This window comes from Lontra canadensis, unplaced genomic scaffold (assembly GCF_010015895.1).
Source record: "Lontra canadensis isolate GAN:19392208 unplaced genomic scaffold, GSC_riverotter_1.0 scaffold56, whole genome shotgun sequence".
NCBI classification, from domain to species: Eukaryota; Metazoa; Chordata; class Mammalia; order Carnivora; family Mustelidae; genus Lontra; species Lontra canadensis.
The window spans coordinates 11352691-11424779 of record NW_022631050.1 but is presented as its reverse complement, the minus strand read 5'-3'; the positions used below and the strand labels follow the sequence as shown (position 1 = coordinate 11424779).

At 38.4% G+C, this 72089-nt stretch overlaps 1 protein-coding gene across 1 annotated transcript; it reads left to right on the top strand.

Moving 5' to 3' along the window:
• The first annotated feature begins 28986 nt into the window (after positions 1 to 28986).
• CLDN1 (claudin 1) lies at positions 28987 to 43175 on the top strand. Its single transcript, XM_032875642.1, has 4 exons — positions 28987 to 29444; positions 38311 to 38475; positions 40673 to 40757; positions 42879 to 43175. The coding sequence occupies exons 1-4, from the start codon at positions 29222 to 29224 to the stop codon at positions 43039 to 43041; spliced, it is 636 nt and encodes a 211-aa protein (XP_032731533.1). The 5' UTR covers positions 28987 to 29221; the 3' UTR covers positions 43042 to 43175.
• The last annotated feature ends 28914 nt before the right edge of the window (positions 43176 to 72089 follow it).

The window sequence follows — 72089 nt, the reverse complement described above, 5'->3', positions numbered from 1 at the left end:
CCACCCAGGCACCCCTTGTTGTTTAACTAACAATGTACCACCAAGCAGGTGGCTCAGAACAACACCAGTTTATTGGTTATTATCTCATAGTTTTCATGGGTCAGGAGTCTGTGCATGGTTTAGATGGATTTTTTGCTTGGGTCTCAGATGGCTGTAAAGTGGTGGCTGGGACATTCATCCCATGGGAGCCTTGCTGTCCTCTTCTAAACTCATTCAAGTTGTTGGCAGAGTTCTGTTCCTTTAGTTATAGAACCCATGGCAGCTTCCGTCTTCTTCGGGACCAGCAAGAGAAAAATCTCAAGCTTCAGAGCAACTTACTGTAAGGGCCGCTGCCTGATTAAGCCAGAGCTATCCAGATAGTCTTCCTTTTGATTAATTTAAAATGATCAGACTGGGGACCTGAATGGCAACTTCAAAATCCATTTGCTGTGTGGGGCACCTGGGTGGCTCAGTCAGTTAAGCATCTTCCTTTGGCTCAGATCATGATCTCAGGGTCCTGGGTTCTAGCCCTCTTTTGGGCTCCCTGGTCAGTGGGGAGTCTTCTTACCCCTCTCCCTCCTGCTTTTGCCCTTCACTTCCACTCATATTTTCTCTCTCTTTCTCTCCCTCTCTCTAGCAAATAAATAAAATCTTTTTAAAAAAATCCATTTGCCATGTGACATAATATAAATACAGGAATGAAATCTATCATATCATAGTTCCACCCACACTGAAGAGAAGGGATTTATACAAGGCATGTGCACCAGTGAGTGGGAATTTTGGGAGCCATTTCATAATTCTTGCCTACCCGGTCTTGGTAAACATTCCTGCAAAGAAACTGTGGTAGGCCAAATAAGGTGCTCCCTCCCCACTCCCAAGATACCTCTGTCTCTATCTCTGAAACCTGTGACTGTTCCCTTATATGGCAAAAAATGGGGACTTTATAGCTGTAGTTAAATTAAGGATTCTGATATAAGTAAATTAGCTGTGATTAGCAGGGTAGGCCCTAAATGCAGCTGCATGTGTCCTAATAGAAGGTAGTTAGAGAAAAATTTGATACAGACAGAAGAGAAGGCCATGTTATCATGAAGTCAGAGAGTTTGTGATTTCAAGCCAAGTATTGCCAGCAGCCAGCAGAAGCTAGAAGAGGCAGGGAAAGGACTTGTCCTCCAGAGCATGCCTCCAGAGGGAGTGCAGACCTTACCAACACCTCAATTTCAGCCCAGTGAAAATATTTTCAGATATCTGGCTTCCAGAATTGTGAGAAAATAAAGTCATGTTCTTTTAAGCCACCACATTCCTGGTAGTTTGTTGCACCAACCGTAGGAGTCCAAAACAGTAGGGCTGTCACATTCAATACCAGACCCAGCTCTTTGTCAGCAACTTTGTAAATTAAAATGATGGTTGCATGCAAGTGTGATAGAGTCAGACCAAAAAAGAGGGAAAAAAGACGTATCAAGAGGACTGTTTGATACCTCAATTATTAAAATGGACTTTACCCTAGGTGTATATTGTGGCCTGAATATCAAAACAGATCCACTCTGATCAGCAAAACCTTTTATTTATTTCATCTTGATCATAAATTCTTCTTAAGTTTATTTTTAGATGTTTATGATGTAAGTAGTATATGACAACTTAGTGGTCCATGGATATTACACATAATAATTAAATATACATATTTCTGTGATGCATACTTAATTTTTAAATTTTTATTTTTAATTTTTTACTGTTAGGAGTTTGAAGGCCATATCCATAAAAAATGAGAAGCTCTTGGAGGTCATGGGCTTGTCATGATAATGTTTAGATTTTAGAAAAAAAAATGGGATAGTAGTGTGGAAAGTAGGGGTTGAAGATTGAAAGCAGGGAGAATTCCATGACGTCACTCAGACTGTTATGGAAAAAGATAGCACATCTTATGTTTAATATTGTTAATAAAATAATAAGCAACATAGAGGATAACCAAGTGTGTGGCAATCTCTGTGGCTTTGTGTGAATCCTTATAGTAATTCTCTAGGGTAGATACTGTGTTGATCTCATTTTATAAAGTCATATACTCAACAAATATTACTGAGCATTTACTATGATCTTAGTACTTTATTAAGGATTGAGGAGGAAATCTAGCTGAAGTTGGGGTCAAGGACCCTTCCTAGGCCACGTAACTTCTAGAGGCTGAGCTGGGACCACACTCACATCTGTCTGACACCTAATTTTGAAGAGCAGAGAGAAGAGCAGAAGAAAAGGGAAAGCAAATCATGAAATAACAGCATTATCATAACTGCTTTAAATCAATGATCTACCTATTGCCTGCAGGCAGTTGATATGAGAAAAGCAACAAAGCCATGATAAACTCTAAAAGATGTTCATTGGGTGCCCTAAACTATTCTGAAAGCAATAGCAGCATTTCAAGGTCCTTTGGATATCCTGGAATTATAGCTTTGACTTATACTAATGGGCCAGAAAGAAAGAAAGAAAGAAAGAGAGAAAAGGGAGGGAGGGAGGGAGAGGGAGGGAAGGAGAGGGAGTAAGGAAGGAAGGAAGGGAAGGAAGGAAGGAAGGAAGAAAGGAAGGAAGGAAAGGAAAGGAATAAAGAAAAGGCCATCACATTCAAATATAGCAGTTTTTTGTACAACTTTTCTCAACCACAGTAATTTGATTTCTAATTATATGATTAGAAGTTAACCTGATTAGCTCTTTCTGGGATAAGTAATTTAAACATCACTTTGCTACATAAAATGGAATTCACTGTCGGATTAAACATTCCAAAATTGTGTCATAAATATTCCTAAAGCTGGAAATGACCTTGAATGTTCATCTTGTTCATCATTCTACTTTCATCCTTTTACCTAGATCTGTAGGGCAGATCTGAATAAAGAGTATCCTAATCTTGTACCCTATGTATGAAATATTCCAACATAATTAACTACAACATATTTATTGAGAACTAATGTGCTGGGCACGATGTCTTAAAAAAAAAAAAACCTCCCTTGGTAATTCTTTCTTATTCTTTAAACATATTTAATTATGTTTGACATTAGAAAGAAGTGATCCTGAACTCTTTTATTAAGTTTTATTAATTTCCTTAAAAAAAATTTCACTCCTTCAGCTGCCCTCCATCTTCAGTTTCAGACAAATAACATTAAGTAAATCATGATCCCACATTGTAATCACTATCAAATGAAGATCATTAATTACCTGTGTGCTCTCAACCGAAGCAGAATACAGAATTTATATCATTACCAGGATAATTCAAGCTAAGAAAAATATTTTGCTGCATTGTGAGACCTCTCCCTAACATGCTGATTTATATTTGGGAGAAGATGGCTCAGTTTAACCCGAATGCTCTTGAATATTTCCCTAATCAAAGAGAACTGAGTCCCCAGTGGCTCTGTAACACCAAGGCCAGGTTACTTCACCCTTGGATCAAATACCATCTTTCACTTCAGATGACTACTAGGTAAAATAATCTGAGGTCTTGATGATTTTTTTTAAGATCTTATATTTGTATAAATTGTGTATATAGTTCATTTCTTGGTTATTATTTCATTTTTCACTTATTTGACATCTATTTCTCCATAACAGACAATCCTTAGTCCAGGATCTGCTAACGCATTGCATGTTTGTGACCCGAGCAGCAACAACAGCATCCCCTTAGCAGTAACAATTATACCATCAATAATGAAAGTTTCCATTAACTAATTCATCACTGCACAATTTTGCTTTAAATTCACTTAAACATTATAATCCTATGGAATAGGTTTTCTTTTACACATGAAGAGACTGAGACTCAGGGAAGTCTAGGATATTATTCTGGGTTCTAAAGAAGCAGCTTCCAAGATGGTATTAAATGTGCAAAAAATTTACTAGAGAAAACATTTGTGTGGAAGGAAAGATGAAAGGAGGTGAAGGAGGAAGACCGCAATACAAGTTAGACCCAGAATGAAGGAAGGGCGGGTGGGAGTGGGGCATGGATGAAAGCATCGTAGACTCCCGAAGTCTAAGAAGTTTGGCAAAATTTTTGGGAGCCCTTGAGCCAAAGTCCTTAACAAAGAGAATGGGTCATTCAAATATGTCTGCCACTTTCAGTCATTGGCCTGAGCTGCTGTGGAAGGCATGGCCTCAACCATGGAAGGGATTTCAAATCCAGTAGCCAGGGCCGGAGTAGTCAGTTATGTTCTCTGTAGTTCTGGAAGGTGCAATTCCTATGGCAGCCACCGCTACGTCAGCAGAGAAGCTGAAATTCAACCTGGCATATCCCTGACTCCAGATACCATTCCCTTTACTGTTAGGCTTATTATATTTTCCATGACCTTTGCATGTTCTCTCAATTTTAGTACTACTCTTTTCAACATTTAAAATTGGAATTAGCAGTTTTTGCTTGCTTTTAAAAATATGCTTTGCAGGGGTGCCTGGGTGGCTCTGTGGGTTAAGTCTCTGCCTTCTGTTCAGGTCATGATCTCAGAGTCCTGGGATCAAGCCCAGCATCAAGCTTTCTGCTCAGCAGGGAGGCTGCTTCTCGCTCTCTCTCTCTGCCTGCCTCTCTGTGTACTTATGATCTCTCTCTCTCTCTCTCTCATTCTCTCTCTCTCTATCAAATAAATAAATAAAATCTTTAAAAAATATATGCTTTGCCATTTTTCTTTTTTACAGTGAGTAAATCATTTTCAGTATCTTGAGAATGATAAGTAATTTAATAATATAGTTCAACCTCTACAATGTAGTTTATTTGTCATCATAAATGATGATTTATGACCCAAGCACCGCTCTCACATAGAAAAGCTTTATTATTTTACCCTGGACTTTGGGTCAATTTAGCAGATTTTATACAGGGAATAAAATGAATCATAGCACAAAGATATGCTCCTTTCTAAACGAAATCTTCAGCTATTTCTACTGGGCTCTTAGAATCTTTCTGAAATATTTCGATGTGGGTATGGGAGATGACTGGCTGCTTTTTCCTTGCCCTTCCCTGACTCACCCATCAGTATCTCATTATCCTACAGCTTGTTTAACAAGGTCACCCCCTTCAAAGACTGGTGAATCAGTAACTATTGCAGTGCATCAGAATCACCCCCAAATTCAACAGTTTTAACCCCAAACCTTCATTTTCTAATTTCTATGGTTGTGAGTTGACTGTAGTGATCTAGGCTAATCTGGGCTGTACTCATTTATAGACCTGCCACTTAGACAAGGGCCTTTGCTATAGGGCTGGCCCAATGGGGCAGCATAGCAGGGAAGCTGCACTTTATGTCTCTCTTTTCCTTCTTCCTGGGTCTAGCTGGGGCATGTCTTTCTCAGGTGATGGCAGATGTGAAAGAGTCTAAGAAGAGACATGCAAAGCCCCTTAACAACCACACTCAGAACAGACTCATGCCACTGGTCAAAACTAGTCACACAGTCAAACAACCCTTGTGAAAGTCAAGGTTTGGGAAATTCTACTATATTACTTTCATGGAAAAAAAAAAACAGTTAAGTCACATAGCCAAAGATGTGCTCAAGGAAAAAAAAAAAAAAGAACTAGGTGCCATTGATGAAAAATACTACAAATGGGGGTCCTATCTTATCTTTGCTTTATTATTATGTTGAGTAATTATTGATATAATTTTGTGCAAGACACTTTTTTGGCATTTGGTTGGTGGCTTTTAATTTAATAGGGGAAGTAGAAAAGAAAGTATATTATTTTCTACTTTATGGTCTGACCATCTCTTCTTCATGAAACTTATGTTTCATGTAGTGTAATGTAATGGTAGGTCTTTCTTTTGCCTCAATCTTCTCTCTCTCCCTTCTCTCTGTGGGTGGTATCTTCCATTCTCATAGCTTTTGAAAAACAAAAATCTGATCATGTTGTTTCCAAAGATACACACAGGTACACACACACACACACACACACACACACACACACACACAGAATTTTAAGGCTTCCTACCGACCTTGACATGCTGGCCTCATTCTCCACTATCCCCTTTCCCCCACTCCCTAGGTTCTCCGTGCTCTACCTATGCTGGCCTTCTTTCTTTTTTGTGTTCCTTGCAAACTGTGAAGAATTTCCTGCCTCGGGGCTCTTGTACACTTAGACATGAAGTCAGCTTTTATACATCTCCTCTTCAGAGAAACCTACTCTTAACACCTAAACTGAAAGAAGTACTCTCTGCCAATCATTCATTTTGATATTACCTGTTTTTATTGTCTCCACATCACTTATCTCTATTTAAAATTGTCTTATTTATTTTTCTTGTTTATTGTCTGTCTCCCCATTAAGAATAGCATTTTCATGAGAGTAGAAACTTTGCCTGTTGTCCTGTGTCCTCGCAGTCTTAATGGTGACTACACATGGTAGGCACTCATAAGTATTTGATAAATGATGAATGAATGACTCAATTTTTTGATGATTTAGCCCAAAACTTTCTCTGAGGCTCTAGGCTATTATATCCATCTATGATCACATGTCCTATGGGTATCATACTCAACACTGACAACCCTGAACCGATCCCTTTTCTCTCCAAACCCGCTCTTTGACTGGTGCTCTCTCTGGTTGTCAATGGTAGAAACTCCAGTCAGTTGCTCATGTCAGAAATTTGTAGTTTTTCTTGATTCCTTCCGTTCATTTATCCTTCACATCAAACTTTTAACAAGTGTTACTTGTTTTAATTTTAAAAATTTATTATGAGGTGCCTGGTGGCTCAGTCAGTTAAGTGCTAACTCTTGATTTCGGCTCAGGTCATGATGTCAGGGTTGTGGGATTTAACCCTGAGTTGGGCTCTCCTCTCTGCTCCCACACATTCATGCTCTCTCTCTCTCTCAAACAAGTAAATAAATCTTAAAAATATTTACCAGAATGATTCACATTTCCTGTCTCACTGCCACCACCATCATCACTCTGCAATGGTTTCCTTACTGATCTCCCTGGTCCCTACCTTGGTCCCATATTAAATTTGTGACCTTATACATACTTCTTAACTTCACAGTGCTTCAGTTTCCTCATCTCTCAAATTGGGTTAACCTCTTAGAGTCATTGTGGTAGCTTAAATAGAATCAATTCAAACTGATTTAGAATCTCAGAATGGGATCATTTAGAAATGAAGTCTTTCCTGATGTAATCAAGTTAAGATCACATCACAGTGGATTAGTGTGATGAGTATTTATTCATTTGTTTGTTTATTTACTTATTTTTAAAATATTTATTTTTTATTTTGGGGGGGGAGCAGAGGAGGAGAGAAAGAGAGAGAGAAAGAAGGAGACTCCCCACTGAGTGTGGAACCCAGCCTGAGGCTTGATTCCACGACCTTGAGATCATGACCTGAACAAAAACCGAGAGTCAGGGCCTCAACAGACTGAGCCACCCAGGTCCCCCAAAAAGAGAGAAATTTAGACACACAGATAGACAGAGAAAAGAAAATGTGAGATACATGAGGGAAGGCCATGTGAAGAGGAAGGCAGATATCAGACTGGCGGATCTACAAGTGAGGGAACACCAAGGATTGTCAGCAACCAACAAAAGCTAGGAAGAGGCAAGGAAGTATTCTCCCCTAGAGCCTGCAAAGACAGCGAGCATGACCTTGTCGACATCTTGATTTCAGACTTCTAGCTCAGAACTGTGAAAGAATAGATGTCTGTTATTCTAAACCATCCATTTTGTGACGATTTGTTGCAGCAGACCTAGGAAGCTAATATGGTTGTTTGGAGGATTAAGCAGGATAATTTATAGCTGTGCCTGCAGTAAGCATGCAGTAAAAATTATTTTGTTTGCATCATCACTATGAATCTAGATTGAAACTCTTAAAATGTAGACATAAACAGGGAACCTCCCTACTTAAAACTTTGTAGAGGTTCTTCATTCCTCACAGGATAGAGTCCAAAACCTTAAGATCATTCAAAACGCCCTGAACAAAATCTAACCACGTACCCACCTCAGTTTGCTTCTTGCTCCTATATTCTTTCTTCTCCAGCTATCCAGACATCCTTTCAAATCCTTGTTCTCTCTTGTCTCCAGGCATTCTAAGATGCTATTCTTCTGTCTAGAGTATTCTTCCTTTCCCTTTTCAGAATACTCTCCTTTAGGTCTCTGTCTGAAGTCCTTTCAGGGAGGCTTTCCTGATTAGGAGACAATCCTCTGTCTTGCATCCCCGAGTACCTCCACTTGTATCATCTGCTACTTTCATCACACTTGTGAATGTTCATTTGTATTCCTGGTTACACAGTAAGCTCTGAGGGGACTGGCCACAATTGTCCTTCTCTTTGTGCTTAGCCAGGACCTGGCATAGGGTCAGCCCTAGCTTAAGAAATATATATTATCTAAAGAAGTGAATGAGGTTATTTAAATACAAAGTTACAAATATAGTAATAAACATACAACCATGACCCATAAAGTGTCAATAGACAGATCCACTATCAGATCACCTGGACAAACTAACTTTATGGATAAGAAAGTTGTTAATATGCATTTATTTTGGCCTCTTCCTATATTTCATAAATGAGTAACCAGAAGCCCAGAGAGGTAAAACATTTGCCCAAAGCTGAACAGCCACCAATGGTAAAACCAGAACCAGAATGCTTTTTCCTTTCCAAAAAGTTCTTCCAGAGCATTTTGCTGTTTTTACTAAAGAAAGACAGGGCCAGGGCATTTAAAAAATAAGTGAATTAGAGAGAGCAAAACTGAAGGGATGAACCTGGGGAAAACACTACACTCATTTATAGAGGACAGGAATAGGGATGAGATGAGAGTATGTTCAAAAGCCTCCAGGATTGCCAAATAGGGTGATTAAAAAATGATAGGAAGTAGCTCAAATTCCTTAAGTGCAGTGAGAGAATGTGTAACTAAAGGAGGAAAAATTGCATTCCTGCAGTGCAGCAAGTATGTAATCTGTGGAGGAGGAGAAGAGAAATTCCCTAAATTGAGATCCACCACAGAAGTAGCAGAAAATTCATGAAAGACCTATTATCTAGTAGTATCTACTCTGGGAGCCCACAGAGTTAGTAGGAGAACAAGAGCCAGGAACTGACAGTGCAGTTTCACACAGATAACAGCAGCCCTGAGTGTACCCAGGTAAAGCAGGGATGCCAGTAGTCAGATCTCTTTATCCACCAAATCCACCAATTCCAGGGTCAACACTAGTGTTAGGTTACCTTTTCCTCTGTCCCAGAATTTTGCCCATTTTTCCTATATTCTTTTCTGAGAGAAAGCCAGTCTTCCTATTCCCTGTACTTATAATTCTGGGTAAATAGAATTATATCCAGTCAACCAAACTGGAAAAGTCACAGGTACCTGGATTCTCTGCTAGATTCAATCAGTCCCTAAATCCCAACTAAATTTCTAGCATGGACAAGAAGACCTTTCATGACTTGGTTAGCTAACTTCCAACCCTCTCTCCAGAACTTTATCCTCATACACACTATACCCTAGAGCCAAACTGTTTTCTGAAATCTTCAGGTTTTTTACATTTTCATATTTTTGCTTATTACTTATTTCTAGAAGAGCAAGGGATAACCTACTTACTCAATTCTGAATTTTGCTAAAATAAATATTTGGGCTAAAATGAAATGTTCATATGAAATTTCTTTTTTTTTTTAAAGATTATTTATTTATTTATTTGACAGACAGATCACAAGTAGGCAGAGAGGCAGGCAGAGAAAGAGGGGGAAGCAGTCTCCCTGCTGAGCAGAAAGCCCGATGCGGGGCTCGATCCCAGGACCCTGGGATCATGACCTGAGCTGAAGGCAGAGGCTTTAACACACTGAGCCACCCAGGCGCCCCTGCAATTTCTTTTTTAAAAGATTTTATTTATTCATGTGAGACAGAGAGAGACATAGAAAGAGAAAGAGCATGAGCAGGGGGTGAGAGGCAGAGGGAGAGGAGAAACAGATTCCCCACTGAGCCGGGAGCCCAACATGGGGCTCCATCCCAGGACCCAGAGATCATGACCTGAGCTAACCACCTGGGCCACCCTGGTGCCCCTGTAATTTCAATATATTATGTAATTTTAACATATGTTCACATATAGAGAATATATAATATGTAATAAAGTATATGGCTTGTGTAATTATGAAGTCTATATACATAACTTATATTCATTACCTCACTATACTTATGTGAAATTTTAGAGTTAGCAATTATATGCACATAAAACTCATCAAATGCCAATGACTGTTTAAATAATATTTAAAAGCAACTTCTTTGTAATCCTTTTGACAGCAGTAGTGATGATGATTAAGATAATTAAATATAGCCTCTGGGAGATGAATGCCTAAAAATCCATGTATGGCTTTTGGGGTAATTTTAAGAACTATTCAGATCTGTTTAGATAATGTAACAATTTCTTTTAAGACATGTGTTTAGTTATAGAAATTAGGCAATTCTGTACGTTATAACCTTAGAGTGATGGCTATTCCTTTTCATGTGCTTTCACAAGCTCTTGCTTATAACTCTAGTATAATATTCACTTTGTTTTGTCTTTTTTAAGATTTTATTTATTTATTTGAGAAAGAGACAGAGAGAGAGCAGGCATGTACATGAATGGTGGGAGGGGAAGAGAGAGAGAGAGAGAAGCAAACTCCTTGCTGAGGAAGAAGCCAGATGTAGGGCTTGATCCGAGGACTCTGGGATCATAACCTGAGCCTAAGGCAGGAGCTTAACCAATTGAGCCACCTAGGCACCCTGTTTTGCCTTTTATAATAACTATCAAGATAGACAAGATCCTAGAGGGTAAGAAAAAATTTATCTGTAAGAACACAATTATTGTTTAACGAATTCACAAGATAACATATGAGGTTTTGGTTCTTTCAGTTAAGTTAGGACATTTTTATCCTTAAACCAGTTTTACTGTCTACCTATCTCTCAAATTTATCCCCAAAATGCTATCTCCATGAATATTGAAGGTTAAACTGCTTCAATTACTTTCTAAATTATTACAATAACCTATAACTTGCCTTTCTTACAATCTCTCCTCCATACTGCTGCCAGATTGATCTTTCCTACATAAATCTAATCATATCCCTCCCTGCTTGTCCTCACCTTATTAGTCAGGATTGTGACAGGAAATCGATGTCACAAAAATGGGAGAATTGAGAGGAATTAGATGAAGGGACTGTCTTCAAAGAGGTGAACAAGATTAAAGTAATAGTAAAGACCCCAGGACTATCAAAAGGAAAATGTCACTATCCTGAGGCATCCTAAAGAAAAATGGGGGAAAGAGCCTTTACTAAACCCTAGCAAGAGGCTGCAGCTACAGGAAATGACAGCCAGAGGAAACTGTGGTCCTCAGCAGAGGGACGAAGCCATCAGTACCCCCAGTTGATTTAGATCTGGTAGCCTAGAAGCAGAAGTAAGACAAGTAGTCTTGTGCAAGTGATTTATGAGGGAGTTCTCAAGGGAAAGGGAGTAAGGAGAGCTAAAGAGAGCTAAGGGCAGAGTTTGTTAAAAAAAAAAAAGTGATTTCAGAACAGGGTTAGATTCAATCTAATCCCATAGGAAACCATAGAATATAGATTGTAACCAGAGGTTTTCTTCCCTAGAGAAAGGAGGGCTACATTGTCAGAGGTGTGCATTTGTCAATCATTAACTGTTTGTCGACCCAAGGAGGAAGAGATTATTTAACTTCTCAGAAATCTCTGGGTGTTAGAGCTTTAATCATCCTTGGGCAATCCCTCAGATTAATATGCCAGTTTGAGCAATTCAGCTAATACCGGCAGCCACTGGGATGTGGGTGCACCAAGTCAGCAAAGGGCATCAGGAGAAGTCCGGTACTTTCTGCCACAGTCCATCATTTGTATCCTCAGATCCATTTGCTTCTCACAAAAGCACTTCCCATCCCTTCTCAGCCTCTTCAGAGTTTGGGTTGGTTTCCATTTCCAGGAAAACTTTTAAGAGGAGCATTAGCAGGATGAACTACTGTTTTCTTTGCTGGTATTAGTTCCAAGTTTGTAAGTGATAGTCATCATTTCCTTCTCCTACCCTTCTAAGTCCCCCTTATGCTCACCTAGAATTTCAGATGGCTTAAGGTGCCTTGTTTGGTGAGATGACTCAGACTCTCATCCCTGAGAGTTGATGCCCAGGTTACCATTCTTCTACCACAATTGCTGTACTTTCTTTACAATTAAAGTTTGTCAAGGAAGTACCAAGTGATATCCAGTAGTCCACCTAAACATGAATGTATTCCTCTTGTTAAGCAGCATCCACCCTATCTCCTTAGGATAATCAGGTTAAAATATCCCAGTGTGTATTAAAATACCCCAATATATACATGTCCCAGTAGAGTAACTCCTTTCTTTGCTTTGTCGGTCTATTTGAAGAACACGAAGGGATCAGGTATCAACCATGGCTTAAACTTAGTGGCATTTCTTCCATGTCTCTGAGTGGAAGCATTCCTCCTCTTAGAAAAAGGATCTCTAGATCTGTAGAGTCTAAGGTAGATGAGACAGGAAATACAAATTCTTCCAGGTAGGCTCTGGAGTGATGGTGAAATAGGGTCATGCCTTCCTCCATCTCTTTGTTTCTGGATCATGTATTCTACCTGTTTGGGACACAGCACCATGTAATGGCCATTGGTTTGGGGAAAATGTGGTGTTCTCTAAAGACTAGTGTCCCTATTTCAGGGCATCATCTCCAAGCTAGTAGTGAAAGCTGTGCCTTAAAATGAGCATTTCTATGCTCTATCAAGTCATCAGCCTCCAAATGATTAAATATATGGTGCTACCAGAGGATTCTTTTGCCATATTCCCACTACCATGCCTCTTTTGCAGTAAAGGTCTTGGTCTGAGGTGATATTATCTGGAATCTCATCCAATAGATCACTCTGTGAACTCTTGTATATGTACCTGACTGAGATATTGCTGATAGGTAAGGTAAATACATACTTGGAATATGTGTCACTCTATTCATGACAAGCTATTGCCCTTGTCAGGGTGAGAGGGGTCCAGTGTTATGAACTTGCCATCAAGTATCTGCTTGATTCTCTCAAAGAATGGCATCATATCAAGGGCTAAAAATCAGAATTTGTTTCTGGATAGGTTCAACATTTAGCTGTGGCACTAGCTGGATCTGCTTTAGGGAGAAAATGGAGTCCATGTTATTAGGTCCATGATAGTTTCAATCTCTGTCACCATGACTACTCCATTCATGAGTCCCTTGAGCAAGCACAGAGGTTGATTTATAATCTGTCAGGAGGACCTGAAATCCTCAATATCTGGTGGTTTTATGTCTCTTCCACAGTGGATGTTCTCTGAACTGTGTTAACATATAGTGGTAAATTCCTCCTACTTTGTGCCTATTCCCATATATCTATCTGCATTCTTCTTCCCTGGACTTCCATGTCCTGAATATGCCAGTTTTGCTCCTTACATCCCTCCAATCAATGAACCAAGCCATTTACCAATGGTCATGAATCTGTGTATATGTTTATTTTAAGACATGTGTTGCTCAGTAAAATTGGATGATGAGTAATACTGAACCAAACTCCGTCTACTTTTTTCTCATCACTACTATCTTTCAAGGCTGCCCCTGAGTAGGGTTGTATTGTAACCGTAGCTTCTTTAGGCCCCACACTAAAATACAAAGTAGAACCATCTAGGTTTGCATTCTTCTTCTACTAAGAATTCATCCAAGAGGTCACAATTGGGAGCTACATGATTGGCATCTGTTGAGACTGTGTTGGGGACATGAAAGTGTGGGACACTTGTTTGTCCAGCTTACTTATGCCCTTTGGATCTACTTGAGTCTCATACAAGATGTAATCCTTCCATTTTAAGAATAATTTCGCTGGAGCTGCTAAAATGTATATTTTGGTGAGCCTGACAGTTACAAGTCATAATGAATAGCTCTGGTGTTATGGTTACTTGAGGTCCTTTGGTCAGATATTTAATCCTCTGTGATCTCTACTCCCAAGGGGAAATTGGACCACTACTCCACAATAGAGGTAAGGAAGAGTATGCCTAAAATACAGGAGATTCTTTAGGGCATCTCTTAGTATTATCATGCCTGTGATTAAGGTCAATGGAAAATTACAAGCTATTCCAGGTAGGATTATTAATAGCTCAGATCCTTCAGGAATGAAGGTTTGGGTCACCCTGCCAGTAAAGAACCATGACCACCATGCCTTCACTGAAGGCAAAGGGAATGCAGAATGGGTAGTAGAAAAAAGTAGTTATAAATACCAATTATGACCAAATAACCAGCATCCGAAACAAGGAGTATACAGTCATGAGAATTTCTTTGTAATGTTGTCATAGATAAGTTTCTGTGTATATAACCATATATTAAGCAAAAACCTTGTTTTCTTTCCTCTCATATTTCTTTGTCATGTAACATAGAATTTCTTGGTTTTATATCAGTATTTAAGTGTTGTTAATTTTATTTCACAGTATTTAAGTTATGGTTTTGAGGAGAAGAGTATATATCACTCAAGGACTTTACTCCCTCTTCTGGAGAAGAGATTCAGCATTTTCAGTTACATACAGAATTGTTATATCACATAAAGTAGAATTATGACCTTGTTAATGTCTTTTTTGGAGATTAAGTATCATTTAAGAAGATGCATACAAATGCCAAGTTGACAAGGGGTAGACTTGTGATGGTTAATTTTATGTGTCACTTTGATTGAGCTAAGGGATACCCAGGTAGCTGATAAAACATTATTTATGGGTATGTCTGTGAGGGTGTCTCTGGAAGAAGTTAGCATTTTGATCAGTAAACTGAGCAAAGGCAAAGAAGTTCCCCCTCATCAATGCAGGAAGGCATCATTCAATACACTGAGGTCCTACATAGAATAAAAAAGCAAAGGAAGGGTAAATTTGCTCTATGTACCTGGTTCTGACCACTGAACTTGGATTGAATTATACCACAAGATTTACTGGGTCTCCACCTTATTGTTGGAAGATCCTAGGACTTCTCTCCATATATAATTGTGTGAACCAATTCATATTATAAATATAAATAAAATTCATGTATTTTACTCATAAATATGTTCTATGTATTACTGGTTCTGTTTCTCTGAAAAACACTGACTGATATACCATGTCAAGAAACATGCCAGCAGCTGGATTTTGAATGGTTCTCTCTACTGCAGATGGTATAACCTTGCTCCAGAATCTCAGTTGCTTGTTTTGAAACTCTTCTTTTTGGTCTTGCCAGAGACTCCACATATATCTTTATCTCCTACAGACAACTCTTACACCACTGTAGGATCTTCTGGGTCATATGACCCAAGTGGCACAACTGGATGTGCCCTTTCTTGCCCAGGGCTTCCACTGAAAATTGGCAGCTTTCCACATCACTTACTACTTCATTCAGTGATATATTCCCAAGTGCAGTATATGTTGCACTTTGCTTCTTTTTAAGTGGTAGGATGGGTAAGATGCAATAATTTCCTTTTTACTTTGGAAGGGGTTATCCCACTCTGTCCTACACCACTGGTCCCTAAAAGTGTCACAGATATCACAAGTCACTCAATTTTTGTATGACTTATCTCTCCCATTCTCTGAAGCACACTCATCTTATCATGGCACCAACAGTCTTAGCTAGGCTATGAATTCATTCTCCCATTCTCACAATTAAGTTCTGTGTCTGTTCACCAGCTCAGTAAGGCCTCCAGCTGCAGATAAGAATCTGACAAAGAGGACTTCCGACCTTCACAGTTAGTTTTAAATTGATGATTAGGTGTTTTCCCTTCTGAATGTGCCAGTGGGCACTGACCAATAGCCACTCAATTCCACATTCCTTAATTTTATTATTTTCCTGTATCTCAAATGCCAGAGACATTATACAAGCTAATGTATCTCCAACATCTTAGTAATTGTACTGCTACAAAATCCAAGAAACTATCAACACTTCACTTATCACTAGGGACAGGGTCTTCATTGCCATACAGCTAGTGTATGATCCACATCCAAAATTAAAATTCTGTAGTTTGCTTTACAAGACATTTTCTGGTACCAATTATCTTAATTTATGTTCCCAGGAAGTAGAGTCTGAGGCTGAGAATCTTAGGCAAATGATTTATTTAGGAATATTCTTAGGATAAACTTTTAAAGGGGCAAGGGAAACGGGTTAGGGGAAGGGCAAAAACTAGACAAAGATGTAGCTTAAAGAGAAATTCATCTTCAGCCTGAACCCATGAAGAGTTCTGCAGGCTCAGTTATTTACAGAGGACATATTGCCCAGATCCAAGGGTGCTGGACTGTCAATATCCTTGCATTAGCCAACCACAGGTTACCAGCCACTGCTAAATGTGAGAGTTGCATAAATTCCTAGGCATATCTTGGCAAAATAGCCCTCACTATCCAAGAGCTCCTCTCATTGCTGCTAAAATATGTTGTTGGCAGCCAATACCTGCAGCATCTGGGAAATGAGTGTGCCATCCTGACAAAAAAGATGGGGAGGGACCTCAATAGGATCTGCCACACCAGTGCCACCCTTCTCCAGCTCTCTGATTCCCAAAATCTGTTTCTCATTGGTCAAAGCTCGAGGGCAAGAGAGTCCACTGAGGCAACTATAAAGATTCATCTCCTGGGTCACAGAGCTGGGTGGAGACGATTGCAGAATGGACATACAGGAGTACACAGAAAAGGTGCTTATATAGAAAATCATTCAGGATTTCCACATAACCTAACAAATAAAGCCCAAAGTCCTCAGCATGGCAAGATCTTCACAGTGTCTCTTCTCATCAGCCCTAAGGCTTTCTATTTTCTGCCTCCCAATCTAATATAACATATACTCTGGCCAAAATTTCCCTGACTTCTATTTCTGACATAGTTTGATTCTTGCCTGATGGTCCCCTTCCGAATCTCAGTATACCCTTCTGCTACCCTACCACTACTGTGCCACATACACATAACTTTATCCTAACAGCAATCTTTATTTTGTACTGTGGTTCTTTATAAATCTATTTCTTAGATAGATTTTTAATTACTTGAGGAAAGGGATGTCTTTATTTTTTCATTGTTCTGGAACAGAGCAGCAAAGAGTGAATGAATGGAAGACATAATGAATGATTTATTCATATCCATCAATTTTCAGTTTTAAGTACCATCTTTTTATTGCCAACTCTTGTCTCCTATTCCATCAAGTTTTAGAGCCCCTTCCACTCTGTTTCCATAAGCCTTTACCTACATATTCCATAGAATTTTCAATATAATATTATAATGGTTTGGTCAGGTGTCTGTCACCAATACTGGAATATGACACTTTCATCATTATACTTCTAGTGCCTGGAAAATAACAGGTCCTTGAAAAATATGAAAGATGAATAAATGGTTGAATGAATATAATAGACAGTGAGAAACCATTCCAGGTCCAGGGGAGGAAGCTTGTTTTTTTTTTTTTAGAATCAGAGGAAGAGGGGCACCTGAGTGGCTCAGTGGGTTAAAGCCTCTGCTTTCGGCTCAGGTCATGATCCCAGGGTTCTGGGATGGAGCCCCGCGGGCTCTCTTCTCAGCAGGGAGCCTGCTTCCTCCTCTCTCTCTGCCTGCCTCTCTGCCTACTTGTGATCTCTTTCTGTCAAATAAAAATAAATAAAATCTTAAAAAAAAAAGAATCAGAGGAAGAATTGCAAATTATAATGGGATTTTAATAAGTGTGGCATGTTCAATGGCTGCACGATATGTCACAGAATATCATAGACAGATGATAGATTATACAGAAAGAGAAATGCAGAAATAGGTGATAAGGATATAGTGGTTTTATCTAATTAGTTTTCAATCCTTGTAAGTGAAATTTTCCACTTGATAGTATATGTAATTTTATCCGTAGTCTTTGAGTAAGGATAGACTTCAGTTAGAGTGTTTTAAGGTACTCAACACTATTAATTTAATACATTTAAAGAGTCACTGGCTCAAAGATTTCTAAGAATCTGATTGATTTCTAGAACTAACACCCTTTAGACAAAATGGTTTTAAAATAACTTGATCGGAAAGTTGTGGTTCTTCAGGGTTCTCAAACCCAAAATGTATTTAATTCAAAAGCACCTCCTTGCAGAATTATAGGAAAAATGTCTTTGTCTCATTCGTTGGGATGATATTTCAGTGAGCACTTGAATTACACACAGTTTTTTTTTTAATTACATACATGTTAATGCCTCTAGCACAGAGAGTCTCAGTTATTTATGAACTTTGACCAGTGCCAAAGTTTATCTGTGTAAAATCTGATACCGTTTTAAGAATTGTCACTCTTAAAAACAATATCCATCTTCTTTCCAAGACACCTGATTAAAATAAAGAAAATGAAAAGATGTTTATACATCTTTCAGGCTAATAATTGTCAGTCTAACCCAACTGGAAATACAGCTGTTTGTTCCTTCGGCGTTCCTCCTTCTAATCTTGGTTCCTAATAAAGATGAGTGTATGCAATCACAGTTCCCAGGCTCAGGTTGACTATTTTTACCCAATTTCCTTGCCTCCTGTGTCCTAATGTATCTCATCAGTAACAAAAATAAAACCATGCTCTGCTATCTCTGATTAAATCAACTCTGCTTAATTTGTACCCACTGTTTTTTTTTTTATTATTTTGAAGTCATATGAAGCAATTCTGCATTGCTCAATGTTGTGCTTTCTTACAGTCTTATCTTCGTTTCTACCTGAATTCATAAGGGAAATTTTTAAGAGCTGGAAGGGACCTTGCAGAGAGTTTTATCTGATCTTCTTCTTTTATCTACATGAAAAACCTAAATCCAGAGAAATCACACAGGTAATTAAGGTGGCTATCCTAAGTAGAGAACCCCAGTTTCCTGATTAATATTCCCAAGTCTCCTTCATTTATCCCACACTACTTCTTAGACTGCTATCAATCCCTTGACTCACTCATTCTTCCATGCGTTCATACACGTAAGCTCTTAGAATCTTGGACTTAGTGTCTGGTGCCCATAGCATCTTTTAAAGCTTCTTTTCCTTGTAACTAACTATCATTTCATTAAATTATTTCATTATATGTAATCATAATTTTTGTTAAATCAGTAACCATATAAATAATAACCTGTAATATATTTACATAATTCTCTCTTTTAAGAAAATCACTGTACTTTTCAAAACATTTACTCATCAAGGCAGGTATAATAATAGCCTCTTCCAAAGATGTCTGTGCCTTAATTCCCCAGACTTGGGAGTAGGTCACACTACCTGGCCAAAGGAAAATTAAGGTTGAAGATGGAATTAAGCTTGTTAATCATCTGAGTTAGAGATGTGGAGACTAACTTGCATTATCCCAGTGGGACCATGTTATCACTAGAATGCTTGTAAGTGGCAGAGGGTGGCAAAAGAGAGGGAAGTTGAGAGTTGGCAGTGAGAAAAGTACTTAGTCTAAAGTTGTTGATTCTGAAGATGGAGGAAGAGAGTCAAGAGCTAAGGGATGCAGGTAGCCTCCAGCATCGGCAAAGGAAAGGAACAAAACCTTCAGAAACGTACAAAGCCCTGCTGACAACCTTATTTTAGTCCATCGAGACCCAGTTCAGTCTTCCAAGTTATAGAACTGTAAGATAATAAATTCGTTCATTTAATTCATTAATGAAGCCACTAACTTAGTGGTAATTTGTTATAGTATCCACAGAAAAATAATTCATTTTTAAAGGGATATAAACACATTTTTAAAAGTGCAGAACCTGTATTTTTTGCCAAATGTATTGCAGAACTGTGACCAGAACACTCTAGTACAGTGTTAAATGATAGAAAACTTAAAATGGTGAAATGTTCTACACCTGCAATTGTCCGGTGTATGGCTCTTCAGTAGGTGGCAAGTACAACAGAGAAAATTAATTTTTAATTTTAATTTTAATTAAACTTTAAATAGACACGTGACTAGTGGATATCAAACTGGACAGCCCAGTTATTTTATCTGAGCTATAATTAAATGTTTCTCTCTTATCTCCTGCCAACGGATCGAAAGACAATTCTCACAGAATAATAATGGAGCAAATCGGAAATAAGTCTTTGCCAGTTCTAAGTACTGGATGGAGTCCTGTTTAGTAAATAATGTGCTCAGTAAATATTTAACAGAACTTGTGGGAAGGTGGTGGCCATCACCCTCAATGTGAAGGACGTAGAGAAGACAGTTATTCAGGGAAAGACACCAATTTTTTGCAGACAAATTCTAGCAGGCTACACCTCTCCAACAGTAAGACCAGGGGTATCCAACCAGCAAACTGCTCACATCTTGTGGCCCTGACCCCACAAATGGGTGTTACTGCAGGTCAGAGTTATAGGAAATCAGTTTCAAATTCAATCCTAACTGGAGGACTTTTGCAATGCCACATTCTTTGTCCTTTTCCATTTTCTCATGCTTACTCGCTGATTCTGCTTCCACCCGATTTAACCTCTACCTTGTGCAACTTTCATAAAATAAGCAATCTTTTCAAAGGCTTTCTCAGCTGGGGGAAAATGGGGTGGAAGAGAGGGTTGAAACAATGGAAGACTTTATTTTGATAGTTTAGTTTCTAATTTGAAGGTAAAAGGACATACATACACACATGCCTTTGGAAATTAATTTCAGTTAGCTTTGATTTTTTTATGTGGGTTATGGGGTCCTACTTATTTACTTATACCTCATTTTATGACACAATAAGACAGCTTCTCCCATTGCAAAATCTCTCACCTCCACCCCATTCTCCATCGTCTCTGTTAGGTACTGGTTCAGATCCTGATCATCTTCTTCCCACACCACTATTTTTAGAGATAAGACTTATTGAACAGTTAATACGCACCAGACCATTTTCTACATGTGTTTCATGTAGCATTGCTCTCCTTACCATGTCCCAATAATGACAATAATACTAGTATCCTTACTTTTCAGATGAAGAAGGGATCCAAAAGATAGTAAGCAATTTGCTTAATGTTACATAGCCAGCAACTAGCAAAGCCAGAATTGGAATGTAGGAAATCTGGAGATACAATCCCTGCTCTTTATCATTTTGGCCACATTGACATCAACAACTTGATTATGACACACAGCCATTGGGCATCAGTTAGAAGATGAATGATAATTCAGTTGTTAATATTATCAAATATGTAGTTAATTTAATAAATGAATAGATAGTTTGTTTATTCCTTAGAGCTAATACTTGTCAATGAAAAAACAGATTTTCAAAAAATAGAGGGACATTAAGTTTATGTTTCTAAAAGTCTCAGGAAGAGGACTTAGAAGAGTGAGCATACAGTCAGGACTTAATAAATGTTAGGTATTATATTCTTGAATTGAGAAACATGTATAGCCCCAGGATCTGAAATTACATATAATCTAGCATTCCACCATATAGAGATGATTGAGAGGAAAAAGTTTAAGATCCTTGTCCTACAATATTTTAAGAGTCCCTTACTTAGGCATTTAACTAGTCTCCAGCATACCAATGATCTAATCCCATCATAGTTTTTCAACTGCTTATTCCCATTTTTCTCTCCATTTGGACCCCTGATCCTAGCTTCCAGCTCCCCACTCCCCTCTCCCCGTGCCGAGTTTTAGTCACATTTTTCTAGCTGGAGTGCACTATTGTACCAATCTACAATCCCTTTCCACAATCCATTCTTCCCTCTTGAGAACAGTATTATTAAAAACATTATCAAGTAAACCTTATTAGATCTTGTCCCTACCTAAAAATTTTTCATGCCTCCCTAATGCCCTCAAGAAAAAAATCCAAATTTCCCTAGGTGGAATTCATCCTTTGCAGCTACATATTAGAGATTAGAAATAATCTCTAATAGCCATTCTTCCTCATCAGTCCTCCTTGTCCTATTTTATTACTCCTCCATACAATAGAGCAGTGTTGCATTTTACAGACCACAATCATGTCTAGTATAATTGACTTTGACTATTTCATAGTAAGGAGCTACATTAAAGACTGATTGTCCTGTGTAAATCCAAAAAGTCCAGCTTCTCCTCCATCTTTGAAATGGTCAAAACTGAGAGAGAGAGAGAGAGAGTCCTGTTTCCCATCCAATGTTCTCCTTCAAGGACATACATGTCTGCCCTGTGCTGGTGGAGAAAGCCATCCAGCATTTTCAAAAATTACTATCACTCTTAGCTCAGCATAAATATGTAGAGTCACCTAAAGGCGTACAAGCTTCCTCTCCACCCATCTCTGGCAGGTCCTGTCCTTCTCTGCCTCCAATGCTGCTGGCTTTGACATTGTTCGAACTCTCTCACCAACCTGTTCTTACACTATTAAGACAGCCTTTGCATAACTGATTTCTCTCCTTGTCTCCTACAGCCCAGAAAAATCTAAAACACAAATCTACTCAAGCCCTTGCTTAAAAGTCTGTGATCGCTTCTTATTGCCTAGTTCATGATAAAATCCATACTCTATAACATGGCAGGCAAGACCTGTCAGTTCGACTACTTACTCCATGAGCTTCCTATGTGTATATTGGCCCCAAAGACTACAAGATCCAGAGAAGTAACATAAAGGAATAGGAAGAGCATACACTGTGGAGAAATGGGAAACCAGAGAGCACATTTAGAGCTGCATGACATTTCCATCTGTTTTTGGCCAGAGTATCTAGATAGTTTTAGGAGAAATCTTCCAATTTTTTCAAAGTTAAAGCTAATTTAGTGTTTGAAAAAGTATTGGGAAGTTCAAACAAAATGCATGTTCAGGCCAAATAGGAGATGCATCTCATAAATTTATACCTTTGTTCTACATTTCAGTATAAATTCTTTCCTCTGCCTAAAATGTTCTCTCCCTTAGTTAGCTGGCCATTGAGTTCAAATATTGAGGTCAACGTGATGAAATCACACCTTGCTTACTTTTGACCATGGGGCACTCACCCAGGTTCTTACAGTACAACTACCACTGATCAAACACTTCCCATGTTCTGGACACAGGGCTCAGCACTTCATAAGCTTTACCTCGAACAATTTTGTTTATTTTTCATAACACTGTGAGCTATGTATATGTATTTTATGTTTCAGATGGGGAAAACGAGACCCAGAGAGATGAACCTTGCATAGTATCCTGACTACCTGACTATGACAGGGAGAAAGCAGTACCTTTTTTTTTTTTTTTAAAGATTTTATTTATTTATTTGACAGACAGAGATCACAAGTAGGCAGAGAGGCAGTCAGAGAGAGGAGGAAGCAGGCTCCCTGCTGAGCAGAGAGCTCGATGTGGGGCTCGATCCCAGGACCCTGGGATCATGACCTGAGCCGAAGGCAGAGGCTTTAACCCACTGAGCCACCCAGGTGCTCCGAGAAAGCAGTACCTTATTCTCAAGTCTGTCTTCTCCCAAAGACCAAAGGATTAAAAATTATGATCTTTATCACATTGCCATTTCTTTTTGTTGGCTCTCCCCACCACAACCACCACCACCACTATGAGAACCAGGATCTTCTTCAGCGTCAAAACTGTTTTTCCTTACTGCTGTGCTGTGGGCCTCAGATGTCTCGTCATAAAGAGTGGACACTCCATCCATCTGTTCACGCACTCATTCACTTAGTTACCGACCCTTACTGAGCACGTACTATTCACTGAGGTATGGCTCTGATCTGGGGACTTGTTGAGGGCTCAACTTGTGGTTACGACTGCGCTCTCTGGGTGGGTTGGGGAGTCACAAAGAAGGTGAAAGAGAAGCATGTGCTTCAGGTTAGTACTTGGGAGCCAGACCTACTGAGTTTGGGTGTTAACTCTGCCCTTTCCCAACTGTATTACTTCAGTAAACTTCTTTACTTACCTAAGCCTTGGTCTCCTTATCTATAGTAATCTTTACCTAGTTAACTGGCTTTTCGATTACTAAGTGATGTCATAGAAATTAAGCCCTTAGAATCTAAATAATTGGAAGGCGCTAGTTAGTGTGATGATTAACTTTATATGTCTTGACGTGACTAGGTGACTGGGCCAGAGTGTCCATTGTTTAGTCAAACACTATCTAGGTGTTTTGTAAGGATATTTTTTAGACACAATTCGCAAAATCACTAGGCTTTGAGTAAAGAAAATTACCCTCCAAAATGTGTGTGGGCCTCACCCAAACAGTCGAAGGCCTTAAGAACAAAGATGAAAGTTTCTGGGGAAAAAAAGGAATTTTTCTCAAGACTGCAAGATTTCAGATTCAAAACTACGATATCAACTCTTACCTGAGTCTCCAGCCTGCTAGCCGACTCTACCAATTTGAGACTTGACAGCTCTTGTATGAGCCAATTCCTTAAAATTGATCTAGCTCTTTATCTCATTCATAACTCTGTCTCTGTCTCTGTTTAATGTCATGCCAAACAGCTTATCAAATGCAGAGATATCTAGGAAGATAGATGAAGAGAGATATACAGAGATAGATAAAGATACGGATGTATACATAGCTCCTATTAGTTCTGTTTCTGTGGAGAAGCCTGACTAATATAGTTGGCATTACATTACAGAGACTAAAAGTAAAATATCATTAGTAATTTGACCTTGATTCTTGATGATGAAATTAGTGGAGTGTTTCTAGTGTCTGTAATGATTACAAGGAAACCTTTTCCCAAACAGAATAAAAGCAAAGGGATAAAACAAGGGAAGAATCCTTCACTTTCTTGAAAATAAATTTTTATAATTCAAAGACCAGATTTTGCAAAAATCCCACCTTTGTTTTTCCCTTTTCTGAAGAGATAGAACTGCCAGGTTGGGAGCTGAAGGGAGGACGTAAGGGGGAGTGGTATATCCGCATGATAAGGTAGAGACTTAATAAGAATCTTAAACCAAGGATTTTTTCTGCCTGATCATCTGAAGAGCCATGCTGATCTGCAAGAGAGTTCTTTGGCACCACATCTCCATCTTCCCTCTGCTCTTAGCCCACCCCTCCACAGAGACCCTCAGCCTTCAGTCATCACCATGGAAACTACACAGAGAGAAAAGCTGTCCAGGGTCAGGAGAAGGGGCTTGAAAATCTTGTCTAAAGCCCCCATCCCTTTCCTTGCTGCCTTGTCCATTTCTGAATACAAGATTGTATCCACCTGCTGGAAACCCCATATACCCTGTGACCATGATTTAACTGTGACATTAAGTAGGATTCTGATAGAATCCAGGCAAGAAAAAGAGACTTCTGGACACATGAGAGGATCATTTGTAAATGGCAGCGTTAGCAAATTAGAAATATCTGATGTGCTTGAAATAATAATAAGGAATAAGCCCATTTCCTGTGTTTCTTTTTTTTTTAAGATTTTATTTATTTATTTATTTGATACAGAGAGAGCACAAGCAGGCAGAGCAGCAGGCAGAGGGAGAGGGGGAAGCAAGCTCCCTGATGAGCAGAAAGCCCGATGTAGGGCTCGATCGCAGAACCCTGGGATCATGACCTGAGCCAAAGGCAGAGACTTTAACCCACTGACCCACCCAGGCGCCCCCATTTCATGTGCTTCTTATGTACTAACTACCTTCTAAATAATCCACATGTATGAACTTGCTTAATAATCATAACATGAAGAAGTAGAGTTTTACTCATTTGAAAGAGGAAAAAATCTAAGGCCCAAGTGTATTATACGCATGTTCCACGGTTACTCAATTAGTAAGTGATAGGACTAAGCTCCAAAAGTTTGTCCTTGTACCAACTTACACCCCAGTACCCTCTCAAAAACTGCAAGGTGATTCAAAGGACTATTTCAAGCAGTAATAATAGGTGCTCCCCAACGGTTTTTAGTATTGGTAACCTTCATGTTCGAACACTAAAATTCATGCTAAATTTTCACATCTGTACTCTGATCCGTCTCTCAAACCCTGAATAATAATAATAACCCTGAATCCTGAATAATAATTTAAAAATGTGTCCATACATTCTGCTTTTTACCTGAGAAGCCTGAAAAGTCAGTGTAAACATGCGTTGCCACTGAAGGAAAAATTTACCTCCCGATGTCTTTCTTACTCTTATCACTAGTTTCTGAGAGAATGTCACACCACCCCTAGGGAGTGTGTTTCTCTGCCTCACTCTATGACCCTTCGTCTCACCTCTACGCTCATCTCTGGGCATATATCTCAAACTTATTCCTGGTTCTCAGGATGGTGGCTGAGGCCAGGCATCAGCCACAAATGGACATGGAGTAAGCCAACAGACTCTTTGTTCTTTTTATCCATGCCTCCTTCCCTGGCAGCAACACTTCCTCTGCAGGATCTGGATTCCCCGGGCGTGGATCTTAGTGGGCAGCAGAACAGATGGAGAAAGGTCAGGAAGGTGCAGGAGAGCAGTCACAGGATGGAGCGCCTCACTGAGTAGGAACACATGATTAAGGATGCTTAAGCTCTAAAAACTGATGGTCCTCAGTTGATTTGGTTCACACAGAGAACTGCTGTAGGACTGTGCTTAATGGCTTGTGCCCCAGGCCGAGGTGTGCAGTTTGGGATCCCAGAGCTGCCATTTAGCAACCATGATCCTGGGTGAGTGATTTGACATCTCTATATCTCTGTCACCTTCACATAGAGGATAGGACATATAAAAGTCTGAGCTCAATGCCTGGTCATAATAGCATGTTACCCACAAGGGTCAGCTATTATTACTTAAGTCATAAAGCTTTACACTTGGGCGACCGTTTAGAAGTTAATTCCTAATTTTGATTGGTAGGAAAATTGAGAGGAGAAAGGAAGTAATTTGTAGATCTTCCTACTCAACAGGCCAGGATGTTTGCCATGCCATCACCCACCCTTTTAGAAACTTCTTGGTCACAGTGCTTATTTATGCTAAATATATTTTTTTATATTTATTTATGCTTCATATATTAGAGGCCAATGTTTGTCAGTTGTTTTTCCTCTTAAGTTGATAGATTTATGCTGAGCCATTATCTCACCTACCCATGCTGAGAGAAGGACAGAAAACTAGACAGGATTAGGGAAGCCAGAGATGAGCATGGAACAGAGGGGAGTAAACAACATCCACCACAGCCTCACAAACAAGGCTGTGGGCAATGAGGTAATCAGTCTCACACAGCCCTGACATAAAACAAAAACAAAAACACGGGACCATACTGACCACAAAATTCATACTTTCAGCTCCCTGAAAACTGTAGGTTGATAGAAACAGGTCCTACTGCCGATTAAAAGGTTCTGAGAATGAGTCTATTTGTTGAACACAAATCTTGCCTTCATTATTCCAATCTGAGCAACCAAGAAAAACAAATTTAAAACAATTTTAATTCTGAATTGACTGGAACAACACCACCACCAAAATATTATGACTCACGTGGTAGTGCTCTAGCCCTATAGCAAATTCTGAGAAACTCTTTTGAGCTAAATATTCCTGAGGAATAGACAAATCAAACGTGAATGATACCCCCTCACCCACACCCACAGGTGCTCACAGAACATCCACCTGGACCTAGAAAGAATTACTAACTTCAGGTTCAGACTCTGGGGACTCAACCTGGATCTGGTCTTATCTTTCAAAGCTGACTGGGAGAATTTCTGGGGTCAGAATGATTGTTTTAATCTGGCTTACTCTGAATGAAGCCTCCTCATCTGGCTCATGTGTTCCCTCTTCATTGCTAGTCCCCAAATTCCCATGCGGATCTGTCCTTTGGTCCTTTGGACTTAAACCTTCCAACGCTACCTGGAGATAGCCAGGTTGAAATGAGATTGGTAGGATGTTAAGGTTTTTTGAGGGGGAGGGTTGTTACTTTTATATAGATTTTACTTTAAGGGCAGCTTTGGGTTCACAGCAAAGTTGAGCAAAAGGTACAGAGATTCTCGTGCACCACCTGCCCTCCCCCCAACACACACACACATGCCTAGCCCACCTGGCCTTTCTCCATCGGCACCTCCCAGGTGTCAGTTTGTTTTTCTTTTTTTTTTTTTTTCTTCGTTCCCCTCACTCATGCTCCAAACTTTTTTTTTCAGTTTCTTCCTTGTTACAAATGGACAGTTTTTATAGTAAATATGAGAACATATGTTGTTTTCTCCTGAGCATGTTTATTCTGCCTCCTATGTTCTTCTATCTTTACTAAAATCATAGAAGCTTCTCCTCCCATCACACTCAAACCACACACAAAAAGCAGTTGGGAAAACATTTCAATTATTCCAAACCACAAGTTCACTTCTGAGTAACGACAAAGAAGGAAGCTTTAGAAACCCATGGAGGGAAACTACAGACTCAGTCAGACTAAAACCTGAGGGGGTGGCCCCAGCCAGTGCCTGCAAAACATGGAACCAGGATGCTGACTTCCTAAATCCCAGCCCAGTTCTCTTTTCTCTGGAGCAAGACTTTTTAGATGCTCTCACATTTGATGAATGGTTGTCTGATAATTCGTTAATAAAACACCCTCTGGATATGGAGTGTGCCCATTGGCCAAATCCCTCTGAGAAGTAATCACTGCTCTGAGACAAAAGAGGTTAGTGTGAGTGAGTGTGTGTGTGTGTGTGTAGGGGTGGGTAGGTGGGTTGCATTTGTATAAAAGATGATCATAGAGCAAGGGCATATATTCAGGTCAGTTTGAGATGTAGTGGAAAGCAGAGTAGTCTGAAAACCAAGTACAGATGTGCTACTAAGTTGCTGTATGATCTTATGAAAACCCTGTTTCCCTCTCTGAGTCTCAGTTTCCTGATCTATAAAGTACAAAGATTTCTTCCAAGCAGCGCAGAAATACACGATTCTAGGAGAGACCATGAAAGGAAGAAGGGGACAGAAGGAGGAAAGAGATGAACAAAAGGAAGAGAAGTGTGTGTGTGTGGGCGGGGGGTATCTCGGGAATAGATAGAAAATGCCTTTTAATAAGAAAGTGAAATAAAGTTGCAAATGAACCCGTGGGTCTCCTGAGGCCTCTATTTTTCATCCTTCGGAATTTTTAGTGTTTCCACATTCAGTCATTTTAGATAAATGTAGATTTAAAGTATGGAAAGCTTGAGAAACCTCACAAGAAGAAAAAGAGGAAGAAAGGAAATGAGAGGTCCAGGACAGGAGCTCTCGGCAGATATGATCCTGCCCAGGGAGTCCCCACACCGTGGGCCGGCGGGACATTCCTGCCCAAGACCCCTTGGCCATCACCTGCTCCCGCTCCCCGCCGCTTTCCCAGTGAGCCGCTCTGAAACCGCCAGGGGGCGCTGCGCGGCAGCCGGCGGGTGCGGGGCGGAGCTGCTTTAAATCGCGGCGCCCAGAGGGTTGGCGTCTCAGTCCCAGAGCCTGGGAACCGCGCAGCTTCTCTCGTCCCGACTCCAGCGCGGACCCAGACGGGACCTGGACTCAAAGCTCCTCCGGTGGCAGCTCAGGGAGCAGGGCTCTCCGCACTAACTTCTTCCGCGCGGCTCCGTCACTCCGGGCAGTCCCCGGTGCGCACCTGCCAACTCCGCCTTCTGCACCTGCCACCCCTGAGCCAGTGCGGGCACCCAAGCGAGCCATGGCCAACGCGGGGCTGCAGCTCTTAGGCTTCATCCTGGCCTTCCTGGGCTGGATCGGCTCCATTATCAGCACGGCACTGCCCCAGTGGAAGATTTACTCCTATGCAGGGGACAACATCGTGACGGCCCAGGCCATCTACGAGGGGCTGTGGATGTCCTGCGTGTCGCAGAGCACCGGGCAGATTCAGTGCAAAGTCTTCGACTCCTTGCTGAATCTGAACAGTGAGTGCTTTCCCCACCCCCCGTGTCCAGGAACCTGAAACCCCAGCCCCCCAGTGGCTCTGTTTTGGAGTAGTGGCTACCGATTGATTCTGTGGTGTAATTACGTGGTTGTGAAACTTCAGTTGATCAAGTCTTCTGATCATGTGCTTTTATCGTGAGGAAGCGAGAAAACTGTGGTTTGGGAAAAGAGAAGCCCTGGCCTCAGCTCTGTTTTTTCCTCTAAGTCGCCAGGTGACACTTTTCCTCTAGGTGTGGTTTCATCTTAAATTCCCATGAAGTGAGGTGGAGATCCAGTGGGTGAAGGCCAACCTCCAACTTGAGCTCTTAGGTTTTTTTCTGGACATTGTAAAATTCTCTATAAACTGAAGAGTGGTGGGGTTTGCACAAGAAAACAGGTTGCTTTGAAAAGATTGGACCCTGGTAGCTTTCCTGGATTCTGTAATTAATAGGTAATCCTAAAGTTTTAGGTAAATTGGGAGAGGGGCTGTTAAATATATCTTTAATCTGAGTTTTATAGTAAAAGTCACATTTCTATGCAGAATATCCCAACCTAGTGTCTACTACTAACACTTGAGCTTGAATCTTTTGATTTATTTGCTTTTTAAGATCCAGTAAGTATGGGGAGGCTCCTTGGAATCCCCTCCTATGACTCCTTCAAGAAGCTTCTTGAGATTCCCCTGAAGGGTTTAGCTTTCAAGCCAGGAATCCACAGAGGAGGCAGATAGTGTAGTGTTATTTTGGTTTTTTGTTTGTTTGTTTGTTTGTTTTTGTTGGTTTTTTTTTTAAGATTTTTTATTTTATTTACTTGACAGAGATCACAAGTAGGCAGAGAGACAGGCAGAGAGAGGAGGAAGCAGGCTCCCCGTTGAGCAGAAAGCCTGATGCGGGGCTCGATCCCAGGACCCTGGGATCATGACCTGAGGGGAAGGCAGAGGCTTTAACCCACTGAGCCACTCAGGCGCCCCAGTGTAGTGTTATTTTGGAAAGTGAAGTTGGGTGGCAGGTGGAAAAGGGTGACAAGGAAGAAAAGTTCTAACTAAGCTCCCATCATAATACGAAGGAGAGTGAAGGCACGGAGAAAATAAAGCAAAGGAGACTCAGTTGCTGAAGGCAGAGCTCAGCCAGAGAGGAAGGTAGTGAGAGAAATGGTGGGTCTTCTCCAAGCTTCCATCTTCCTTAATTTCAATGTAACGGAATGTCCGTTCTTCTGTCAAGCTGAAAAGAATTATGTAGACAGGGCTATTTCTAGGGATTATGGGAAGAAGGATGATAGGATGGCCTTTTAACTTCTATTTTTTTTTTTTTTTTAGGTACAAGGTTATGAGTGACTTTTTAGAAACTCATTAAATTCCCACTTACTGAGGTCATAATAATTCATGGCCAGAGTACCTTCCTTGAGATACTATGTTAGTTGTCCTGCACGTTTGTCTGTCATGCCCTCAAACTAACTTGAAGAAAAGCTTCTTTAGTCTTTGGCTGGATAAACAAGACTGTCCACCAGCCCACCTCGTGTGCTGAGGGTGAGCTATGTTGCCATTGCTCAAGCTTCCTTCAGCTGCCCCATCCACCTCCGGCCTGTGGTTTGGTCAAAACCCATCAGAGTTATTAAATCTGTTCTGAATCTGTTTAAACAGCTTTCACACCTGTGGGATTTGGTTCGTCAATGTGCATGGTGGTTTGAGCGTTTTCACTTCAACTTTTCAAAGCTCCCATATTAGGATCCCTTTATACCAAATATAAGAAGTATATGAAGCACACCCCTCTGTATCATCATTGAATCTCCCCGTGAAAAGATAAATGTGTGTAAGGAAATGGAGTCAGGCATTTTGGGTGTCATGTCGGGGACTTGGCAGATGGAAGAGGTTTTAAAGGCAATTCCAGAAACGTCTCTGATTCTTCTGACCAAAGCAGTTCATTTTCAGTATGTTTAAATAGGTTTCCTTTTACTTCCTTAGGTGACCAAATAGAATGCATGACCATATTGATCCCTGTTGTAAATACTCCGACAGGCCATTGCTATACACAATAATGTGTTAAAATGTTTTATTTTCATTTATTCCTGGTTAATATAGTTGTTACACTTTTTGAAGTGTAGTAGAAGAACTAAACCATACCCTTCTTCCCCAGACAGATTTTAGAGATATCTTCCCACTGATTTTTTTTTTTTTTTTTAACTCCAGATCTGATTCCTCTTTTTGTTTTGGTTAAAACCAGGGTTTATTCAAGGTGGAGCTGAGGCCTTTCTCTCAAAACTGTTTCCCAGAAGAGGGATCCTTGACTCATAGGTGCTCTCCCAACCTGCCAATGACTCCCTGGAGGCCTTTGAACAGAGCGCAGGGAACCGGTCTCCTTTTCTCTGCCTGGAATGTGGTCCTCACTCCCCTCTGATGTAGAGACCTGGGGTGGTGATGCATTGGCTGGTTTTGGTGCAGTTTTGTGATGTCTAGAAGAAAACAGGGTTTTCCTGGATGTAAGTATCTTTCCTTGTAAAGGGTTGCATTCCCGGAAGTGCTTTTAGCTTCTAGCTTGGCTAGAAGTTTCCTGAAAGTGTATCTTGCTCTCTGCCATGGAGCTCACTTGGCATCTTAGGGTGGAGACACAGAAATTTATCAAGGTTTCTAGCACTAGATGTGTTAAGAGCCCTTGATTCCTTGCTCTAACTAGTGTCAGCTATAAAAAGCACATGACGTTCATAAAATATCTAAAAGGTTATGGGTTACTTAAACCAATATAGGAAATGAGGTACAACAGAGCTCCTTTTAGGTGGTCCTTGCAGAACAGTTTATGAAAATGTAACCGAGAAACTTCCCTGGGGGGCAAAATATTATACCGTGTGTTGTGGTTTTACTGTGGCTGAAACAACTTCAATTCCATCCCAAGTATGCGATGTTTATTGACACTGAGGACTCTGGCAGCTGAGAGCTGGCGCATACGAAGGGTGGCACCAGGTACAACGGCAGTAGACTTTTTCTGGATTAGACTACATCTTGCCTTCTGTTGATCCAGTCCTCAAACTTTTGGCAAGCTTGTGCCTATTTTAGGTCCTTAGTTAATTGTTTCTTCTTGCTTGATTTTAATAGCTAAAGCTGTCTGAAGATTGGGCTATTCTGGGAGGTTGCATTGTGGGAGGTGTGCAAGCAGAGGAGTAAGCATTTTGGAGGAATGTTGTAGGGAAAATCCAAGCACCAGACAAATGGAAGGTTAGGCTAGACTCTCTCTAAGTCTCATCTAACCTTGAGATTCTGTAATTTGTTTATAAGCTCCTCTAGCCTGTTCAACTTGCTTTGCATGAATCCACATGTGTGTAGGTGTACTTAATGAGTATTGGTTGTCAGTGAGGTTTCCCAGCACTCTCCCCATGATGTCAGGCTCAGTCAAAGAGACGAAATCACTGACTTGGATTTGAAAGTCTTGAAAGTCCTCAAAGCACAAGCAAAGAGGAAGGCACCCACTTACATGTCCCTAGACTGCATAATGCCTGCCACATACTAAGGGCATTCAAGAAGCCATTGGTGTTCGAATGTGAATTAGTTCCGACACTTGGAATGATGGAACTAGAAAAAGAAAAATCCAAGTTTGAGGTCTTACGTTCTCAATTCTCACCCTGGTTTTGCACTAACTAGCTATGTATATTATGGTAAGCCACTTGATTTTTCTGGGGTGAAGAGAAATAAAATAGAGCTTATTTTAGAAACCTTATAAAACAGTGCAGAGTAAGAGGAATGGGGAGATGAACCCAAAGCTCACTCATCCACTCAATAAATGTAAGCCGGGCCCTATTCTTGCTCCCAGGGATGCAACTAAGATGATTTATAAGGTGTCAGTATTGATTCCTTCCAGTGTCAACATTCTTTGTTACTAATTGCCATGATGGAAGACAAAGAAGCAAGTGGCATAGTTTAAGTTTCCTTGATTGGAGTGATGAGTAAGTGGTAAAAGAGAAACATAAATTTAATCATGAAGCAGCTTCTCTAAGAAACAAGCAAAAAAGATAGCAAAACTACTAGGACATCCTGAAAAGTGGTAAGTCCTGCCTCATCCCGGACCCCTTCAGTTACTGCCTGAGGTGGTGTATTGAGGTCATACCCATGGGCCAACAGCTTGTGCACCAAGAAAATAGAAATCCTAACAATGAGAATTCCTGAGAAACTTCGAAGTTGAGTCCAAGTGAAAAAGTCATGGGAATATGATCGTGTGATGGCCTGTGATGAGCTCACTGAACTGCAGAGAAGAGACTATGTTTGTTTTAATCACCCGATGGTCAGTTCATTTGCCTGTCTAATACTTATTAAGGAACCATTCATGTAGAGGGACTGCGTGAGGATGCAGGTTTAATTAAAATCAGTTTTGTTTGATACATACTATACAGGGTAATAATATAACTGTATGGCCAGTAAGCAGCATAAGCAACATCAGGTATTTATAGCAGATTCTGCTGCTTGTATATTTAGGCTTCTACCAACCTTTAGAAAAAAAAAAAATGATGTACTTGTCTGTGCTTGTCTTTCCATACTTATGTTGATTAACCCAACTGTAGTAGATCAGTAACTTCTCACTCATTTCTTGTCTTGTAGGTAGAGATCTTTGTAAGTATTTTTTCAAATTATACTTTCAGGTTGAAAGTGGTGAGAACTCCTTAGGGGGTCTTTAATCTCAAGATTATCGGTCTAGCTAAATGTAATTAAAAGACTGCCTCCTCTCTCTTCTGCTGAATAATGATGGGAGACAATAGTGGAACTTTTTGAATGTTTGCAAACGATTTTCTCCACAGACAACTTTAGTCAGTGATGATAATTTTGTAGCGGCATCTCTAAATTTATAGGGCCAGGAAAGGAACATATTTGCTTCTAGAGTTGATCCAATTAGACTAGCTCAGAGTTAATAATTCAAGACTCTCCTGTATCTCTCTGGTCCAAAATGTTATTGTGTAGCTTTCAAATATTTCTCAACTTCTCTACCCTGCTCATCATCATTCCAATAGGAGAAAAACTTCATCTTGGAAGCTCATTCAATGCAGAATTTTAAGATTTTGAAAATTAAAAGAAAATAATCAAGTTAAGCAAAAAAGTATGATTTTTTCCTCCTTGTATAAGTTTCTGGCTTTTAATGATTGAAACTAAGTTTGGCTTTATATAGCAAAATTTTGTTATCTCCAGGTTCACTAGGGAGGCATTTCTCAGTAGTATATCAAAGATTAAGCTAACCACAGGAGAGTATATTTCCCTATAGTATTAGTGCATTTTTGAAAAATTAAAAGCATGTGCTAATTTGAAATAATTGAAAACAGGTTGAATAACCCATGTAGCCTGTCAGGTTTTGTTCTTAGTGTTTTGGATTGAAAAATATCTGGTCCAAGACATCAAGGAGCTCACAATTACATATTTTAGATCCTTGACTTAAAAGGCTTCCATAATACCTTAATTTGAAGGATTCATCTGGTTCCAGCTTAAAACTGTGCAATTTAGATTCTATCTCCACATAAAACCCTCATAACTTGTAACACAACACTTGCTTACTGTGACTTTGTTATCCATTGTTACATATTCCTGACTAGTGAGTTTTCATGTTGTTATGATTCTCACCCTGGTTTTTTTTTGTTTGTTTTGTTTTTGTTTTTGTTTTCTTAACATCCTCCCCACCCCTACATATCACTATAGTTCAGAATTCATCCAACTGTCTCCAGTGGAGCAAGATGAGATTTTTGTGTTTGATGCCCGTCCAGTAGTATAAAAAACAAAGAAATTTTTAAGTCAATGGATGTCAAGATATAGATGAGAAATACTGCTTTGCAAAATAATGCTCTTGCTTGGGGCACCTGGGTGGCTCAGTCGGTGAAGCAGCTGCTTTTGGCTTGAGTCATGATCCCAGCATCCTGGGATCAAGCCCCGCATTGGGCTCCTTGCTCTAGGGGAGCTTCTTTCTCTGCCTGCTACTCCCCCCACTTGTGAGCTCTTTCTCTCTGACAAATAAATAAACAAAATCTTAAAAAAAATAATGCTCTTTATCATATTTTTAAAAATGAAGCATGATCCCCTGCTTTAGATGACTTATATGATTATATGACTCCCCCCCCATTTCCTCCATTATTTTTTGTGCCTTACACAAGTAAGTCATCATTCTATAAAGAAAACATAGGGGGTTTTGTTAGTGAACAAAACAAAATATCTGCTTCGTTCCCCCTTAGAGACTTTGTGAACGAGGTGGGAAGAATAAAATTGGTATGGCATGAATCATGTGTGCTTTCCTGGAGAACCTGAAGGGGAAAAAATCAAAGATGAAAACTTGAATGTTAGATCATTCCAGGTGAGCACAGATGGAGCCCTGGAGTGGTTTATCTGTGTGTGCTCCCTGCCTGGGTGGTTTTGTGCAAGTCTGACTCATGAGACTGAGAGGCCCCATAGACTCCTCGTGAAGAATACCTTGTGATCCGTGTGCTCAGACCTGCTGGGCTGGTGGCCTGCTGTTTTTATATGAAGTGCAGATCAGAATGATTATTATAGGAGCTGGATTGGGTTGGGGCTCTTAGAACTCAAAGTGGAAAACTTTGAGACAGAGATCAGAGATTAACAATAAAGGTGATTAATAAAGGTTGGAAAACAGTGTTTATGAGAAAAACAAAAGAAGTGGCTGAGAGATGTGCAAGGATATGTATATTTGAAGGGTTAGCATAGGAAGAATATTTACTAATGGGTCTCTCTCTGCTGAAAGTAAAAATCTTGCTACCCATTCTTTAAAACCCTACAAGGACTTCTGATTACACTTAGAATAAATGCTGAACACCTTACTCTAGCTCTCTAGCTTGCAAAGCCCTGTAGGATCTAAGCTTTCTGAGCACCACACTAAATGCACCTCATTTTGTCATATTCTGTCACCTTCCAGTAGAGTGACCAGATGTCCCCATTTGTCCAGGATTCAGGTCCTTCTTAGGAGGCAGGACCTGTAGTTTTAAAACCCGAGACAGTGCCAAGCAAACAGACAGCAGTTCAGCCTATCCTCCTGGCATGTAGATTATTTTTGTGATTTTTAGTATTTCTCCTTCCAGCATTCTTTAGCCTGAAATACCTTTCTTCTGAGGGATATTTAGGACCAAATCTGAGATGTGTGTTGTGTATTAGAATTTCATTATTTTACTTTCCAATTTCCTGTCACGTAATGATTGTCTTGGCAAAAACTCTTGGTAAATGAGAAGAAAGGGCACGCCATAACGGTGGATTCCTTGGTACTTTCCTCTTCTTGCCACAGGATTGTTTGTGATCCAAGGAAGAAGTTTTACGCTAATCTTATAAGCAGCTTCAGTTCCTGGGAAACCCACGGTGCATGGAACATGTGTTTTGATTCAGCACTTTTTACACTCCCCAGGAATCTTATGAGAAGTGTGTGGGTAGGGTGCATGTGTGCCCCACATGTTTACAAGGAGCTGGATATGTGAGGGGAGTGTCTCCATTTTGCTGTTTACTTAAATCAAGTAAAAATGTATCTTGGCTTCCAAAATATCTCTCTAATACAGTAAAAAAATACTTTTGATTCCTCTTAGAAAGAGGTTATTGTGATTTTAGCAGAGATTGCCTGGTTATGGCAAGGATATAAATATTAACAAATTAAAATAGAATGTCTTAGAAATCTCTAGAGCTAATAGTGATTGGTAATGTAAGTTTGCAACCCTGAACGTCGTAAGACTGAGTTTAGATATCAATTTAATTGGGAAATACAGAACCTTGCCACCATGTTGGCCACTTTTGAAGACCATCAGGAAGTAAATTGTTCCAACTTCCTGGTTAGAGATATCATCATTCACACTTTACATAATAGAAACATGGTCCCAAAGAATAATAAGTAGCTTACCCAAGATAGCATGGTTTGTTACAATGTAAATACCATTTATACATGGAAAAATAATTGCCACCTGTAAACACTGTCAATAGGATAATGATCTTTACCAGAAGGAGGAAATAAGTCTAGAATTAATCAAACTCATTTACTAGAGTAGTTTCAGCTCATTTTTTTTTAAATCTGTGCCTTTATACCACAATGATAGCATCATGTGTTTATTCTTTATTAAACATACTGGCATAATCTCCCAAAGCTGACTATATCATGATTTAGTACACCAATGACAATAACAGGAAAGCAGAAAATTAGTGTAATCTTGAGAAATACTACATTAAATTATTGTTTGTTATTTTACAATATGACAGTTTAATAGTTTTGAACACTGGTGATATCTCTGAATATGAAACTGCCATGTTCCAAAGTAACATCTCAAAGGTTATTTTGTTTTGTTCTAAGAAAATAGCATTTATATCCCCCACCCCCCGGCCACTCACTGGAGATGCAGATGTTACTTATCCAGCCATGACAATCTTTGAGAAATTCATTACTTATCTTCCAAATTCACCTGTTTTGTTTTTATTTTCTGAGGCTTGACGACTGGAGTATAAAGCTGTTAACTGTTAACCAAAGTATATTGTAAGCCATTTTAATTATAAATGGTTTAACATTAAGGATAATACATATGATTGTTGTTTCAGAATTAAAATACTGTGTTAGTGAGGATTAAAGATGTATTAGTTCTGCTAAACCTATTCAACCAGATCATTAATTATGTTTCCAGAGGATTTGAAGTTCATATTAAAAACATAAAACGTGAGAGCTGGAGGCTTCTCATTCATCAGCCAGCCAGGCGTTTGTTTCTCTGGAGTGGAAATTGTGTTGGTTACCTGCGGAAACATCATTGGAGCTGGGGTCTTGTGACTCCTAGTTCATTTTTATCTTTTCCATACATGATTGAAATATACATGGCCTTCAATCACTCTTCTCTGGTTGCCCTAGGCATGATTTTTACATGTTCTAAAATGTTTCCCACCAGGTACATTGCAAGCCACCCGCGCTTTGATGGTGATTGGCATCCTGCTGGGACTGATAGCCATCTTTGTGGCCACAATTGGCATGAAGTGTATGAAGTGCTTGGAAGACGATGAAGTGCAGAAGATGCGGATGGCTGTCATTGGGGGCGTGATCTTTCTTATTGCAGGTAAGAGGCCCTGCCCCCTTCACCTTACTAATCGGTCTCTGGCATGGGTAAAGACCTAGGTTTGAGTTTCCTTACATTTTGTTGGATGCATTGTCCTTGGATTGATTTTTTTCAGTTCCTTTAAAATCTTGAAGACATAGAAACCTTGTCTAGTTGATTTGCACATTCTCAAATAGGACCAAATGAAAATCTGAGATCTGTGCTCACGGTGGGCAGCTCTGTTCATTGAGGTTCCGGGTGCCAACTAATTTGCTAGAACCAGTCTCCCAGGTGAAGAGGGATATTTTCTATTTAGCAAGCATTAAGGAATGATTCTATAAAATTCAGAAAATTTCTGGAGTGTCTCCATGAACATTATGTGGCAAAGATGGGGAGTTATGACAGAGAACATGAAGAATGTGTGAATCACACAGTTCTACGAGGAGTGGATGGATTCAGGATTCTTGGAGAAAAATGAGGACAGCCTTCCAGATAGGCAGATCTGATTCCAGAATAAACGGGGTGTACTATAGACAAGTGAAGTGATGGCCAGTTGGAGTGGAGGTAGAGGCTGGAATGGTAGGAAGTTAGGTTAGATGAGTTAAGAAAGAGAAAACCTTGATAAAGGAATGAAGTTATATTTTCCATAGAAAATACGTATGTGTTTGTTGTTTTATTCAAGTGTTGATTGAGGAGTTACATATGTGACGTTTGAAAAATGAGTATCAGGAAAAGACATGGATAGTTCCATTATAAAACCCTAAAATAAGGATTATCTTAAATAAGATAGTATTATGTGTGCAGATAAAATGGTATGTGTGCAAATACATAAAATAATAGAGTTTACATTATATAAGCATATATACAGTATATTTTATATATAGTCTATTGTTTTTGAAAATGAGATCAGTGATATAATCGACCATTAGGAAGAGCTAGAATTAGAATTTTTTTTCTCATTTTCTCTTTGGAAAAAGACTTTTTAGGAGCCTTTACCCCAGCATTGTATGTGGATTTAACCAATAATGAAGGAAGAGTGCCTGTGGCTTTGCTAAAGATTTGGTTAAAGGGATCAGTCTTTCTTTTTTTCAAATTAGCTCTTGCCAGAAAAAGTATGAATAGCATTTCATTCCCAATGGTTTGATCCCAAAGGCTGTAAATAAACATAGGGCATAGCGCCCTTCCTTTGCTTCCCTGCTTGTAACTCCCATAAGTGACTACAGCACCCCAACTTCTGTTTTAGGGACTTCCTAGAGAGTAAGGGTGGCAAGTTCCAGAATATTCTCATGGTGTATCTAAGCCGCCCAAAGCAGTAGTGTTTTCTATCAAGTATTAGAGGCAATTAGATTGGACTGTTTTTTTTTGGGGGGGGGTGTGGAGAGGAAGTAGCGTGGAAACATTTAATCTATTTATATTGATGGTTTTGTATAATTACTATATGAAGAAGTTATTTAGTTTCCTTGGATAAGAAATATTGAGATATTTTTATACTTCTTATAAATGATAGAAGTAATTATGTTGACTAAGTAGTTTCCTAGGTATTACTGAAATACAAAATGCATGGGAAATTGAGAGGATGCTGTATAAACTGCTCTGATGTGATACCCCAGCAAATCTCCAGGCAGTACCTGGCATGTCTGGCCAGCAGGGCAGTAGGATTTGGGTGGTCTGGTCCATACTGAGCTCGTGCTCCTCCCTGCTATCTAGGTGTTTACTTTCCTTTTGTTTCTGCAGAACTGTAAATTTTGAATTTTGGTCAGGAAAAATGTAGATGGGTTTTCACCCTCCCTTTTGCAAGTGACTCTGTGTATACTAATAAGGACTTTGGTCTTATCAAAAGTAGTTTAGTATACTAATGTGTAACAATATCTTTGAAGGAGCTCTTAACTGACATCAGCCTGTTGAACTGTTTTGAAAAAAGCATTATAATTGTCCATGACTTTGGACTGTAAGTGAATTAGGTGACATCACAAGTATAAACTATGCCCTACTTCAGCCTAATATTTTTGTCTGTCTTAACAGAGTATTTGGAATAAATCATGTCCGAATCTCTAATCTCCCTAAGTGAAAATTATCTAAATCAAAACTGACTAAATTAAAAATGTCAGCACTATTGATGAGTTTTAATTCTTGTAAAATGCTTATAAATTTCATGGGCTGTATATTTATGCTCATTGTTTCATAATGACTAACAGTATTTTGTTTTTAATTTCTTTAGGTCTGGCTGTTTTAGTTGCCACAGCATGGTATGGCAATAGAATTGTTCAAGAATTTTATGACCCCATGACCCCGGTCAATGCCAGGTAATGCTATTCATGTGTAAAATAGTTTGCTCTCTTAGAAAATACCCTGTTTAGGGGCGCCTGGGTGGCTCAGTGGGTTAAGGCCTCTGCCTTCGGCTCAGGTCATGATCTCAGGGTCCTGGGATCGAGCCCCACACTGGACTCTCTGCTCAGCAGGGAGCCTGCTTCTCCTTCTCCCTCTGCCTGCCTCTCTGCCTGCTTGTGATCTCTCTCTGTCAAATAAATAAAATCTTAAAAAAAAAAAAAAAGAAAGAAAATACCCTGTTTATCTCCTACAAAGTCCAGCCAGTGCCATAACTTCTCAGATTTGCTTTCTGGAATTTTGTGAAATTTTAGTCAAACTTGAAAATAATCTGAAAGTCCTGTGACTCATGTTAAAATGAGCTTGGTAATTGCTTTAACAGTTTATATCTATGACAAAATGCACTTAGAAGTAGTAAATTTCCAAGCTCCGTACTTTCCAACTGTATACTGGACCTTTTTTCTGTTTTTTTTTTTTTTTAATATCAATAAAGATGTTAACATATTTAAAATTTCCTTTTTGTGGTATGTCCCAATACTTCCAACACTTAATTGATTTTTTTTTATAACTTAACAACATGGTTTATGATTGTTTGAAAAAGATAGTACTATTGTAGAGGTTAATGAATAATACTTCATTCCCAATAGTTTAATTTTATGTAGGAAAACAAAATTTAACTTATTTATGAAAAAAATACATTGAAATGCCACTTTCAAATTTTATGTTCCATCAGAGCTATAAAATTGGCTTTGCAAATGTCATTTTTATTTAAATTGTGATTTGTGGAAGTAAAAGAGCTGATTCTGGGCTCTCCTGTAACAACGCTCCTTGATCAGGGCCAAGGCTCTTTGTGTCGCTGTTGTTCACATCATTAAAGCCTAATGACTTCATTAAGAGTCAGAATGTTAAGGCAGAATTATTATTGGTTGCGTGCTAGGATGAATGGATGCAGAATCCCTGTGGTTAGAGAGAGAAGGTGTGCTTTTCTTCATATAATCACCTACACTGGAGAACGTATACTGCAGTGATCGTGATCGTGGTGGAGCCTTAGATCTGCAAGGCTTACAGTATAGGAACTGAAACTGCAAACGCTCAATAGGCTAAATTTTTACTAGTAATGTATGTGAAAGCACTTTATAAATTGCTTGGCTCTGTCCATGTGTTATTTACATTGTCTCCCATGATCCTGAAAGCAGTCCAGTGAGGGAGAAGGGATTGTCATGCCTTAAGAGAAGCAGAAATTGGGGTGCCTGGGTGGCTCAGTAGGTTAAAGCCTCTGCCTTCAGCTCAGGACATGATCTCAGGGTCCTGGGATCAGCAGGGAGCCTGCCTCCCCCTCTCTCTTTGCCTGCCTCTCTGCCTACTTGTGATCTCTGTCTGTCAAATAAATAGATAAAATCTTAAAAAAAAAAAAAAAAAACAGAGAGAGAGAAGCAGAAATTTAAGGTTGGGAGGTGAAGTTGCTAGCCAAGAGTGTAGCATTAGAGAGTTTGCATCGGGACTCAAGGCCAGGCCTGCTCTGCCTTACCATCTTGCCATCATTCATAGAGTCTCTCTGCAGGAGGCCAGCTCCATGCACCCACCTGTATCAGCTAAATCCAGAATGGTCTATGGATTGCTTAGAAGTCTTTTTTGTGATTTCTGATCTCAGTGTATAGAGATACCTTGGATCAACTATTGAAAATTTCGTTGGTCTCCATCACTTGCCAGCAATTTCTTTATAGGATATGGTTGCTACTTGGCAATAGCATAATTGTAAAGTTTTAGCCTGGGAATCATGGTCCAAACTCGACTTCTAAAATATATAAACACACTTCACAAGTCTCCTACATGTGGTGAAGTCTTAGGATATATTTGTGTGATTACCCTGGTGTTGCAGACCATATTGCCTGAGCTACTATTGCAGGGCGCCTACAACTGCAGTGTGAACATTCTGGTGTGTCCATATTCATGAACCTTAGAGTACCTCCCCCAGGGGACTATGGAGGATTTTTTCCCAGTGGGAAAAAGTATAATGACTATGATGTTGATTTCCTTCCTTAATTATATTACAAAATTCCCAATGATTCATTGACTAAAGTAATGCACTGTCTTTTCAGGTATGAATTTGGTCAGGCTCTCTTTACTGGCTGGGCTGCTGCCTCTCTCTGCCTTCTGGGAGGTGCCCTACTTTGCTGCTCCTGTCCCCGAAAAACAACATCTTACCCAACACCGCGGCCCTATCCAAAACCTGCACCTTCCAGTGGGAAAGACTATGTGTGACACAGAAGGAAAAGGAGACAGCAGCTGTTGAAACAAATAGAAAGTGGACATTGAAATACTGTCATTGACATTAGGACTTTAGACTTTTGATTATTGTAGTATGAACTATGGTACTGCAAAAAAGAACAACAAATGCAAAAACAAAAAAAGTTATTTTTTTAAAATACGCATTGCTAAAAATGGCTTAGTTTTATTTTCTCTCCTTTCCTCAATGCAGGAGGGAAGACTTTTCCATTTTTATTACTGCTTCCCACTGAGTAATCATCTCAAATGTGGGGAAGGGGAGCTCCTTAAATATATATAGATATGTACATATACATGTTTTTCTATTAAAAGTTAGATAGCAAAAACTCTTATTATGTTGGTACCAGTATGCTTAAAATATATCTAAAAAAAGAAAAATATATTTAATTCTATATTGGTTTAAAAAGCAGTTTATCTGGTATATTTTTCTTTTTCTATATGGATACATATATAATAGGTGAAATATTATTTTCCCTTTTTCATCAGCTTTTAACATCTTTGACAAAAGACCTAACCTGCTTTACTAAGTATGGATTTTTTTTACTTCTTCCCATGTGGCTTTTCATGTGCTTCTTTTATATTATTTTTAATTATGATCTCATAGCATGTGCTTTTATCATCCTTCATGCCTTTTTTTTTTTTATGAGGTTGAGCTTAAATCTTGAATCTGATAACACATTTCATAAGCCTACAATATAATTCCAAGAGTCAGGAAGAATCTCTTGCAGATCAGAACTTTGGGAGCATGTGTTTCTGCAAGACCAAGATGATATGTTCCTGTTGACCTTCCACACGATTTCTGTACTCTAACCTACAGTGCTCTTGTTTGCTTTGAAAATATTTGTCTGATTCAGTTGCTGTGTGCTGCTTTCCCAAGTGTTGTAACACAATTTTATTGATTGAATTTTTAAGCTACTTACTCACAGTTGTGTATGCCCTCAAACTATCTTTTTCTCCCCCACCCACCTCAACTGTATTGTTTTCTCTGATGTACTTATCGTGTAGTTTACCCCTTTCTAGAGAGAAAATGGCTCATCTGTTTGGTCTGAATGAAGTACTAGACTTCCTGTAGTGATAATCTGATGACAGATATTCTCTCTCTAACTGTAAGCAAGTCACTTAGTCTTTCTCCTCTTTTCCCATCTGTCAAATTGAGATAATGACACTTAACCAGCTGGTAGAGGCGGTGTGAGTATTAATTAGTTGATGTTATGCTCATTCTTTGAACATGAACCATGCTTAAGTAGTGTTTTTATTTGTTCAGTTGGTGGTTAAGTCACAGAATCAAACCTATGCACACATTTTTGTATCGGTTGGCACCTTCCTTTCTTCATTGGCCCATCTCCTTTCTATGAACGGTGTCTAGCATGCTTTTTGGTTCTCTGTTCCATTTTAACAATTGCTCTTAGTTTTCCTGACTGAGAAATTGCTACTTCACTCGAGCAAGATGATGTAATGGAAAGGTGTTGGCTTTGGTGACTGGAGACCTGATTTGAGTCTTGGTGCTATCAATTACTGTTTGAGTTTCAGCAAGGCACTTGGCTGCCCTAGATTCAGTGCCTCATCTGTAAAAAGGAGATTGTAATTCTTGACCTGCCTACCTCACAGGGCTGTTGTGGGGATCCAGTAAGATGGGATACATGTAAGTGTGGTTTTAAAAGGTTAAAAAAAAAAACGTGTACTGTTCTGGGGAAAGAATTAAGGATTTAAGTGAATTGGTTTAGGATTGCTTTTCAAATCCCTGAAAGGAGTAAATTCTAAGAAATGGTTTTCTTGCCTTAATCTCTCATGTGATGAGACAGTGAAGTGAAATTTGCCTTACTAAATGAAAAAGATTCTAAGGAAGTCTTAGTTTCTTCAGTGGGTGTGGCCTGATGCTTTTTTTAGCTAAACTTTTCTCCTTTCAGTAATGCAGACTTACACTTAGAATGTAGACGTGTAAGCATCAGCAAAGCCAAGGTACAGAAGACTTTTTTGAATTAAAATAACTTGCAAGGGTATACAAGGTGAGTTTCTGTTAAGTGATGCTATCAGAGGTGTTGCTTTAGCTGGCAGGGAGCACTGCTCAAATAGGTAGTTTGGGAATGGTAATTCATAGTGAAACCACATCAGGGGAGTTATCCAAAGGACTGCATCATATGAAGGTATGAACCTATAAAGTTTAGTATGTCTTCCAAACCTGAAACTCTATGTTCTTAGAAGGTATAATTCAAAGAGTCTTTGCTACATACAAAGGTTCTAATGATGTCTGAGTGTAAATGCATGGTGGTTACTGGTTGCTAAACTCTACAGAGAAATTGATAGTCCAAAATGGCCAACAGAATTGGTACACCAGAATTCATCCAATTTTGATATTTTTGTATTCTGCTTCTGTGCCTGGAAACAGACAAATAGATATTTTGGAGTTTTGTAATGGGAATTTGTATAAAGCATTACTCTTTTTCAATAAATTTTGTTTTTTAAATAAAAAAAATAAACCCTTAGCTTGTTTTTCTAATTATTTATTTCAAGATCACCATGCTTGAAAGCTACTGTGGTTTGGGATAGGATCTGACTCACTTTATGAACCTGGGAATGCACTATTGTGCTTCTGGGCCATCTGTCAAGTTACTGAGTAACTCTGCCCACTTGAATGTCCTATTTCTCTCAAACTGAGTTTCTTCCTCATCAAGGCTGGTGGTGATAGAAGAGAATGCCAAGAGAAGTTGCTTTATTTTCCTCATCCACAAACAGGGGATATGCTACAAATGATGACTAAATGGTAAAAGAGCCAACTGGAAAGTATTGTCCAAGCTTAAGGAGGGTGTGTTCCTCAGAAGATAGAAGAGTGACAGACAGTAGGCTAAAAATCCATTATTATTTTGGTAAAGATTATTATCAAAACTACGTCCAAGGAAAGCAAGTGATGAAACACATTCACTCATTATCTGAAAATATCATTAATTGATAAACCCTTAATTGTAGCCTCTCCCTGGGCAATTTTCATATTAAAGAGATAGGCTTGTCAACAAATGATTATGGCTCTGTGTGGAATTTCAGACATCAGCAGGTTCTGTGAAAGACAAAGTTCAGTTTGACCTGAACTAATTAAGCAGATGCATCAGAATCCCCCTGTTTCTGCAGAATTTAAGTCTCTGGGGGTGGGGTCCAGGCCCATGACATTTGAGAGGAAATAAAATGCCTAAGTGCTCCTGACAAGAACTCGTAAGGGAAAAGCCTGGGTTGTAAATCATACCAAGTAGGCACACACTTTCATGTGAGTTCATCCTTATTGGATGCCATTATTCTACAAACCATGCTGTTCCCCTTTCCTCATATAGGACTTCCTATGTCGATGTGTGCCCCAGTTCAGGGAAAACTCCATGCCATTTTTATATTTCCCATCTTCAAGCTTGTGGCTAATCCTAGTAAAATCTGGTAGTGAATTCTTTCCCTTCTTTTTGCATGTAGCAGAGGGGTAAGATTTCCTAGTACCCTTCTCTCCCACCCCAGACACATTCCATGTGCCCCCAACCTGCCCTAAAATCTCTACAATTAGCTGGTGCCATGGAAACTGACAGAAGTCCCTACAGATTCTAGGGTGGTGTGGGGACAGCTTGTTGAGTCCAAAAATAATCAAAAACATTCTCAATGCTCTGAGCCTCTGCAAACTTCATCCATTTTGTATACTCGACTTCCATTGGCAGGTTTTTCCAACATGGCCAGTATTGGCAATCGGACATGAGATAGGAATTTATTCATTTAATATTTACTAAACATCTATGATAGGCCCAGTGCCATTAAATGTAGACAAGGATAAATGATGTAGGAAATGAGCAGGACCCTCTGCTGGACCTGCGCAGGGTGAATGATGTTGCGTAGGAAGAGAACTAACTGGAATCCGCACTGATTCTGCTATGGGTCAGCAGCAGTGAGCTGTGGAGATCTCCATCCCTTGTTTTTCAATCTGTAAAATGAGGAGTTTGGCCCCAGGCGGTGGTTCTTATCCATAACAAAATCGGAATCACCTGTGAAGTTTCGAAACTTCCCAATTCCAGGGCATTATCCCAGGTCACAGCAATCAGAACCTCTGAGAGGAAGGTCGTAGGTAGTTGCTTCACGAGAGATTCCAGAATGCATGATCTGGACTATAACCAACTGGGCTGTGTCATCGTTCAGCATCAGTGATGCATAAAAATTGTTCTGGCTAAACACATACCCAAGTACTCCATAGATTACACTGTTGTCTACACCGTTCCTCTAATGCTATGGTTTTATTTTCTGCCTTTTGTTGTTGTTGTTGTTGTTAGTTCGTTTTGGTGAGAGGAGGGAAGGAGTTAAAGGGAAGTGGTTTTCAGAGACTACTGTTGTCTTTTTTAGTAAATAACCTATTTTCTTGTCATTTTCCATAATTTTAAATTACCTCCCCAAAATGGGTATTAATACAAGGCAAATTCTTTTTTTTATTTTTCTATTTTTGTTTTTTTTGCAAATTCTTTTTTTAAAAGCTGACTTATATTTAACAAATAATATTGTCTTAAGAGGATAAAGATTATAAAGCAGAGTCTGAGTTATTTTCCTCTGTTATATGAAATTTTCAGGGAAGTCCTTAGCTAAACCATAATCTCGATACATTTATTTTTAATTGATTAGTGATTTTACTTCATTTATTTCATCATCTCTATGACATAACTGTTTTGATTCTCTTTCCCACCCTCCACCCCAAAAATGAACACACACACACATATACACACACCTCAGTTTGGGAAAGGTAAAATCTGAAAACTGGACAAATATTTCTTAAGTAAGTTGAACTGAAATAAAGCACTTTATTCTCCCAAAGGAGCTTTTATTTTTTTTAAATTTAGCACAAAAATTAATTCCATATGGGTTAAGGACTTGAATAGGAAAACAAAAACTCAAAAAATCTCAAAAGGAAAAAAAAATCTGAGAACCAAGTCTTTATTATGAATTACAGAATTTTTTTCTTTCTTTTTTTTTTTTAAGATTTTATATATTCATTTGACAGAGATCACAAGTACGCAGAGAGGCAGGCAGAGAGAGGAAGGAAAGCAGGCTCCCCACTAAGCAGAGAGGCTGATGCGGGGCCCGATCCCAGGACCCTGAGATCATGACCCGAGCCGAAAGCAGAGGCTTTAACCCACTGAGCCACCCAGGCACCCCCAGAATTTTTTTTTTTTTATGTAAAACACAAAAGGAAACAATTTTCCAAAAAGGATGTCTACAACCCCATCAAAATGAAGAACTTCTCTTCATCCAGATCATAATAGGGACATACAAAGACAGTCCATAATTAGGAGTCGATATCACCACACAGCATATAATAAACAAAAATTTAATACCCAGAATATATAAAGAACATCGATAAATTAATTTAAAATATACAACTCAATAGAAAAATAAGCAAAGGTCATAAAAAGGCATTTCATAACAGATGAATGATGTAAGGTCACTAAGATGCAAAAGTATGTCCAACTTCATTAATAACTATAATAATAAAACCTTATCAATAAAATTAGTGAAATGTATCTTTAGACAATAGGCATAATTCAAGAGGTCTGATAATATAAATGTGGAAGGGAATGTGGATGAATGGTGGTGGGTCCCTCAATTGGTCCAACAAAGTTGGAAATATTGCTGTACTATAAATTTGAACAACCAAACTGACATAAAAATGCACTACTGGAGAAACTCCTATAGCAGGACACATGAGCACAAATGACCACTCTAGTAAATATAACAACAAGAGAACTGGAATACTTCCAAATGTTCTTTGATGAGAGAATAATAAATTGTGGTGCATTCATACTATGGAATATCTTGTAGGAGTGAAAATGAATAAAGTAGAGCTATACATAAAAAATTATTTTATTCGTTCAATGACTATGTTATTTAGAAATGTAATTTTGAGTCATCAAAAAAAAAAATCCCACAGGGACACAATGAACATAATACCATTTTTATAAAACTCAAAACTAAGTAATACATTGTTAAAGCATATAGACATAAGAAATGAAACTATGGAAAAAGAAAAGCATAGGAATGATCAATACAAGATTCAGAACAGTGTCACCCATGGAAGAAGACAAGTGGGATAGGTGAAAAACTTCGAGGCATATGGATGTAGTTGGCTGCGTTCTAGTCCTGGGTTAGGTAGAGGGTTCACAGGTATTCATTATATGTAATTATTATTCTTTAAAACTTGCATGTGTTATATATTATTTTGTTTGTATCCAATAGTATGTCAGAAAAGACAATGAAGAGATATGTAATAAAATGAAGAAATGTCAGTAAGCTTTCACTTTTATGTCTCATTGAATAGAATGGTGTTCCCATGGCCACATTCCATAGCAAGTCGGGAAGTTGAGTTGCACAGATGTGCACACTGCTGCCCATCAATATCAGATTTTGCTTGCCTCGTTAGTTATATCACCTCAGCCAACTTACTAATGTGTCCCAGCCTCAGTAATAATTTGTGTGTGACTTAATGCACAGAGTTTTAGCAGAAATCAAATGACATATATATGTGAATGTCCTTTATAAACCAAAAACACTGAACAAATGTAAGGTATTATGGTTCTCAGGAATAATTCTCTTGGTAAAATGAAAGCCATTACCTTGACAATTTCAAGTGCACTGTTGATTGGATAGGGTCTTTTCTCTGATTTCATATATTAACCTACCTCCATATCTGTCTTCCAGAATAATACAGAGGCTCAGGATTGAGAGACTCATATTACAGAATTAAAAAACCAGGTTACTATTTCAGGCACATTTCCTGATGATACGACTTTAAAAAAGATGATAAAACATAAAATGCACATATAATAAAACTGTCTAGAAGCACCCACTTTACTATTTTACTTCTTCATGAGATGTTGGAAGGGAAGCAATTTTGCTGAAATGTTATCAGTGAAAGTATCCTCTCCTCAATTTAGTGCTTACTCTGTGCCAAATCCTGATGCAAACAGAAAGTACAGAGATGAGTAAAACACAGTCTTTGCCTCAGGGTCACCTTTTTTGCAAACATCCAGAATGACACTATTCTCAAGGTGGTCTATATGAATGATGTCCCCTAGAGATTGTGCCGTGGATAGCCCAGAAGCCCACACCGAGGACCTCAAAAACAAAAATCCTGAGAAAAATAAAAGTCAATGAGGGTACAAATCAGGTTGTGAGAAATAATCAGAAAAAGACAGTTTCCTATTCTTCAGAGCAATAAAAGTCTTAAGACCTAAAAACACCAAGTGTTGGCTAGGATATAAAGAAATGGGTTCTCACCCTCATTTACAAATGTAAACTTGTCCATCACTAACTATAGAGAACCAATATCAAATATCAAAATATCTAAGAATATTGATTCTTTCACTGTGATCCAGCAATGCTAACTCGAGACAGAAATCCTTGAGTAGCAAACATACATGCATATCAGCGTGGCAAGTGTGGTAGGGGTGAGACTTTTGGTGCTGAGTGCTAAGGAGCCCACAGGCAGGGAGCAGGTAAGAGCCCTACAGAGTCTGAGAAAGCTGAGGGAAGCATGGTCAGGAACCTACAAGATGGACAAAAGAAAGAAAGGCAGTCCCAGTGGAGAGCAGGGTAGGCAGACCAGGTTTACACAATGTAGTGAATGAAATGCAGGAGCTAGGCTAAGTGACCCAGAACACTTGAAGCAAAAGTGATATCACAAAAGAAAATGTGATAAAGCGGTGCCTGGGTGGCTCAGTGGGTTAAGCCTCTGCCTTCGGCTCACGATCTCAGGGTCATGATCTCAGGGTCCTGGGATCAAGCCCCGCATTGGGGCTCAGCCCCTGCTGAGCAGAGAGCCTGCTTCCCCCCACCCCGCCTCTCTGCCAATTTGTGATCTCTGTCAAATAAATAAAATCTTTTAAAAAATAATTAACAGTATTAAAAAAAGAGAGAAAATGTGATAAAGATGAGACATATGCAAAGATTCAAACTTCAGAAGGAATTTAGGTAGGTGTTTCACGATCTACAAACATTAAATAACTTTTTTTTTCCTGAGAATTAATGGGAAGATATGATATAAGCTTTAGAATTTAAGAAAATTTTACACTAAACCTCTTTTGATACTAGTCATCTTTAGTGATTTTTTTAAGGTCCAGTATTCACTCCCTCCTTCTAACTAAGAGCACTATGGTTTGTTTCAGAGAAATATCCTACATTACTCTCTGTAGGTGTGGTTCAGATGGCCTGTCCTACCACCCAGAAGGATAGGAACATTGTATATGTGTATAAATATTTACAATTTTTTGGAACATCAGTATATTCGATATTCTTGGGTGGGCTGTAATAATCATGATGAATATTATTATAGAATATAGAGGAAAAATAGCCAAGACTCCCTTAGACATGCATATCCAATTTTCCATCTCCATTTCATCCCTAGGAAGATGGGTATGTCTGGTGGATTCTTCATATATTATGATTCTTGGTCTTTCTCTTGAAGAAAGATATTTAATCCATTAGTGACCCCTGTCAACTCTACCTTCAAAATTTGTCCCGAATCAGACCATTTCTCTCTATCTGCTACTGCAGCCCAAACCACAATCTTCTCCTCCGAGACTAGTGGGGTAACCTCTCAGATGATTCCCTGGTTTCAGTCCCATGCCCTAAAGTCTATTCTCCAAACAGCAAAAAGATTGGTCTTTTGAAAATGTAAGTTGGCTAATTCCCTGTCTTTATTCTTCACAGTCCTCCAGAATTTCCAACTAATGTAAAATGAAATCTGACACTAGCTATCTTCCCAACCTCATAACTTACCACTGTTCTCCTAAATCATTCTGCGCCAACCTCTGGTCTCCTAGCCAGCCCTGCAACACAAGCAAGCATCTTCAATTTATTGTTTTGCTCCCAGTTTCTCCCGAAAGAATCAGAAATATCACCACATTGGAAAGGTTGTGTCTAATCACCCTATATGAAAAAGAGCCCTATCACTCTCTAGTCTGTCCTACTTCATTTTTCCTAACATGACAAGAATGGCAGAATGTTATACTGTATATTTATTCATGTGTTAGTGTATTGTCTGCCTCTCCCTCTAATTAAATGCTTAATGAAAGCAGGAAATTTATGTTTATATATTTATATATTTATATACTTGTTCACCACTATATCACAGAGGTCTAGGACCCTAGTGCCTATCCCATAGTAGACCTCAAGTAGTTATTAGTATATAAATTAATTAAACAAATGAAGAGTAACTATTTTAAGGCAGAACCTATGAACCAAGTTGGACCAATGAGACTTCATTCTTGTTTTATTCTTTATTATAATTATTGGGGGGGATCCTTTATTTTTCTAGAATTTGCTAGATGAAGAAAGAAAAACCTACAGCTAAAAAAGTTAATAATAATAAATAAACCCCCCCTCTATGAGAAAAGCAACACTGTAGGTTGGAGAGGAATAGTGCCTAAAAACACAATTCCAGCCCCTAGATGCAGCCATGCCTGAAGTTAGCTGTGACTCCACTTTTCAGTTATGGGCACTGGTACATTTCTTATTTTCTTAATTCTTTTGACTTAAATTCTGTCATTTGCTTCTGAAAGAGTCTTGTCTAATATAATCACCAATCTCTTCATATACAAATAGATCACGGTGTGGTAGGGGGCACGTTCACTAAACTCACGAAATTAATGTTGGAGCCCAGACTTAGGCTAAGAATGTCTGAGTCCAAATCCTGGTCCTTCTCCACTCTATTGCTTAACTGACTGCACAAATAGATTCAAACCTCCCCCTCCTCATGATCTCAGGTTATTGGATATTTATAAAACAGCTTAGTATTTGGGCCAAGAATCCTAGGAAATTAAGTAGATTGAGATGAAGTTCCTTGTATTATTTAATCTTTTAAAATTTAAACTGCTCCCTCACCATGGGGGAGTTTAGCTCAGAAAAAAGAAAAAAAAATTCCTTGAAAAAAAAAATACTAGGATTGATCCTCTCAGTCAAACCTAAGCTATAGGTTCTCTAAAGAAAGAAAAATTGTTTTTATAAAGACTTGTTGTTTCCTCAGAAACTTGTAACATTCATGTGTTTTTTTTTTTTTTCTTTCCCTGGTTTTATTGTACGTCATAAATCTTTTAATTCCCTGCATCCGGATGAATGTAACTGAATCATTGCTTCTGTGCACTACTGTGGCCTGGCCAACCCCCACAAATTCAACCTCGGGATGGTCAGAGAATCTCAGAAAGTGTCCAGCCCAGTACCTGGCACATAGTAGGCATCTGATAACTCCTGTTCTTGAAAAATGAACACGAATGTGTCTTTTCCATAGTAATGAGGACGTTTGCAGGGCAGTTTTCCTAAATTTTGCAGTTTTCAAGTTCTGAAACAATCACTTCTATTGAAGCCCTGTGCTTTTAATATATATTAAAAGATGATTAAAATAAAGCTAGAAAAGAGCAATCCCCACATTAGATTTTGATTTTACTGGAGAAGAGAAAACATGAAATTTTGTAGATTTTATATTGAATTCTTTTGTAGAAATTTGTAGACTTTATGTTTTAATCCTCATTACTTTCTTATTGAATTTTTTAAGACATTTTCAAAAACTCTACTTAACTCAATTTTTATAAATAATGGAGTTTCTAGTTTATATTCCAGTATTTAATATAGTAGGAGCAATGTAAGTAACACCTGAATCTGTCAGAACCAATGACTTTGTTGTTGGGATAAAATTAGGTTAAAGAATGTTGTTCTTTAGATGGACTTTAGAGTTGACTATTTTAAAATAAGGCATAAAAGCAATGTTTATTGAATATATCATTTATATGAATATACCAATTTGTATGAAAATACCAATTTTTTAACTCTTGAAGGACATTAGTCAGTTGTTTAAAAAGGGTATGTTGAAATGTTTTTACTACTCATGGCTTTTTAAACTCTCTTTAAAAAAACATTACTGAATTAATTCTCATTCTAGATTAAGATTTTGTAGCTCATGTATTCACTTTGTTAATACATTGTGCTTTTATACTAATTAGCCTTTTATTCAACCAAAATTATAAGTTAAGTGCCCACAACAAACTGTATATGGTGTGCTCTGAACACTTACCTAACACTAATAAAATTATTACCATTTTTTTTAAATTGAGCTGTCTGCCCTGAAATAGTCTTAAAGCCAGGACTTCCCTTTTTAAAGATTGTGAGACATGGTTTTAAACTACAAGTAGCTTAGAGGGTAGTGTTTTCAGTTAAAAAACAAAGAACAACAACAACAAAAAAAAACGGCGCTCGCTGAAAAATCCTCTAGAGTGGGATAAATCTGAACAGGAAACAACTCTCAAAACTACTCATCTTCTTTTGGTTTCTCCTTCATAATTTGTTGTCAATACTCTCTCAACTAAAGCCATCTGAAATTTTAAGACTCAACTTAAATCCAGACTCAAGTTTCTTCAAAAACTCCAAACTTGATATACAGCTACTTACTCAACATCTCCGCCAGGAGTCTAATAGGAATCTCAAACAAAATATGGGCAAAAACAAATTCTTGATACCAAAGCAGTCCAAATGAAAATTTGAGACTGTCGCTCCCTCTTCAGTCTAAAAGTGACTGCTTCTTCAGTGCTCCCGGCAAAAGTCTTAACTACACCTTCGACTGCTTTCTTTTACTCACACAGTACATTCAATCCATCATTGAATCCTGTCAAAATCTGTCTCAAATCTCTCTCTCACCACCTGTTTCCAAGTCCCATCATCTTTCATTTGGATTACAGATGTTTCATTAGACCTTTTCATTGCTCACTGGGCTTCAGTCCTCATCTACTCCCTCGTGGTCTGATTTCTAGGCAGCAGCATGATTATCCTGAAACCCAGTTCATATCATGATATTCTTCTGCTCAAAACCTTCTGCAGCTTTTACATCTTACTCAGAATAAAATTCCAACCACATACCTTGACCCATTGCCTGTAAATCCCATGCATTAGATGACCTTTGTTTCCCTTTCTGATACCATTCCCTCCCCCTGGCTCACTCTTTCTGAATCGCAAATAAACCTCACATAGAAAAACCATATTCCCAACCTAGGACCTTTGCATTTGCCATATCATCCGACAGCACAGCTCCTCCCTCAGAAAGCCGGGTGGTTCACTCATTCCTCATTACACTTAGGTTTTTGCTCAAATGTCGCCTTGTTTAAAAAGCCTTCCTGACCAACCTAAGCACAACATATAACCAAGACCGCCAGCACTGACTGACATCTTACCCGCTTTTTATCCATAATTCTTATCACAAACAGATATATTACATACATACTTAGGTGCATATCTTTCATCTCCCCCAACAGAATGCGGGCTTCCTAACCGTGGAGGATGTTTCTGCTTTGTTCACTGTTCTATTTCTGGCTTCTACAACTCTGCCTGGCCCAAAGCAGGTATTCAATAACTTCTTGATTAATTAGTAATTAACTTTTCTTCTTTTCCTTTAACGTTATTCTATAGTTTATTCCGTGGATTCTTAACAAAAAGGAACTATAATAATTCTTCATGTCTGATTTTTTCCACACCCCTTTATAAGATATAGTATTGCACTTCTGTTTTAAGATTCTCATTGTGAGATAGCAGAGGTATGGAATAAAAGATGTAATATTCTGCTTAGTTATATGTTTGTAAAATTCCAGGGATAAACTGACTACCTGACTACCAGGAAGGGAGATGAAAATGATAAGGAGGAAGGCAATATGTTTTCTTTGGTCAAAATTCTCCCCTACTTAAGCCTGCTTAGAGTGGTACAATCTAGAAGAGGCTGAATCCTCCCTCCAGCCTCCTACAGGAGTGATCATCCTTTTACCTCCAAAGGCAAGAAACTCACTGAAGTGCAGGGCCATGGATGTCATTAAGTCAGAAACTTCTCAGCTCTACCCTCAGGAGTACCTTTTAGTACATTATGAGATTATCTTCTATTTGTCACTAGAGATTTTTTTCCTGCCAAGTTCCCCAAAAACTACCTTCCAGGTCTTCTGTCAGCCATGATCTTTAATCAAGTGTCAAAGCTGTCAGCATTTCTGAAGCTCAAAAACAGGCCCTTCTCTCTCCGCCCAGCCTCGAGGCCTTGCAGCAATGCTGTCAGGCTTTCTGTAACTGTGACTCAGATCCTAGATCACAGAAAGAGACACTGTTGTCTGAGAAACTCCTGGGAGAGACTCTTTTGTCATGAACATACATGAGGGCTAGATTATGGGAGGCTTGTCAGTTCCAGTGAATAGTAATGCCAGTCACAGTTCAAAGAATGAGGAGCCACCTACTTGGACATGCGCTTTCTTAACTGTCTCAAACCAGTTCTGGAATCTACAATGACACTTAAATAGCTTTATGATTAAGTCTCTTCCATTTACTACTCTGTGACCTTGGTGAGGTCATTAATCCTCTCAAAGCCTCAACTTCCTCAGCTTTCCTTGGGAATTATGGGTACCTAATTTATTGAGGTGATGTTGGTATTAAATAGTTATGCTTCTTGTTTGTAATAGTCACTCAGTAAACTTATCTATTATTCGTTATCCTTTCCTTTATAATAGCATGGAGAAAATAGTATAAGGTTTATCTTCTAGTATTGTTTGCTATTGGTTCAGTGAAAGTTCCCACTTAGAAGTAACTAAAAGGTAAGATTTGTCAGAAATTGTAAAAAAAAAATTGGATTATTGATCATTCCAAAAGAATTTTTATATTTTGCAAATATATTGTTCTATTAAAAGGTAATTAGGGGCTTCTGGGTGGCTCCTGGGTGACACCTTCAGCTCAGTTGGCAAAGGCATCTGCCTTCGGCTTAGGTCATGATCGCAGGGTCCTAGGATCTAGACCTTGTCAGGCACCCTGCTCAGTAGGAAGACTGCTTCTTCCTTTCCTACTCCCCCTGCTTGTGTTTCTTCTCTCTCTGTGTCAAATACATCAATAAAATCTTACCAAAAAAAAAAAAAGACTGCATGACCCACGGGCCAAAATTTAAAGGTAACCAAGTACTTGAAGACATTCCACTTAATAAGTAGTATCATAATCACAAGACATTTTATTTAATTATTTAAACAGTTTGATAACTTTCATTTACATTTATCTTTTCTTGTCATTATTATCAACATTTACTCTCTATGGTAACTCTGGGTCTCTCAGATATAGTGGGTTTGGATTTTTGCACAAATGGTATGGTCCTGTCAAGGTGTTGCAGAAAATCATAAAATTAAAAGCTTTTCCAGTTCTGTAGCACAATCACCCAAATTCGAAGGTTTTCAAAGTTTGATGTTCAATCTTCTGGAGGACCCCGAGACTTGTTCAGGAATTTTCTGAAGTCAAAACTGGTGTGTCTTTTTTGCTAATGGTGTGAAACTTCCAGTGTATGAGCATGGATCGAGGCTTTGACATCCAACTGTACTCATAGTCACTGTATTCTTCTCTGCCACATCAGTTTACTCCATTCATTGCAGAATATCCTTCAGGAAGTGCTAGGGATTATTGATTTTGTTAAACCTCAACCCTTGGCAACACGCCTAGTTAACATTTTGTGTGATGAAATGAGAAGTATGCATTAGGCACCTCTATTACATACCAAATTATGATAGCTGTCTCAAGGAAAAGCATTTGAATGGTTATTTGAGTTGAAAACTGAACCAACTGCTTCTTTCATGGAATACCACTTCTACTGGAAAGGATGACTGAAGGTCAAACTATAGTTAATCAAACGTGGATATTAGGCAGTCATTTTTTTTTACAAATAAGTGAAGCGAGACTATCACTTCACAGAAAACAACTAAGAGTATTTGTCACCAATGATAACATTTGCACTTTCAAATAAAACTGTATATCCATTTATAATTTGTAAAATGTGTATCTGCACCCAAGAGCTTGACAGCTTACCAATACTTAGACTTTCCTGATGAAACTGGTGGTATGAACCAAGATGAGTTGTCAACATCGTGGAATGAAATGTACCCTCCCTGTAGAAGATCTACATAACTTAATGATCTTAGTTATCTACATAACCACTGTATTACCCCTCATGACTGTGCCAATTTACATTCCCACTAACAGTGTGTCAGGGTTCCCTTTTCTCCAATTTCTGGCCTAATCGCTGGGGTTAAGTCTTCCGGTAGTATGTTAAATGGAAGGGATGAGAGCGGGCACCCACGTCTTGTTCCTGATTTGAGAGCAAAAGTTTTCAACCTTTCACTCTTGAGTATGATGTTCACTCTGGGTTTATGGTCCTTACCATGTTGAGGTACATTCTTTCTATATATAATTTGTTGAGAGGTTTCTTTTTAATATCATGGAAGGGTGGTGAATTTTCTCAAATGCTTTTTTTTCCCCTCTATGCAGATGATATAAGATTTTTATCCTTCCTTTTGTTAATGTGGTGGCCACATTTACAGATTTGTATATGTTGAACTATCCTTACATCTCACAGATAAATCTCAGTTGGTGTGCTGTTGAATTTGGTTTGCTAGTATTTTATTGAGGATTTTTGCGTTGAGGTCTTTCCTAGTTTTCGTTGAAAAAAAAAATTAAGTCATGTCCCAGTCCTCTGGTATAAATCAAAATATCAGCTTTATGCTATAAAGTTTGATTATAAAATATCTAATCAAGAACATCTTAAGCCCAGGAGAACATCCTGTTTCTAGCCCCATAGAACTGATTTATGCACCTAGTCATAGGCAGAGGAATTGAAAAATGTTGGGAATTTTCTTCAGAGGCAGGGCCTGTCCTTAGATGCTAACCCATAGGAAGATGTTAGAGAAAAGAATGTCTGAAGCCCGAGCATTGGCCAGGATCCAGAAAGGAGAAAAGGCTAAATTTTACATGTGCAATTACACCTTTGGAGAGAAGGCAGACTTCCCCCCCAAAATTCCAACATGAGAGAAGTTCTTTTATGAGCTGCTGCCGCAAGCCAACAGAAAGAAAGATGCTTACCGTAATATCGTCCAGTGTCTGTCCACAGATAGATAATTCTTTTCATTACTATTACCAGAATATACCTTTAATTTAGTGTTCTGTTTATTTCATTCAACACTGATTGTATTAATATTTTTCATGGCTCTGCTTAGTCTCCATAATTATTGTTTTATCACCTAATGTTGTCCACTAAAAATGAGACATATTTTACTTAAATATTCTCTTAAAACTGTACATTTTAATTGTTTCCCATTTTCAGTTTGGTGATGTTCTTCTTGCATATAGCCATTTTCCTACTTTTAAATTTTCCTTCTATGTTTACATAAATGGGATTACTGGCTATTTTTACAGTACTTCATATGTCTTACCAAACTGCTATCTAATGGGTGATACACAAATGCCAGATTTTGGCCTAGACATCACAAGGTAGAGGACTCCAAATTTGAAAATATTGGTTTTTCAAAACTTTCTAAATCCCCTTTCTACCTGGTAAATATTCTATACCTTACTTTCTGTTATCTTTCTCCTCCCATTGACCAGTTTGCCAAAGCTCCAAACCAGATGATATCTTTTAGCCTTTTTTGGAGTTGAATAAAGCTGAAAACCCAGGGCCATAGTCAAAGAACTTTTCAGAGAAAGATAACTGAACATTAATCTGAATTTACTCAGAAGCCTCACTTTCCTCTTTTCCTCTCTTGCTTTACTGTCCAATAAATCCTTTTGATTTGAGGACCTGCATCTTGCTTGCTTAGAATGTCAAAATTTCTGACTGGACTCTGATTGTAACTACCAAGTATCTTGAACAAGTCCTGGTTCTATCTGTAAATCTTTTAATTATCTCCCAATGTAGCTCTATTGGTTTTGTACCTGTAGAATGAGAGTTAGGTGTTAACACCATCCACAAATCAAAGATCTCAATCTCAGTAGTTTGGCCAACTTGCTGTTCATATATTTTCTATCAGAACATTTGTACCCTGCTCTTTAGGTTCCCAGCACCGATAATTCACCTGATTTCCTAACTGATTTTCAGTGATTTTCTTTTGAAGATAGTCCATTTTTTTTTATTATTATTACTGGTACAGAAATTTATCTCCTATAATTATCTTGTTGGACTTCAGAGATCCTGTACAGGTCAAGATAGCATTTGGGGGCATTTCTGACATGACCAACTGTTTAACATCTTTTTTGTCTATTTCAAATTTTTCATTCATTCTAGTCTGATAATACCCACATTATAATGATCTATTCAAATCCTGCAACCTAAGTACATATATTAACTTTTTCTGATTCAAAAATTCATAGTCATAGATGTTTTTCCCATGAATGTAGATGGAAGTTTCAGTATATTTGAGATCTCTATATGTACCAGGAAGGTGAATTTGCTGGGAATTCAGTGTTATTCGAACTAATAAATTATGTTACTAAAGTTAAAAATGAAAGGATTTTGTTGTAACTGTGCTGAAACTTGCCCTATATTTCTTTGTAGTCCTTTCAGGATCTAGCATTAAAAGCTCTGCCTAGGGTAAGCACTTAAATATGTCTCCTTAGTGGGCCCTAGAGATAACTTTATCATCATATGCTTGGATTATTACTAATAAAGTTGCTTCAATTATCTTTTGCTCACATTGTTACTAAAGTTAAAAATTTATAGAATAGTAGTAGTGGAAGCATCTCGTGGCACGATTCTGGCTCTCCGCTGAGGACTTCGCAGGCAACAGCTGCTAACAGGGAGTCCAGGGACTACTGAGCTCTTCTGTCCACTCCACTTCACAGATCCCCACCCCTCACATGCAGGGACAGCTGCAGGAAACAAGTCTGCCGCTATTTGTGTTTCGACTTGCGAATTCCTTAGACACACCTTAGTCTCCACCTTTGTTTTGACACCTTGAATTTAAAACCTTATTTTTGGACTGCCTAATTGGCTCTTTATAGAAATTCTCAAGGTACTTTCAAGTACTTAATACACACACACACACACACACACACACACACACACACACTCCTAGCAATGACCATAACTGCTTACTATGGTATACTTTTCATTTTTCTAGTGAGCTGGTCTTTGTAACTAGTAAAACAATACAGCTTTTCAGTCTAAAGAGATATCCAGGAGATGTATTATTCCACAAATCCTCTGTTCCTCAGTTATGTAGCTTGCTGTTCTCTTCTGTGGCTCCTGATAACAATAACCAACGACAATAATCACGGTAACCCTAGCAGTAACCAATCTCCTTCTTTCTCTGTGGTCCAACCAAATGCTGACCACCTTTTCTTCTTGCATGTTAATAATTAAAGGAACAATGTGGTTAAGCATTCAGGGGTTTTTCTGAGTAGGAGCCTTATAGTTCTGCAGAAACTGCAAAACAAACCCAATCAACGAACACTGTTAAAGTTGTTCACATTTTTCCCCCCTTAATTTTCAATCTAGTCTGTCACTAAGTCATGCTTTCTTTTTCTCATAAATATACCTCAAACCATCTATTTTTCTTCAATATCTCTGCCACTACCTTAGTCTAAGCCACTGAACTATTTAAATACCCACAAATATGTGACCCCTCACCCATCTGCTCCCACCTCCTCTGCCAATCCCCTTAGATCAGTCCCTCCCTTTTCCCATTTACTGCTTGACATTGTAGGAGGCTGACGCTCGCAGATCATGATAACTAGGCTATGCGTCAGCTGGCTTCCTCCTGGTTTTGCCAATGGGAGATGGTGGCAGGAGATTGGGTGATGAAGGAAGGAAGAAACCAGCTATTTCCCTCTTCCTTCTGCACCATGGGCAACCTCTCTGGCACTGTCTGTCTTCTGTGATCTCGTTCCCATTTTCCATGCTTCCAGCTTCTGCCAGGAGACCCTGGACCCTAGGCACCAGTTTAACTAACACCTCCTTCCTTCGTCCTTTCAGCCTTGGTGTGTTACAGACTCCTACTGTTGCTAACTCTGGGTTACCTTGTTGTCACCTGTTGACTTTAAAAATTTTTTTAATTATTATTATTTTTTTTTTAAAGAGAGAGAACACATGAACAGGGAGGGGCAGAAAGAAAGAGTAAATCTTAAGCTGTTTCCATGCCCAGCACGCAGGGGACTCTATCTCACAATCCCAACATCATGACCCGAGCCAAAATCAAGAGCCACATAGATGCTTAAACAACTGAGCCACACAGGTGTCCCATTACCTTTTGACTTTTAAACCACTTCATCAACTGCAAACTGTCAGCAGATTCTTCCCAGATTAGACCTGTCAGGAGAGAAATCTGACAACTACAACCAAACAATTTTAGGGTCTAGCACTGTTGTCCTACTTGTTAACTCCAGTGGCACAAAGTAACAAAGCTATTATAATGAGATGTATCAAGACCCAAGACTACAAACCCACCCTTGAAACTGAATAAAGTCACCAGTTAGAAGCAAAAATCATCAACCACATAAAAACAGACAAAACAAATAAAAAAACCACCTTGTACTGGCATAAAAACAGACACATAGACCAGTGGAACAGAGTAGAGAGCCCAGATATGGACCTTCAACTCTATGGTCAAATAATCTTCGACAAAACAGGAAAAAATATACAGTGGAAAAAAGACAGTTTCTTCAATAAATGTTGTTGGGAAAACTGGACACCTATATGCAGAAGAATGAAACTCGATCATTCTCTTACACCGTACACAAAGATAAACTCGAAATGGATAAAAGACCTCAACGTGAGACAGGAATCCATCAGAATCCTAGAGGAGAACATAGGCAGTAACCTCTTCGATATCAGCCACAGCAACTTCTTTCAAGATATGTCTCCAAAGGCAAAGGAAACAAAAGCGAAAATGAACTTTGGACTTCATCAAGATCAAAAGCTTCTGCTCAGCAAAGGAAGCAGTCAACAAAACAAAGAGGCAACCCACGGAATGGGAGAAGATATTTGCAAATGACAGTACAGACAAAAGGTTGATATCCAGGATCTATAAAGAACTCCTCAAACTCAACACACACAAAACAGACAATCATATAAAAAAAAAAAAAAAAAACGGGCAGAAGATATGAACAGACACTTCTCCAATGAAGACATACAAATGGCTATGAGACACATGAAAAAATGTTCATCATCACTAGCCATCAGGGAAATTCAAATTAAAACCACATTGAGATACCACCTTACACCAGTTAGAATGGACAAAATTAGCAAGACAGGAAACAACATGTGTTGGAGAGGATGTGGAGAAAGGGGAACCCTCTTACACTGTTGGTGGGAGTGCAAGTTGGTGCAGCCACTTTGGAGAACAGTGTGGAGATTCCTTAATAACTTAAAAATAGAGCTTCCCTATGACCCTGACATTGCACTACCGGGTATTTACCCCAAAGATACAGATGTAGTGAAAAAAAGGGCCATCTGTACCCCAATGTTTATAGCAGCAATGGCCACAATGTGGAATGGCCAAACTGTTGAAAGAAGCAAGATGCCCTTCAACGGATGAATGGATAAGGAAGATGTGGTCCATATACACTATGGAGTATTATGCCTCCATCAGAAAGGATGAATACCCAACTTTTGTAGCAACATGGACGGGACTGAAAGAGATTATGCTGAGTGAAATAAGTCAAGCAGAGAGAGTCAATCATCATATGGTTTCACTTATTTGTGGAGCATAACAAATAGCATGGAGGACAAGGGGAATTAGAGAGGAGAAGGGAGTTGAGGGAAATTGGAAGGGGAGGTGAATCATGAGAGACTATGGACTCTGAAAAACAATCTGAGGGTTTTGAAGGGGCGGGGAGTGGGAGGTTGGGGGAACCAGGTGGTGGGTATTGGAGAGGGCATGGATTGCATGGAGCACTGGGTGTGGTGCAAAAACAATGAATACTGTTACGCTGAAAATAAATTTAAAAAATTAAAAAAAAAAACCTTGACTTTGAACTGTTTACTCCCCACATAGACCACTAATGATTGTTTACCATGTGGATTCTCTCAGGCATTTAACTCTTTCTTTTTGAACATGATGACTGGTGGGAACTTCTGCATCTGGCTAGACAGACTACATGAAGGCAGATGCAGAGGCAGCAGTATACCAATGGTGCTCAGATGAAAGTCCCTGGTGAACAGGGTCTTTTTTGTTCTGTTGTTTGCACAATTACTGAGCAAAGAGTACCAATATGGGCTTATCTTTAATTCCAGACTCCTATGCAGTGCACACAAGCCCCTTTCTGCAGTCTTAGCAGTTTCTCAGTGATGCTGGTGGTCAAAACACTGTGTACTAGGGGTGCCTGGGTGGCTTAGTGGGTTAAGCCTCTGCCTTCAGCTCAGGTCATGGTCTCAGGGCCCTGGGATTGAGCCCCGCATCAGGCTCTCTGCTCGGCAGGGAGCCTGCGTCCCCCTCTCTCTCTGCCTACCTCTCTGCCTACTTGTGATCTCTGTCAAATAAATAAACAAAATCTTAAAAAAAAAAAAAAAACTGTTTACGGTTCCAACACTTTGGACCACTCCATAATTTTAAAATGTACAGGCTTTTAAAAATATATATAGGCTTTTATATTTATATCACATGGAAATCATACTTTGAACCTGGCTAGGTCTTATTTCCTCACAGACTTAATTTCCTGTAAACTCATTGCAACAAAATTGGAAAGAAGCAAAAAGGCCTGAAACTGTATTTAGTCAGATGCAATGTAATGTTTATAGTTTGAAAATTATCAGTGGGAAACATCATGGTCTTCTTCCATTGGGGCTCTGACTACATGATTACTTATCTTCAAGCTGAGTTTTTCAGAAAAATGTATATATAAATATTTGGAAGACACAGTCCAGTCCTTAAGAAGTTCAAGATTAGTCGTTTCACAAATGATGAAGCCCGATTACTTTTTTGAATAAAACACAATAAATATAAGAAATGTTTTACATGGTTGCAAATAATTGAATGAGATCACATCTTATTAGAAAATTTAGAAAAGACTTCATGGAGGAGCCTTGAAAGATAATATGGTTTCATCATGAAAAGCTAAAAACAGCAACAGCAAAGACATCCCAGGAATGTCAGAGGTACTTATGGGGAGCTGAGAATAGTCTATTGTCTAAGGCTTCTCCTGAGTAGAGGTGATCAGTACCCAAAAGTGAAAAAGGGGTTGGGGCCATTTTGTGGAAGGTTTAGAACATCAGAATGAACAACGTGCATCTTATCTGATAGTCAATAAAGAAATTTGTAAGGCAAGATAGCACTGTTTATTATTGTACTTTTGTATCTTACCGTTAACTTTGCTGCCTAGGTTCAGATCTAGAATACTTAGACATGAAATATAGCAACACTCGAATTCCAAGAATAAGATCTAGCCAGTTCCTTTACTTAAAATATGAACATCTGGATTACTGCTTGGAGATTTAAGCAACTGGTATTTTTGTGCTTTAAATTCTTTGGGCACAAGAATAAATATATTCATACCTGTACGTTTGCACATTTGCTTAGCTTCATTAAAGGCCCTAAGACATGTCAGAATAGCTCAAGTCATATTTTCCTTCCCATTGTAAACATGAAGAGAAATTCAGGTGTTGTAGTTCAATTCACTTGATAGAGAATTGGGAAATTTCTGTCTTTTTATGGAAAGTCAAGGAGGAAAAGAAGATTGTGTTCTGTATTATGGGTTAGAATATTTGGGGAAGATAAAAACCTATTTTTTTATTTTTTAAGTTTTTTTTTTTAAATCATTTATTCATTTGACAGAGAGAGAAGGAGAGCACAAGTAGGGAGAGCAGCAGAGGGAGAGAGAGGAGCAAGCTCCCCCGCCGTGCAGGGAGCCAGGACCCCGGGATCATGACCAGAGCCAAAGGCAGACACTTAACAACTGAGCCACCCAGGCACCCCAATACCTATTTTTTTAATCAGCAGTTGAAATTGCTATGAAGAGTGTCATAAATCCTGCTGCTACAGTGAATCCCTGTGGAAACAGCCCATCACGTATAAATAACTGCTTTGCAAAAACCAGTACTGCTTTGCTAACTTACATTTGCAAAGACACTGCCAATGATAACAACCTTTTCTTCATTCTACGTTTCCTCCTTCTTTCCAATCATTAAAGTAAAACAAATCTATTTTCCTTTTTGTCTCTCTCTTCCCTTTCTAATCTCACCAAGGATTAGCAATTGTATTAATTTTTTCCAGCAACCAACATTTGATTTTTTTTAATCCTCTCTACAAGGTAATTGTTTCTTATTTCATTGATCTCTATATTTTCTATCTTTTGTTTTACTTCATTTGGACTTAGTTATTAAAAAAAATACTTCTTGAGATAGATGAGTTAGGGTTCATGGATTTCCTGCTTTCCTTTATTTCTAATATATAAATTTAAAGATAAAAATTTTCCTCTAAACATAGCTTTTTCTGGATCATCTAGGCTTTGAAACATATACTTTTGTTATCATCCAGTTAAACATATGCTATAAATGTTAAATATATGCATATTTTATTTTACTGCTTTGTGGGTTAATATGAAGTTTGTTTGTTTGTTTGTTTTCTTTTTTAGACCCATTACAACAGAAGTTTAGTTGAGAAAAAAGGTGTATAGGACACTATCATAACATATGGTCACTATGCTGTGCTTTGGATCTCCAGAAGGTGGTCATCTTATAGAACAGAAACTTTGTGCCCTTGACCACCATCTCCCATTCCCTCTCCGCTCATCCTGTTCCTAATAAGTATCATTCCTCTCTTGCTTCCTTAAGTTGGGCTTTCTTAGATTCCACAGATATGTGGGATTATACAGTATTTGTCTTTCTGTGTCTGCCTCATTTAACATAATGTACGCAGGTCTATCCATGTTGTCGCAAATCACAAGATTTCCTTCTTTTTTTAAACTAAGCACTGTTTCTTCATATGTATACTACACATTTTCTTGATCCATTCATCTGTAAATGGGCACTCCGGCTGTTTCCATATCTTGGCTGTTGTGAATAGTGCTGCTGCCAGAAAACAGGTATCTCTTTAAGATCCTGATTAATTCTTTTGAATAAAAACTCAAAAGTATTGGGGCACCTGGATGGCTCAGTGGATTGAAGCCTCTGCCTTCGGCTCAGGTCATGATCCCAGGGTCCTGGGATTGAGCCCCATGTTGGGCTCTCTGCTCAGCGGGGAGCCTGATTCCCTTCCTCTCTCTCTGCCTGCCTCTCTGCCTACTTGTGATCTCTGTCAAATAAATAAATAAAATCTTTAAAAAAAAAAATCCTCAAAAGTAGCATTGCTGGATCATGTAGTAGGTAGTTCTATTTTTAATGTTTTGAAATACCGTTTTCCATAATAGCTGTACCATGATGTTCATTTTTAAGTTTTAAAAAATGTGACAATTTTTGTTTTAGCTATCTCTCTTTTAAATCATTAATTTTTATTTTAATTTTATTTTGGTCAAAAGATATACACTGTAATGTCAGTCCATTGAAATTTGCTAAAATTTACTTTATGATTTAGAATATAATCAATTATTATTCAGTGATTAAAAAAGAATGCATCACTTGAAGTTTGGAGTATAGTATTTCATGCATGTTAATTAGATCAAGTTTTTATCTACATTTTTCAAATATTCATAGAGGAATTTTTACTGTTTGTTAAATAGCTTTTATGTTATCTTATATAATTGGAGTCTGTGTTTTTAGTACAATGTGTGTTATTTGCATATGAACTTAAATTTATTATATCTTTGTGAGTTAAATATTTAATCATTTTGAAGTCTGATACCACAATAACTACACCAGCTTTCTTTCGGTTAATATTTGCATGGCATATATTTCTATCCTTCAACTTTCATTCTTTCCATATCCTTATGTTTTAATTGATCTCTTGTGAACAGTGTAAAAGTTTTATTATCCAGTTTAATAGTCATTCCTTTTAGTTGCAATACTTAGACTCCAATTAGATTTAGTTTAAATTTAACTTTGCTTGCTGGATCTGCCAAAGATTATGAGTCTTTCAGTATATTGTTTTATGTATTTCTAATTTTTTTTCCTTTTATGTCGTTCTAATGTTATTCTATTCATAAAGGTTCTGTCTATTTAGTGTGGATTAAATATTTTTCAACATAAAATGATGATTTAGATCCAGTATAATTATTTTTGCCTTGAATCGTCATATTTTTATTATTATTATTATTGCCACCTCCCTTTTCTCGTTTGCCTTTGTCTGATTATTTATTATCATTTTCATTCTTTTATTTTTAACCTGTGCATAAGTTTTACTTTAAGTTGGTATCTTATATAGTTAGACTTTATTTTATTTTATTATTTCATTATTTTTTATTTTTTAAAGATTTTATTTATTTATTTGACAGAGAGGGAGATCACAAGTAGGCAGAAAGACAGGCAGAGAGAGAGGGGAAGCAGGCTCCTTACTGAGCAGAGAGCCTGATGCAGGACTCCATCCTAGGACCCTAAGATCATGACCTGAGCTGAAGGCAGAGGCTTAATTCACTGAGTCACCCAGGAACCCTATTTTATTTTTGAGTCTTTGTTTTTTTCCTAAGGAATCTAATCTACTTACATTTTTTATTCTTGCAAAGGCACAATATCTCTGCATAATGCTAAATCATCAATGGGCTATGGAAAGAAATAAATGTTCTCAAATATCACCTGCTCCTTTCAATATGGGAAAGACTAAATTACTTAATGTATAAGGATAAGTGCTCTCTTATACACAATAATATTTCCATATATTTGTATAGTAATTAATAATTTATAATGTATTTGTATAAACATTGTATTAATCATTATATAGAAAGCATCCAGCAAAATATGTTACACAATACGTGTTAATACATTCTGTACTAGTTTCTTATAACATTGCTTTGAGTTGTACCATAAATTCATCCTAAAATCTTGTGAAGTAAGCAGGACAGATCTTATCTGATTATATAGAAGAAACTGGTGACAGAAATGTCATGTTTTGTACAGGAATGCCCATTTTTTAATAAAGAGAACTAAGACTCAAACTCTGTTCCAAAAATTTCAGGTACATTGCTTTGACCTTGAACTCTAAATTTCAGTTCTATTTTTGTAGTTTTTGTTAATGCATTCTTTCTCATTTAGATGTCATTGTTTAACAATATGCTGATCTAGTGGCTCTGGATGGCTCAGTCCTTAAATTCTGCCTTCAGCTCAGGTCATGATCCCAGAGTCCTGGGATCAGTCCCCACAATGGGCTGGCAGGCTCCTTGCTCAGCAGGAAACCCGCTTCTCCCTCTCCCACTGCCCCTGCTTGTGTTCCCTCTGTTGCTGTCTCTCACTGTCAAATAAACAAAATCTCTAAAACAAAATGAAACAAAACAATATGCTGATCTAGTGTCATCATTCAAATAAAAACATGATTGTTTCAATAACACTGTCTACAGTTGAGGCCACATATTGTTTGTTAAACTTATTTGAAGATAGATAAAATAAAGTTATATTATTTTCTAGTTTTTATCCCTCTCAATTGAATGATTCTACTGTATTCCAGCATGTATGGAAGAGTGGCAATGGGTTCCTAAAAGGCAGATGTCATTTTTTAAATAAAGGACCCTTTTGAGCTGCAGCCTTAGTCAGACTTTTTAAGGGAGAGACTGGCATCAGCCAGCCTATTCCACGCAGTTGGACAGGAGCTGGCCTTGGCTTTTCTGAAAGGATAGTAACAAGGTGACAAGCTTTACTAAGACACAGAAAGGCTCTCCTAATTCCATTTACTATAATTTTTATGGATAAGACACACACAAAATCATTTTCTAAAAGTGATGAGGTATAGAAAACTCTCAGTGCTATGGATTTCAGCTAACTTTGGCGCTACTCCATTTTGAACATATAAATAAGCAGATGTTTTAGTTGGAATATTTGAAGACTTAACTGCATTGAAAGCCTCTTCCTTTTTAGTTTAGTGTTATTTTAAAAAACCCAACTTCTTTGTGACAACTGGTCAGATATACGGAGAAAGAAATCTTAGCTATAAAAAGGATGGCGGAGATGGAAAATTTCAGTGCATGGTAATTGTACTAATTCTGAGTGCATGGTGTCTATAGTTCTGTTCTAATAATATTTTCTCGAAGGTCCTTGATGAGAGAAATATTTTCCTTTTATAAAATTTTAACACCATATTAAAAAATAATAAAGATAATTTGTATCCTTTTTTTTTTTTTTTTTAAGAAAGAGTGGGAGAGCACAAGTGGGGGTGGGGCAGGGACAGAAGGAGAGGGAGAGAGAGAATCTTAGGGAGATTCTGTCTCTGGGCTCAGTCTCAGGACCCTGAGATCATGACCTGAGCGGACATCAAGAGTCAGATGCTCAACCAACTGAGCCACCCAGGTGCTCCTGTATCTTTTTATTATTAGAAAATGCAAAGTATTTTATGCTTATCTTGAATACTTATATTATACAAAAATAGATTCTGTGGCTAAGAGGAGAAAACTAAAAAAAAAACTTGAGGTTTTCAAACTGTGACCAAATGGAGTAAGCAACAATCAGATTTCCCCAGATTCAAATTAAGCTACTAGAGACTTTGTTTTAAAAACAACAACAACAACAACAAAAGGATAATGCCCCAGGTGGTGGGAGGGTGGAGAAAGATGGTGGAGATAGTGATAATCTTTACAAGATATACTACTAACAATGTTTGAAAAAGCTTAATACAAATCTATCAGCCTTTTTTTTTTAGGTTTATTTATTTATTTATTTGACAGGCAGAGATGACAAGTAGGAAGAGAGAGAGGGCAGGGGAAGCAGGCTCTCTGCTGAGCAGAGATCCCGATGCGGTGTTCGATCCCAGGACCCTGGGGTCATGACCCAAGCCAAACGCAGAGGCTTTAAACCACTGAGCCACCCAGGCACCCCCAAATCTACCAGCTTATTGTTAAGTACTTCATTTTTTTCTTTTTACTATGATGGATATGTATAAAATAGGACATTTATATTGAGTGGTACTCAAATATAAAATAATTTGAATTCTCATTTTCCTTTGTTATAAAGTTGAAGGGAACACACTGAAAAATAAATTCTTATCATTTATTCCAATAATTCTGTTGTGAAATCATTTTTAGTGTCTTTAGTATTTATTACACTTCATGATTCTCTGATGGGTTTCTATCATTACGTTATAACATTAAAACTATTTCTGTGGTCTGATATATTAGGAAAATGTACCTAAAATATTGGGAAGCATTTATATAGGAAAGAAAGAAAAAAAAAGTATATACATGTTTACATATGTACACACACACACACACACTTTGGGATGAGACAGTCCTTTAGACTTTAATTTTAGTTTTGCTAACTATCTGTATGACCTTGGGCAAATATATATACTTACCCAAGAACCTTTATTCTTATAAGGAACACAAAAGATGCTATGAGTGGAAGCACTGCTATTGGATTGGAAGGAACATCAAGATAACTTTCGATACTTTGATACTGGAATTTTTTTTTATAACATCTATACTTTAAGCACTGTTGCTTGAAGTTCACTGATAGGCTAAGCATCTATGAATTGAAAGAGGTATAAAGAAAAAATATCTATATATGTCACATAGTAAGATAGTTATTCAATGTATTATCATATTATTCAAATTTCACAAAGATGATAATATATGATGATGATGATGATGATGATGATGATGCCTTTAGGCCTAAGAGCATAGATGACCTAAATCATGAAAGTGAGAGAGTAAATATATAGATGGACAATATCTAGACCATATGTAAAAACAGCCTCCTGATCCACAACCTGCAGGAACTTGCCCAGGAAATCAACTCCTTATCTTATAAACAGCCCAGAAAGCCAACCTGCTACAATGGAGACTTGTAGGAAGCCAGATTGTTACCCCTAGTAATAATCTAGGAAGCTAAAGAATAACTTCTGTAATAATTGGCCCCAAGTGACCAAAATTCCATTATTAATTGACAACTTCTTTAATTTTTCTATTTCCACTTTACAGTCAACCAGAGAGTCAAATATGCACCCCTAACCAATCACATATGACAGTTTGCCTCAAGTTAGACCACTTATAGCTTCCCCAGGCCAAAAACTTATTTACAATCTTGATACACCTGAAACCTTCCATTTTTTCTGCTATAAAGTTTTCCCAATCTGCATGTCTTTGAGTCTCTATCAGGATGCAAGCGATGGTCGCTGACTCCCTTCCTATAGCAAACT

Bases quoted from the DNA above. Each gene is read 5' to 3' on its own strand.
- CLDN1 (XM_032875642.1), top strand. From the start codon at position 29,222: ATGGCCAACGCGGGGCTGCAGCTCTTAGGCTTCATCCTGGCCTTCCTG. The intron at 38,476-40,672 runs GTAAGAGGCCCT...TAATTTCTTTAG, and splicing joins CGTGATCTTTCTTATTGCAG to GTCTGGCTGTTTTAGTTGCC. The intron at 40,758-42,878 runs GTAATGCTATTC...CTGTCTTTTCAG, and splicing joins ATGACCCCGGTCAATGCCAG to GTATGAATTTGGTCAGGCTC.